Source organism: Lathyrus oleraceus, chromosome 6 (genome assembly GCF_024323335.1).
Source record: "Lathyrus oleraceus cultivar Zhongwan6 chromosome 6, CAAS_Psat_ZW6_1.0, whole genome shotgun sequence".
Classification (NCBI taxonomy): Eukaryota; Viridiplantae; Streptophyta; class Magnoliopsida; order Fabales; family Fabaceae; genus Lathyrus; species Lathyrus oleraceus.
The window spans coordinates 84,399,318-84,471,406 of record NC_066584.1 but is presented as its reverse complement, the minus strand read 5'-3'; the positions used below and the strand labels follow the sequence as shown (position 1 = coordinate 84,471,406).

The window sequence follows — 72,089 nt, the reverse complement described above, 5'->3', positions numbered from 1 at the left end:
CACTTAGAAGGGCATGTAGCATCTAGTTAGTTTCTACGGGTATAGCCAGTTAGGCGACAAATCTCATACTTTCTTTTTTTTCTTTCTCAACATTACCCATTTCAGTTCTAATGCGGGTACTATTTGGACATCCTTTCTTTTTCTTTCGCATAGACTCATCATGATAAAGAGTAAATTCTTCACATTATGGTCAAGTATCTTCATAGGGAAGTCAAAGGAAGTTTTCCTTGTAGACTTTAAATACGCTAACAACTTTGTACACATATCATATGTGCATGGAGTAGTCCTGGCGTATACTAGAACATGTTGTGATAACATGTGACCAATGTAAATGAAAATCTTGAAATTTCCCACAGTCACACCATTGTTTCCTGAGGTCAACATTGAAATGACCTATTGGCCGATAATTGTTTTGGTTAATTATTTCATGGATCATAAAATAGAATCTCTCATAATCAAATTGAGTGACATTATGAGTGTCGGATTTTCGCACTTCTTCAGCCATACCTTTATTGTAGTTATCTATGAAAACTTGCCTAGAAGCTAGCATTTTTTTACATTCATGGCGTTGTTTACCAAATAGAGATCTTAACTGATAGTATGTTGATTGGACCAATGAAATGATATGAAGGTTTCGGGTGGCCTTAAGCACCGAGTTCATTGCTTTGTCAAGGTTGGTTGTCATGTGTCCCCATCGTTGTTCTCCGTCATACGTTCTTGCTCACTTTTCTCGTGGAATATTTTTTATCCACTTTAAATCATGTATGTTTGTTCTTCATATTTTATCACGGTAGTAATAACATGTCGGCTCATTCAACACATATCTTGTATAGGAAAAAATTAACAAAGGGCAGTATATGAAGATAATGGTATAAATGTAGTAGTAAGGGTTAATATAGGTTGTTACCCATGCTAACAACTTTTTTGCAAAGTTATTTGTCTTTTATCTCACACATGAAGTTTAATTTAGTGCGTCTAATCCAGTACATGTGTGAAGATGAAGCATATTGCCATCCATTTTTAGGATGATTATATACACTCTTTATCGATTCATATATGTTACATATTAAACATAGATTAGGTTGGGGTGTGACGAGCATTTTCAAATTCTTAAGAAAGAAACTCTAATCAGCTTTTGTCTCACCTTCTACTAATGTAAAAGCTAATTGGAAAATCTCATTGTTCCCCTATTATACCACAATCATTAATAATGGCCCTCTATACTTACCATACAAACATGTTTCGTCAACTTAAACAATAGGTTTACAGTATGCAAAACTGTTGATACATGGTTGAAATACCTAGAAAAGACGATGGAAGATCTTATGGTCATCGAGTTGTGATCCCTCGTTTGAAAGCGCAAGAAATGTTTGTAGTTATAAAACACTACTAGGAAGATGTGTTTTCATGACCAACAACCACTTTATAAGGTCATTGTAGGGTTTCTCCAAATTTTCATACAGAGATTTGATTCTCTTGTTCTTTGAAATCCACACCTTTTTATACGAGATTATGTATTTGCAGTTTTCAGAAATATGGGCGATAATGATCTTCACTTTAAGTGAAGCATCATAGTTAAGAAGCCCCTTTATGGTGTGACTAATCATGTCTGAGACGAGCTTTCGATGATCTTATGACATAGAAGACAAAGTGTAAGTGTAGGGTCCACCAACAGTCCCAATCATCAACTTTTAGTTCATATTTCTTAGTGAAGCTCTGCATTTGAATTTGTATTATGAATTATTACATTTAATTACATATCATTCGGTATCAAATTTTGAAACCAAATACTCAAGAGAATTTTGTATATGCTTGTGTTGAAAGGAAAGAACACACTCTTACTTGTTTTCAAACTCCGTTCCCATCTCGAATTCCTTACCATCTAGGTGTCGTGTGTAGATCCCAAAAGCATATACTTTTCAACATGAACCACTGGATTGTATAGGTTAATCGATTGAGGGTTTATAGCCTGTTTCGGCACTGCGATGAGTTCATTGTTGCAAATGTCATCATTTTCACCAAATAGATCCACATATCATATTACATCATTTTAACTATTTTCGTTGATTTCCTCGTTTGGAATGAAAGGTTAATTATTTTGTGTTGGCCATTCAATGGAAAATTTATATGGTCATTTCAATGGAAAACCTACACATTACATGTTAAAGAATGTAGAATTTTGAAGCTTCAGAGTAGGAGGAACCTCACCCAATGAATGACCCATGCTATGAAGAAGAGCCTCGTCAAATGAAGGGTCGTGCACTCTAAAAAAGAACCTCGCCCAATGAGTGGTTGAGGTAGAACAAGTCAAACCAACAATATTCAATTGTCACGTTAGTGCAGGCTTGAGGGTTTTGGGTACCCGCGTGACAATACAAGTGCTTGTATGCATGCATGAATTCTTACACATTGGGTAATTGTTCATGACATTATTTTACCTATTTAATTTATCAAACCTAATTATTCCCTATAAATAACACTATTTTATATCTCATTTTTCACACTTACTCTATTGCAACCTTTATAACTCTAATAATCTACTACAACCTTTCTATTACTCAATCATAATACAAATGTTTATGTTATGGATGAGAGATACACACTGGGGAACACAATAAAACATTGAAAAATATGTAAGTTTTACTATGATTTAATTTTTTTAATTTTTTTTTAATTAAACACCATATTTATTTTTTTAGTGAGTATATGTTACAGATACAACACAACAAAAGGTTTAGGGTACATTCTCATTCCCAAGTCATTCCTAGTCCAAAAATTCTACCGTATTTGAAAATAATTGGTTTTTCCAATGTTGCAAAAATAGGTAGTTTAAAATAAATTCAAGGTATATTTTTTATTTACTAGAGAGATGTAGACCGAAAACACATACCTTCTTTTTTAGAATCGGTGCATGCACTACAATATTGGAGGATGAGAGTATGTTGTTAAGTCTCCGAGTAAATGGTACCAAAATGGAAGGTGATTTATGGGTTGATAATTTAGAAATAGATCCATAGGAAGATCAAAAAAGGAGTATTTTGTGAAATTTGTAAGGCTAAAAGGTGTCATAAAACATTTAAAACTAACACTTTCGTCCTCTGAAGATGATAAAGTTCTTCATTCAAAAATCTTTATTCTACTACTAATTGCTAGATTTTTAATGTGAGACAAGAGTAATAATTTTGTGCATTCTTGTTGGCTACCTTTGATTAGAGATTTTGATAAATCAAACATATAAAGTTTGTGTTTGGCTTGTTCGGCTACACTGTATAGGAATATATGCAAAAAGGCTAAATTATTAGTAGAGAGTATGGGAGGATGTGTATTCTTGCCTAATGTTTGGGCATATAAACATACACCATTGATTGCCCCTATTAGTAACTTTGTGCCAATACATCCTTAAGCATTAAAGTGATTTTTAATTTTTAATTTTTAATTTCACTATATTACATGCATATTGAACTATATCAAAAATAAAGAAATTTATTTTTCTGTATATGCAAGATGATGCCGCAAATGGATTGATTATTCAAATAACCCTTGACATCATCTAATTAGGTTTCAAAATGAAATACACCACATGGAGGAGAAAGATGTAATTTTTTTACCTTAACATTTCTCTCTCTTTTTTAAATATAATATTTGTACACTAACGAGTATTATACTTCATGTATCAATTTATATGGAGGATATATGTTCAATATGAGTCATGGGATTATAATGATAACTTGATTCGCAGTGTGATAACTTCTTTAATTTGTTTTTATATAACTGAAATGTATCAGATTGATAGGGTCAAACTCTAATTCTGTTGCAACAACAAATATCTTCTCCATCAAAATGTCTTAAAGAACAACATGAGATGTCCATAATCAAGTCACAAAAATGAAATTTTGTCGATTTGAACAAGGAGGACAAAAAAGAGTGGAAGAGAACACGACATCTGATCTTGAAGGGTAACTTATTAGATGGTGAGCAAAAGTCAATCCTAGAATATATGGCTTGGATAAACTCAATTCCATTTAACTACTCAGTTTCTAAATGACACATGTCAATGTGACTCTTCTTGAACACAACAAGATGTTCCTCTCATGCATCAAAAAATTTACCAAGTCTACCCATCAAAATTTTCCTGCATGCCTTCTTCTACAAGCAACCCACATCAAAATACATACCTTTAACCAACCCAATTACAACAATCTTATGACCAACGAATTGCACAAATGTTAACATACACCCACACTCCAAAAACATACCACCACACCCAAGTCACACAACAAGAAACATTCTATACCACTCAATTTCAACAACAAACTCGTCACACCCTAACCCCTCAAACAAACTAATATTACTATCAACAATCACAATAACAAACCTTGATTCGGCCACCCCTTCAATACACTCCAATTCCTCAATCAAACTTCGACGACTCAAACCCTAAACTTCAACAACACAAATTTAACTCTCCATTCTATCAACTCGCTATAATATCCATTTTTGAAAAATATTATGTCCCATCTGTTGAATAAACAATATCAAACACCTACATACAACTAACACAATCTGAAAATGAAATTGAGTCCACAAATGGTGATGTTTTGAATTATCAACTCTTTTTTATATCTCACTTTAATAATATGAATACATCGCATAACACATCACACCAAGACTAAGATCTATCGTTTGACATTACTCAGTCTCCTCTAAGACATCAAACTGAAGAATTAGGCCAAGGATAACGTAAGAACAAACGTACCACATGTGAAACAGATAGTCATTATAATCATTAATCTGTGTTTCCTCTATAAATATACACTTCTTTATTATTATTATAAAACAAAGTTATATTTAACTTTTTTAATTAATTAATATTATTTATTTTAAAAATATTAAAATAAATTATTAGGATAATCATTTTAAAAAAATATAGTTTAAAAATTTAATAACTTAAAAAACACTTTATTATTTAAATATTTATTTTATTATCATATTGATAAAAATAATTAATTTTAAATATAAAATAATATTTTAAAGTAGCAAGGATATATTGAGACTTAGTTTTTAAATTATGCATTTAGAATTATTTTTTCAGAATAGATGTCCGTGGCAAAACGGGTCTGGTTTGATGAGCATGTTCATTTTACCGACACTTTAGTCGGGACAGTCTAAGAGTTTAGACATTTACTCTCTAATGTGTTTGCTATGTCATGAACCGTTTTTTTTCTTCAAGTTTTTGTCGGGGCGGACATTAACATAATTTTATGCATTTTAAGTTTAAAAAGTGCAATGTCTGCAAACCTATTTCGTCCCCATTTTTTTCAGATCGGTGTAAGATTTAAGATCCGCACCCTCAACTATGTTTGCCTATTCCATCCTACTATTTTTCTTTGGGACGGACATAAACAAGACGGACATGTTCATTTGTCACCTAGATGAATGAGAAGTAATTAGTCCTATTACGGAGTCCGGACAGTTACTTGATGAATTATACATTCCACCTTGCATTTAACATTAATTGTATTTGATAGTGTACAACATCCTACGGACAATCAAGCAGTGTAACAATATAAACAAACCCAGAATAGAACATCATCATTTTATGACTTTTCCTTTCCCTTTGTCGCATCCGCGAAAAAACAACCGGCGGGCTGAAATAAAAACACAACACAGAGCCGCCACTGCGCGTTATTTATCCCAAGATAGGGAAAGGAAACGCTCAGAGAAACCTGGAAAGGAAATGGTCTCGCGACCAAAGAGAAAGGGTAAGGGAGTCGGTTACGCAAGGGGAAGGTATTAGCACCCCTCACGTCCGTCGTACTCGACGGGATCCACGTTCTAAAAGAAAGAATAGGTTGCTAAAACACCACACACACACACACCGAAGACAACACAGGTGGGGTTAAGGGGAAGAGAGCTCGATAGGACGTCGCATCCTATGCCTACGTATCTCGTCTGGAACGAGAATCAGAGCTGCCGTAGTTCGGCTCACGCACGCCAAACAAGCAAACAAAAACACAGGCAAACATGGAGCCTGAATGCCAATCACTGGACTTACATCAGCATCCGAACCAAAACGCACACAAAAGGGCAAACGTGGAGCCCGACCGCCAATCACTGGACTTACGTCGGCATACGAACCAAAACACACGCCAGAAGATAACAAGCAAACACACACAAAAAAGAAAAAAAGTGCCCGGAGAGGTCTCGCACGACCTCCTGCCTACATACCTCGTCTGGAACAAGGATCAGGGCGATGTAGTTCCCCCTAAAGGGAAAGAAAATCTAGCCAGAAACCAAGGGGAAGACACACTACCAGGGAGCTGTACTCGAGCCTAGTGTTGTCATGCATCATTGCCCTAAGTTCAGGTTTCTACCTACTTGCACAACTGCAAGCTAATCCTATCCAGGAAGAAAGCAAGCATACAAGCATACAGGCATCAAAACAAGCATTTCAAGCAAACATGTCAAACAAATATTCACAAAGCACACACTATAACCAATCAAGTGAGGCTCAAACAATGGGTTTGACTGCCGAAGCAAGTCATTTGTACATGGGTATTATTCGCTCTTAACCTTGCCATTACGGGGCTAAGGTGAAGCAGATGAAAGGTGAGTGAAGATTAGACTTCACAGCTCTTATCCCTGACCAGGGAGAGCTTCAGACAAAGGAGCGTGGGTCCAGAATGGAGGGACCCTTCTACGCTCAAAGACTCTGACTCGATTGTGCAACAGCACTAGATCTTGGGTTTGTGTCCCAATGCATCAACACACAGCTGTGTGAGCAGAGGGACGACTCACAGAATAGTGGGGGATAGATTGCATATCCCTTTGATCCACCAATTGCCTCATAGAGGTCTTTACCTGCTTGGCACAAATGTAAACAACCACAAACATCGCCTCTTAAGGAGGACTTCAGACAGTTGCCTGGCCAAGTAACAGGCCAGGTCTTCCAGACTACATGAAGAATAGAAGTCCTACCTCAAGTGGTTTAAAAACCAAGCAGCAGCAAGCAAGTTCTTAAAGAACTGTAAGCAACTAAATGTACCTGAAAACAATCAAGTATCATCAGTACTCAGACAGACAACAATAAACAGCAAATGTTAATCAGTCAGACTATACAGATTAAGCAACACAGGTTAATGCACATAAGTGCAAGCTATAAGCTCAAGCTCAAGCTTCACAACCTACAAAACAAAGTCATGTTAGTGCTCAACATCAAACAAATTCAATTTTTGCAACTTGCATTTATCTCTTTAAGCCTTTTGCCTTTCAACCTGAAAATCCACACCAAATGTGAGAAACTAGACCACTAGGCCAAGCCTAGGGTCCAAAAGGGAGAAAAAATTCTAAACAGCAATCAATTCTCAACCAAAACCAAATTAATGCAAATAGAAAGCAAATGCAATTGATCCCATACTCATATCATTCACCATATTCATTTCATGACCAAAACAAGTCAAACTAGGTCAAATGCAACATCCAATGTCCAAACAGAATGAATTCCATCAAAAGCATACCAAAATAATTCCAAAAATCCTCAAATAATTCACACCTAAACAGGACATATTCAAGGTATAGCATGTCAATTTTCAGCTCAATTGGACAAAAGGAACTAGGTCAATGAAAATCAAGAAATCCAGACACAATTATTCAAGCCAATTCAAGGTATCAACACATGCATTCACTTCAAAAATTCATAACAGAGTGAGAACAATTAAGAAATGAATGGGACCAAAACAGGGATGTCCTACAATGTGTCTACAACCAGCATACCAAATTTCACATTCATCCAAAACCATATGAGAATTTCACACAAGATATACAAACATGTGTCATATAAGCTTGCACAATGAACCAACAGAGAAGAAAAATATCAATCAAATTGAAAATGCCATAGAAAAATCCAGAAAAATTCACATGTTATCTCAACACATCAATGATCATTCATGCAAAATTTGAATCCAATCCAACAATCATAGGTCAAGCAAATAAATTCATGAAGTTGATCTAGCTAGGTGTGACACAAATTGTCACACCTAGATTCAAAAAATCATATCTCAATCATCAAGTATCCAAAAATCACAAAATTTATATGTAAATCACCATAAACATGTCCAGAATGAGCACAAAATATTTCAGGAATTTCTTTAAATGTATGAGCATTTCACATTGAAAATGGCAAAACATGTAAAAAATACACACAAGTCAAAGATCAATAGGCCAGGTCAACATTTCACCATGCACAACTTGTGATATCATGCTCATATAAAACTAGAGAGAAATTGGAAACTAACAAAAAAATCCTCACCATTTTTGGATTAGCCAATATTTTTTTATGAATTTTCTAAGATTTAAATGAATTATTAAATATTTATTAAGTGTTATATTAAATTAAATGAACTCAGTGGCACGTTGGTAAATATCTTAGGCCGGTCCAAAACGACACAGCATCACTAATTGAGGTGGAGGCGTGTGATTGGTTGCGCATGGAGGGAAACAACTTTCGAATTGGCTAGGCAAAAACTCAGGATCAAACACTCTTAATTTCCAGATTTGCTCATCATCATCATCGTATTTTTCCAGATTTCACATGAACATCAAGAACATCAAAGTTCCACCAAAATTCACAAATGGATAGTCATTGGAAAGGTCTAAGCATGTGGAGTCCAAATATCATCATCAAATCATCCAGAATTTCACATACATTACGAATCGATTGAATTAGGTTTTGCTCTCAAATCTTTGAATCAACATAACTTATCCTATGGTTCACCATTTCCAAAACTAAAGGCATCATGATAATCTATGTCAAACACACTACAAAACGCATACAACAATTAACAAAATCATGAGATTCGATTTGGCACCTTAATTCGAAGGCATCGTTGAATCGTGATGTTTTGGCTCGAAATTCCTCCAAACAGATGAAGAAGAAGGATAGGTGAGTTGACTGGAATGCTTTGCCTAGCTCGAAATTGCTTCAAGTGCAAGAGATTTCACTTCACCATGGATGCATCAAGAATGGACAGTGGAGAATTTGATGTTCGTTGGTGATGAATTGCCAAAACAGATCAAGAAGAAGATGAATGGAGATTGAATCAAAAAGAATTACACGATTTGGTGAAGAATTGGAAGAGTTTGATCCAATTTTGTTCTTGTGTGTTCTTGAGAATTTTGGAGAATTTGGAGGGAAAAGTGGTTGCAATTTCTTGTGAATTGTGATCCTTTTTCAGAAGTTAGTTATGATTAAGATTATATACTCTTGCTTAATCCACTCTTAATCCTCAATTAACAAAAAATGATGTAATTAGCAACATGTGAAATTTTACAAAGCAAGGGCAAAAATGCCATTTCACACTGGGCCCTGTGACAGCTCATTGACAGCTCACACACTCTCAAAATGACATGTGTGATGTGTTGCAACTTGTTCCATGGTCATTGGTTGTGTATTTTGCATTTTCACTATGCCATGGCAATTTGTATACTTTTCAAGTGCAATTCACAAGTGACTTAACCAAATAATGAACCTCAACATGTTATGACCATTCAAACAATTTCCAATTGGCATATGTGAGGTGTTGCAAAAATCCCCATGCCAAAATTCTCATTATTTCTCAACTTGGACCATTTTGCCCTTGGATCTTTAACTGTACACTTGAAAATTGACTTTTTGCATTGACCATTTTTGATGAATTCCAATTATGCACCAAGAAAGTACATGTCAAATGGATTTTGCACATAAAAAGATCACTCAATTTGGACACTCCATGTGGAAGTTATGCCACTTTGATTATGGGTCTTTTTTGAAATTGAATGGACCATAACTTGCCAACCATACATGGGAATTTCAAGTTCTTGGACTTTTTAGAAAGGTGAGACCAAGATCTACAACTTTCATGTTGAACAAATTTTCATTTGAAGCTTCCTTGGACATGTAATTTTGAGGTCAAAAACTTTCCATTTTTGGAAACTTCCATTACAAGTCACTTTCTATTTTTGGCAATTTTTGTTCTGACTTTATTTTCTCCATTCTTGAGCTTTGCAATGTCAAATAACACTTGTTCCAACATGAATGAAGTGTATCCAACTCATTTCCACCTCCAAATCCATTAAATCATGCACAGTTAACACAGTTGACTTTTTCAACTGATAGATGAATTTAGCAATGCATTGATCAATCTGATCCCCAATTCTCTAATGAAATGGCCCAAGGATGAAACCCTAGCCTCCATAAGCTCAATAAAATCATGGAATGATCCTCATGTCCATCATAGACCCCATCTCCTAGCCCTGCCCTGATTGGCCCAATGCAACTGATTAGGGTTGACCAGTGGTCAAAACCCTAATCTCAAGGAATATGCTCCCACACTTGATGATGACAAACCATGATGATGATGAATCATTTCAAACAAGATGAGGACCAATCCCCTTTGAGAATCACAAAACCCTAATTTGGACCTCCACATCCTCAGATGATTAATGACCAGTCCAATGAAACCCCAGCTTGCACCATGACCTCTTCATCTTCTGATCAAGACGTGGAGCCCGACCGCCAATCACTGGACTTACGTCGGCATACGAACCAAAACACACGCCAGAAGATAACAAGCAAACACACACAAAAAAGAAAAAAAGTGCCCGGAGAGGTCTCGCACGACCTCCTGCCTACATACCTCGTCTGGAACAAGGATCAGGGCGATGTAGTTCCCCCTAAAGGGAAAGAAAATCTAGCCAGAAACCAAGGGGAAGACACACTACCAGGGAGCTGTACTCGAGCCTAGTGTTGTCATGCATCATTGCCCTAAGTTCAGGTTTCTACCTACTTGCACAACTGCAAGCTAATCCATCCAGGAAGAAAGCAAGCATACAAGCATACAGGCATCAAAACAAGCATTTCAAGCAAACATGTCAAACAAATATTCACAAAGCACACACTATAACCAATCAAGTGAGGCTCAAACAATGGGTTTGACTGCCGAAGCAAGTCATTTGTACATGGGTATTATTCGCTCTTAACCTTGCCATTACGGGGCTAAGGTGAAGCAGATGAAAGGTGAGTGAAGATTAGACTTCACAGCTCTTATCCCTGACCAGGGAGAGCTTCAGACAAAGGAGCGTGGGTCCAGAATGGAGGGACCCTTCTACGCTCAAAGACTCTGACTCGATTGTGCAACAGCACTAGATCTTGGGTTTGTGTCCCAATGCATCAACACACAGCTGTGTGAGCAGAGGGACGACTCACAGAATAGTGGGGGATAGATTGCATATCCCTTTGATCCACCAATTGCCTCATAGAGGTCTTTACCTGCTTGGCACAAATGTAAACAACCACAAACATCGCCTCTTAAGGAGGACTTCAGACATTTGCCTGGCCAAGTAACAGGCCAGGTCTTCCAGACTACATGAAGAATAGAAGTCCTACCTCAAGTGGTTTAAAAACCAAGCAGCAGCAAGCAAGTTCTTAAAGAACTGTAAGCAACTAAATGTACCTGAAAACAATCAAGTATCATCAGTACTCAGACAGACAACAATAAACAGCAAATGTTAATCAGTCAGACTATACAGATTAAGCAACACAGGTTAATGCACATAAGTGCAAGCTATAAGCTCAAGCTCAAGCTTCACAACCTACAAAACAAAGTCATGTTAGTGCTCAACATCAAACAAATTCAATTTTTGCAACTTGCATTTATCTCATTAAGCCTTTTGCCTTTCAACCTGAAAATCCACACCAAATGTGAGAAACTAGACCACTAGGCCAAGCCTAGGGTCCAAAAGGGAGAAAAAATTCTAAACAGCAAGCAATTCTCAACCAAAACCAAATTAATGCAAATAGAAAGCAAATGCAATTGATCCCATACTCATATCATTCACCATATTCATTTCATGACCAAAACAAGTCAAACTAGGTCAATTGCAACATCCAATGTCCAAACAGAATGAATTCCATCAAAAGCATACCAAAATAATTCCAAAAATCCTCAAATAATTCACACCTAAACAGGACATATTCAAGGTATAGCATGTCAATTTTCAGCTCAATTGGACAAAAGGAACTAGGTCAATGAAAATCAAGAAATCCAGACACAATTATTCAAGCCAATTCAAGGTATCAACACATGCATTCACTTCAAAAATTCATAACAGAGTGAGAACAATTAAGAAATGAATGGGACCAAAACAGGGATGTCCTACAATGTGTCTACAACCAGCATACCAAATTTCACATTCATCCAAAACCATATGAGAATTTCACACAAGATATACAAACATGTGTCATATAAGCTTGCACAATGAACCAACAGAGAAGAAAAATATCAATCAAATTGAAAATGCCATAGAAAAATCCAGACAAATTCACATGTTATCTCAACACATCAATGATCATTCATGCAAAATTTGAATCCAATCCAACAATCATAGGTCATGCAAATAAATTCATGAAGTTGATCTAGCTAGGTGTGACACAAATTGTCACACCTAGATTCAAAAAATCATATCTCAATCATCAAGTATCCAAAAATCACAAAATTTATATGTAAATCACCATCAACATGTCCAGAATGAGCACAAAATATTTCAGGAATTTCTTTAAATGTATGAGCATTTCACATTGAAAATGGCAAAACATGTAAAAAATACACACAAGTCAAAGATCAATAGGCCAGGTCAATATTTCACCATGCACAACTTGTGATATCATGCTCATAAAAAACTAGAGAGAAATTGGAAACTAACAAAAAAATCCTCACCATTTTTGGATTAGCCAATATTTTTTTATGAATTTTCTAAGATTTAAATGAATTATTAAATATTTATTAAGTGTTATATTAAATTAAATGAACTCAGTGGCACGTTGGTAAATATCTTAGGCCGGTCCAAAACGACACAGCATCACTAATTGAGGTGGAGGCGTGTGATTGGTTGCGCATGGAGGGAAACAACTTTCGAATTGGCTAGGCAAAAACTCAGGATCAAACACTCTTAATTTCCAGATTTGCTCATCATCATCATCGTATTTTTCCAGATTTCACATGAACATCAAGAACATCAAAGTTCCACCAAAATTCACAAATGGATAGTCATTGGAAAGGTCTAAGCATGTGGAGTCCAAATATCATCATCAAATCATCCAGAATTTCACATACATTACGAATCGATTGAATTAGGTTTTGCTCTCAAATCTTTGAATCAACATAACTTATCCTATGGTTCACCATTTCCAAAACTAAAGGCATCATGATAATCTATGTCAAACACACTACAAAACACATACAACAATTAACAAAATCATGAGATTCGATTTGGCACCTTAATTCGAAGGCAGCGTTGAATCGTGATGTTTTGGCTCGAAATTCCTCCAAACAGATGAAGAAGAAGGATAGGTGAGTTGACTGGAATGCTTTGCCTAGCTCGAAATTGCTTCAAGTGCAAGAGATTTCACTTCACCATGGATGCATCAAGAATGGACAGTGGAGAATTTGATGTTCTTTGGTGATGAATTGCCAAAACAGATCAAGAAGAAGATGAATGGAGATTGAATCAAAAAGAATTACACGATTTGGTGAAGAATTGGAAGAGTTTGATCCAATTTTGTTCTTGTGTGTTCTTGAGAATTTTGGAGAATTTGGAGGGAAAAGTGGTTGCAATTTCTTGTGAATTGTGATCCTTTTTCAGAAGTTAGTTATGATTAAGATTATATACTCTTGCTTAATGCACTCTTAATCCTCAATTAACAAAAAATGATGTAATTAGCAACATGTGAAATTTTACAAAGCAAGGGCAAAAATGCCATTTCACACTGGGCCCTGTGACAGCTCATTGACAGCTCACACACTCTCAAAATGACATGTGTGATGTGTTGCAACTTGTCCCATGGTCATTGGTTGTGTATTTTGCATTTTCACTATGCCATGGCAATTTGTATACTTTTCAAGTGCAATTCACAAGTGACTTAACCAAATAATGAACCTCAACATGTTATGACCATTCAAACAATTTCCAATTGGCATATGTGAGGTGTTGCAAAAATCCCCATGCCAAAATTCTCATTATTTCTCAACTTGGACCATTTTGCCCTTGGATCTTTAACTGTACACTTGAAAATTGACTTTTTGCATTGACCACTTTTGATGAATTCCAATTATGCACCAAGAAAGTACATGTCAAATGGAGTTTGCACATAAAAATATCACTCAATTTGGACACTCCATGTGGAAGTTATGCCACTTTGATTATGGGTCTTTTTTGAAATTGAATGGACCATAACTTGCCAACCATACATGGGAATTTCAAGTTCTTGGACTTTTTAGAAAGGTGAGACCAAGATCTACAACTTTCATGTTGAATAAATTTTCATTTGAAGCTTCCTTGGACATGTAATTTTGAGGTCAAAAACTTTCCATTTTTGGAAACTTCCATTACAAGTCACTTTCTATTTTTGGCAATTTTTGTTCTGACTTTATTTTCTCCATTCTTGAGCTTTGCAATGTCAAATAACACTTGTTCCAACATGAATGAAGTGTATCCAACTCATTTCCACCTCCAAATCCATTAAATCATGCACAGTTGACCACAATTGACTTTTTCAACTGATAGATGAATTTAGCAATGCATTGATCAATCTGATCCCCAATTCTCTAATGAAATGGCCCAAGGATGAAACCCTAGCCTCCATAAGCTCAATAAAATCATGGAATGATCCTCATGTCCATCATAGACCCCATCTCCTAGCCCTGCCCTGATTGGCCCAATGCAACTGATTAGGGTTGACCAGTGGTCAAAACCCTAATCTCAAGGAATATGCTCCCACACTTGATGATGACAAACCATGATGATGATGAATCATTTCAAACAAGATGAGGACCAATCCCCTTTGAGAATCACAAAACCCTAATTTGGACCTCCACATCCTCAGATGATTAATGACCAGTCCAATGAAACCCCAGCTTGCACCATGACCTCTTCATCTTCTGATCAAGACGTGGAGCCCGACCGCCAATCACTGGACTTACGTCGGCATACGAACCAAAACACACGCCAGAAGATAACAAGCAAACACACACAAAAAAGAAAAAAAGTGCCCGGAGAGGTCTCGCACGACCTCCTGCCTACATACCTCGTCTGGAACAAGGATCAGGGCGATGTAGTTCCCCCTAAAGGGAAAGAAAATCTAGCCAGAAACCAAGGGGAAGACACACTACCAGGGAGCTGTACTCGAGCCTAGTGTTGTCATGCATCATTGCCCTAAGTTCAGGTTTCTACCTACTTGCACAACTGCAAGCTAATCCATCCAGGAAGAAAGCAAGCATACAAGTATACAGGCATCAAAACAAGCATTTCAAGCAAACATGTCAAACAAATATTCACAAAGCACACACTATAACCAATCAAGTGAGGCTCAAACAATGGGTTTGACTGCCGAAGCAAGTCATTTGTACACGGGTATTATTCGCTCTTAACCTTGCCATTACGGGGCTAAGGTGAAGCAGATGAAAGGTGAGTGAAGATTAGACTTCACAGCTCTTATCCCTGACCAGGGAGAGCTTCAGACAAAGGAGCGTGGGTCCAGAATGGAGGGACCCTTCTACGCTCAAAGACTCTGACTCGATTGTGCAACAGCACTAGATCTTGGGTTTGTGTCCCAATGCATCAACACACAACTGTGTGAGCAGAGGGACGACTCACAGAATAGTGGGGGATAGATTGCATATCCCTTTGATCCACCAATTGCCTCATAGAGGTCTTTACCTGCTTGGCACAAATGTAAACAACCACAAACATCGCCTCTTAAGGAGGACTTCAGACATTTGCCTGGCCAAGTAACAGGCCAGGTCTTCCAGACTACATGAAGAATAGAAGTCCTACCTCAAGTGGTTTAAAAACCAAGCAGCAACAAGCAAGTTCTTAAAGAACTGTAAGCAACTAAATGTACCTGAAAACAATCAAGTATCATCAGTACTCAGACAGACAACAATAAACAGCAAATGTTAATCAGTCAGACTATACAGATTAAGCAACACAGGTTAATGCACATAAGTGCAAGCTATAAGCTCAAGCTCAAGCTTCACAACCTACAAAACAAAGTCATGTTAGTGCTCAACATCAAACAAATTCAATTTTTGCAACTTGCATTTATCTCTTTAAGCCTTTTGCCTTTCAACCTGAAAATCCACACCAAATGTGAGAAACTAGACCACTAGGCCAAGCCTAGGGTCCAAAAGGGAGAAAAAATTCTAAACAGCAAGCAATTCTCAACCAAAACCAAATTAATGCAAATAGAAAGCAAATGCAATTGATCCCATACTCATATCATTCACCATATTCATTTCATGACCAAAACAAGTCAAACTAGGTCAAATGCAACATCCAATGTCCAAACAGAATGAATTCCATCAAAAGCATACCAAAATAATTCCAAAAATCCTCAAATAATTCACACCTAAACAGGACATATTCAAGGTATAGCATGTCAATTTTCAGCTCAATTGGACAAAAGGAACTAGGTCAATGAAAATCAAGAAATCCAGACACAATTATTCAAGCCAATTCAAGGTATCAACACATGCATTCACTTCAAAAATTCATAACAGAGTGAGAACAATTAAGAAATGAATGGGACCAAAACAGGGATGTCCTACAATGTGTCTACAACCAGCATACCAAATTTCACATTCATCCAAAACCATATGAGAATTTCACACAAGATATACAAACATGTGTCATATAAGCTTGCACAATGAACCAACAGAGAAGAAAAATATCAATCAAATTGAAAATGCCATAGAAAAATCCAGAAAAATTCACATGTTATCTCAACACATCAATGATCATTCATGCAAAATTTGAATCCAATCCAACAATCATAGGTCATGCAAATAAATTCATGAAGTTGATCTAGCTAGGTGTGACACAAATTGTCACACCTAGATTCAAAAAATCATATCTCAATCATCAAGTATCCAAAAATCACAAAATTTATATGTAAATCACCATCAACATGTCCAGAATGAGCACAAAATATTTCAGGAATTTCTTTAAATGTATGAGCATTTCACATTGAAAATGGCAAAACATGTAAAAAATACACACAAGTCAAAGATCAATAGGCCAGGTCAATATTTCACCATGCACAACTTGTGATATCATGCTCATAAAAAACTAGAGAGAAATTGGAAACTAACAAAAAAATCCTCACCATTTTTGGATTAGCCAATATTTTTTTATGAATTTTCTAAGATTTAAATGAATTATTAAATATTTATTAAGTGTTATATTAAATTAAATGAACTCAGTGGCACGTTGGTAAATATCTTAGGCCGGTCCAAAACGACACAGCATCACTAATTGAGGTGGAGGCGTGTGATTGGTTGCGCATGGAGGGAAACAACTTTCGAATTGGCTAGGCAAAAACTCAGGATCAAACACTCTTAATTTCCAGATTTGCTCATCATCATCATCGTATTTTTCCAGATTTCACATGAACATCAAGAACATCAAAGTTCCACCAAAATTCACAAATGGATAGTCATTGGAAAGGTCTAAGCATGTGGAGTCCAAATATCATCATCAAATCATCCAGAATTTCACATACATTACGAATCGATTGAATTAGGTTTTGCTCTCAAATCTTTGAATCAACATAACTTATCCTATGGTTCACCATTTCCAAAACTAAAGGCATCATGATAATCTATGTCAAACACACTACAAAACACATACAACAATTAACAAAATCATGAGATTCGATTTGGCACCTTAATTCGAAGGCAGCGTTGAATCGTGATGTTTTGGCTCGAAATTCCTCCAAACAGATGAAGAAGAAGGATAGGTGAGTTGACTGGAATGCTTTGCCTAGCTCGAAATTGCTTCAAGTGCAAGAGATTTCACTTCACCATGGATGCATCAAGAATGGACAGTGGAGAATTTGATGTTCTTTGGTGATGAATTGCCAAAACAGATCAAGAAGAAGATGAATGGAGATTGAATCAAAAAGAATTACACGATTTGGTGAAGAATTGGAAGAGTTTGATCCAATTTTGTTCTTGTGTGTTCTTGAGAATTTTGGAGAATTTGGAGGGAAAAGTGGTTGCAATTTCTTGTGAATTGTGATCCTTTTTCAGAAGTTAGTTATGATTAAGATTATATACTCTTGCTTAATGCACTCTTAATCCTCAATTAACAAAAAATGATGTAATTAGCAACATGTGAAATTTTACAAAGCAAGGGCAAAAATGCCATTTCACACTGGGCCCTGTGACAGCTCATTGACAGCTCACACACTCTCAAAATGACATGTGTGATGTGTTGCAACTTGTCCCATGGTCATTGGTTGTGTATTTTGCATTTTCACTATGCCATGGCAATTTGTATACTTTTCAAGTGCAATTCACAAGTGACTTAACCAAATAATGAACCTCAACATGTTATGACCATTCAAACAATTTCCAATTGGCATATGTGAGGTGTTGCAAAAATCCCCATGCCAAAATTCTCATTATTTCTCAACTTGGACCATTTTGCCCTTGGATCTTTAACTGTACACTTGAAAATTGACTTTTTGCATTGACCACTTTTGATGAATTCCAATTATGCACCAAGAAAGTACATGTCAAATGGAGTTTGCACATAAAAATATCACTCAATTTGGACACTCCATGTGGAAGTTATGCCACTTTGATTATGGGTCTTTTTTGAAATTGAATGGACCATAACTTGCCAACCATACATGGGAATTTCAAGTTCTTGGACTTTTTAGAAAGGTGAGACCAAGATCTACAACGTTCATGTTGAACAAATTTTCATTTGAAGCTTCCTTGGACATGTAATTTTGAGGTCAAAAACTTTCCATTTTTGGAAACTTCCATTACAAGTCACTTTCTATTTTTGGCAATTTTTGTTCTGACTTTATTTTCTCCATTCTTGAGCTTTGCAATGTCAAATAACACTTGTTCCAACATGAATGAAGTGTATCCAACTCATTTCCACCTCCAAATCCATTAAATCATGCACAGTTGACCACAATTGACTTTTTCAATTGATAGATGAATTTAGCAATGCATTGATCAATCTGATCCCCAATTCTCTAATGAAATGGCCCAAGGATGAAACCCTAGCCTCCATAAGCTCAATAAAATCATGGAATGATCCTCATGTCCATCATAGACCCCATCTCCTAGCCCTGCCCTGATTGGCCCAATGCAACTGATTAGGGTTGACCAGTGGTCAAAACCCTAATCTCAAGGAATATGCTCTCACACTTGATGATGACAAACCATGATGATGATGAATCATTTCAAACAAGATGAGGACCAATCCCCTTTGAGAATCACAAAACCCTAATTTGGACCTCCACATCCTCAGATGATTAATGACCAGTCCAATGAAACCCCAGCTTGCACCATGACCTCTTCATCTTCTGATCAAGACTTGGGGGAATGGCTTGCACAATGTAACCACATGATATGCAATATGCAATGCCTAATGATATGCAATATATTATGCTAGTCCCAAGAGAGGAGGGCAAATTTTGAGGTGTTACACCCTTCACTTTCAGACATGGCATGTGTCAACATGCGAATTGAGTTTTAACTTATGAATGCCATCGTTGGTCCAGACCGTGTTCACAAACACCATAACTCCCTGGCTCCTATGGTGGCACTCAGCTCAAGAGAAAGGCTTGAGAAGGGGGGGAAATATCATAGATTCAATTTTGCAATGGAATCAAGTTTTGGGACATGACTTATAAAACACTAATACTCTTGTACCATACTGGACAGAATACATGGGTTTGGTTGGTTATAGTTATAGCTTTGCAATTTATAGTTGGAATAGAATTGAATGCATTTATTTCTATTTTGTACACAATCACAACCAACATTTAGCAAAGCATCTTTTATTTTTCTAGAGTTAAAAAATAGGTCTCATGTCTATCTATATATAGGCTCCACAAAATAAAAAATGAAAATGGTGAATAACTGATTGTCTTCAACACTTTCTATTTTTCTAAGAAAACCGAATATCAACACTAATTCACGTGTCTTTTATTCAATAAAATATAGGAGTAGTTTATCTTATTTACTCACTACTTCCGACAAATCATAATCAGAGCCATGCCAGGGAAACTAGAAAGAAAAGAAAATTATCATCTTTGTGAAAATAAAGTAAGATACTCCACACCAAATTATTTTATGTGAAATTTTTTTAAACGGTCCTACAAATAGACGGTGGGATTAATCTCCTCAGATTAGTCGGTCGCAAGGTTAAATATTAATATTTAGAAAAGAAAGTTACGTAAAAAGTTTGTGATAGAAAGAGAATTTATCTTAGACCTTGAATTAGCTACACAAATTCATGTTCATCTCATTACGTGTTTTAAGGTACCTATTTCGATGCTGAATAGAAAATCAAGGAAATTGATGATATATAGGTAAAAATTTCTTATGCAGTAGTACGAGTTTCTGATGTCGTGTAGCAAGTTTGAACCTATAAGATTAACAAGTGAGAATGAATGAATAATACCTGTTGTGGTGCGTGACAGAGCTTAAAAATGAGGAGTGGTTCAAACTACTCCCGCTTGGCCCAATCTGAAGTGAGAGAGATTGTCTAGTTAGATATGATGGTTGGTGATGGCAAGGTAGACCAAATATGATGCGTAAATTTCTAACGTGGGTATGCCTGTTCGCATTCCACTTTGAGGAAACTTTGGACTGGGTCGCTCGAGTTTGGTCGATCTTACTGGGTCATTGGACCGGCCCGGAATAGTTTCCCTCTAATTCGTGATGATATTTGTGAAGTTAGGATTAGGATAAAAAATCTTGAGACTGGCCTCTAGACTAACCTTTTTAGTTTCCTTCATGCGCTCAAGTTGGTCCACATCTAGGGGTCGGGGTCGGAGAGATGCTGAGTGGGAATATGTGACATCAGAAACATGCACATTAAGTGTTTGTCGTGTATTCAAAATGTTTCACAATTAATTTCCTCCATGTGACCCTAGCCCCTATGATAGGGAGTGGTGACGTTGTCATAGCACTCGAGTGTACTCAAGTGTACTTGTGGCATTCAAGTTAATCTTGAGTCATTTTGCCTTCTGGCATTCTCTATATTCTTTATTGTAGGTCTGCCTTCTTCAATTACCTATAAAAATGGGTTTATTGCCATAATTTTTTTCTTATACCTCTTTGTCAAAACGTCATGTATTTCCTTTCTCCTAGCTATTCTCTCTAGCATTTAAACAACACGTCTAGTGATATGTTGATTGTTTCTTTTGATTTTCACTCTCGCACTTAAGCAACATTTTGAGTTTTTAGTGTTCTTTTTTCAACCCAGTTAACTTCAACTTCGCATTTCCTTGAGGTAGCATTGTCTTCCTTTGCTCTTTTAGTTATTTCCATTTATTGCTTATTCATGGCCAACGTAACCTAAATATTTCATTTGTGGATTTATCTAGTGGGAATGCTATAAGTCACGCTTCCTCGCATACTAAAGTGTTTAACCCTGAGATACTGGATGTGAATCCTTTAGCAGTTAGACTTCATCGTAGATTTTCCACATTCTAGATGCGTCATTTTGCTCCAAGCATGGGGTTGGTCTAGATTGGCGTCGCTAGCTCCCATCAACCACAACAACTTCACATTCCCGTAGGCACAAAAGGAAGTTAATAACTATTTTCATTTACTTACTTTACCGATTATTATCTCTAAATAATTTATTTTAAATTTTTTGGTTTAGATGGTCGACTCGTGGTATGGCTTACAACAGATGTCCCAAACATTGTATCACTCAGTATCGCAATCTCTTGGATCACCTTACACTAGAAGATGTATTGCCACTAATCAAATCAGTTCATAATAATTTATTTTTAATATTACCCATTTTATAATATAATATATTTTTCCTCTACATTTTATTTGACGTTCATATCTAAACTTGGAAGATCAACATGAAGTCAGAGAAACAATGCAGTCGTTTGGAGTGCATGCACGCCGATCATCAGGTTCACCATTGTGGAGAAGCATCATAGTGACCGTGTGAAACTGCATGTTGGAATGCTTCAAAATATCCTAGATCCCTCGATTTGCCTCGTACAATGGCACCAACGAAAAATTAATGAACAATAGAACTTTGACAACTGGAAGGACTTCACAAAAACTGAGTGTTGTAAATGGAGGCACCGTCGTGACCATGTCTTATGTGAAATTGTAATGTCAACCCAATCTCAACCAACTGATAATTATATGGCTTGGTACATATCAGTTACAACTAGGTTTGTCTCAAAAGATAGGTATCTATACAACCCGCACCAAACCAATTACACCCAAGAAGCCTCATGTCTAACCCCCCACAGAATTATCAGACTAGTTACTCACAACCCCCTATCCAACAAAATTACCGACCCACAAACATACAAACTCACAACCAAACATGTTAGACACCCAACCACAATACCAAGAGCGTCTCTGATACCATCGCCAACAAGATGGATATGAGCAAGACACCCAAAATACATATGCCCCAAATATATCATCCTACCATATCCAAAACACTCAAGGAACATATAAGGCCAACCTTTCCTTCTACCATAGCCAAAACGCTTGAACATCACAATACTATATGGCTATCAAACACTACAACAACCATTCCAACCTTTCTCCAACGAATTATTCACACCAATGTCTCCCTTCAATGGTCCAGGCCGCACACCAATAACCCCATAAACACATCCCAACTACTCATGCATGGGTCGCAAAATCAGTTACGATAGTGTGTCACTCTATACAAACACTTCTTAGAAATGCAATAACTTCTTAGGGATTTTGGTGATGTTCCTCATACCTCAAATCCTCAAACACCTGGGGTGAATCAACATTGAGTTATGGTAGCTAGGGGGTATGGAACCGGTGGCCAGTATGACCAACCCGATTGTCATCGTTAGTGTATGTAAAAGCATTTTAAATGAAATATGAAATTTTATTATTTATGTTTTTAAAAAAACAAAACACACTTGCGCAAGATGAATTGGCGCAAGATGAATTTGCGCCACCATAGCTATCAAAGAGATCATAGCTATCAAAGCACAAAATCATGTTGAGGCTTTGAGAAGGTTGGTCAAGAGTCGAGGCATGAGCGTTGTTAGTCACTCCTCAAGCTCTTCAACTGCTAAAAGCAATCTCAATAAGGACTCTGCGTGTTTGCTATTCGAACAACTAAAAGCTTGTGCTCTTAGGGATGACTTGTTCCAAACCCTTGAGAAAGATCCCTTGATAGAATATGACATTAGGAAGTTGTTGTATTAACTCAATGGTCAAAAACTACTTGAATCTACATCCCCCTTCATGTTGGACTTTGAGCCCCTTTTTGATCGAATTTTCCAGTCCATTATAGAAAAACACCAATTTGTTGATCTTCTCTGACAGAAATCTGACAAGTCGACCCAAGAATGGGACCTTAGTGTAGTATCTCAGCAGAAAGTGGATGATATGAAGGAAAAGGTACAAAAAGACCAAGACCAATTATCAACCCACAGAGGACAAATTTCCGTGTATGAAGCACAAATTACACAACTGACAAAGCAAGTCGAAGACCTTGGGAAGAAAGAAAAAGAGCTGGAGAACTCAGTGGTGGCTTCCACCAAGGACCTTACTGGTCGAAAAGCTCATGTTGGCATCCAACATGTGGAAGATGCCACTAAACTGGATCAATAGATCAAGGAGTTAAAGCTCGAAGACTCTCGAATTGATGATAAAATCACCCTTTTGAAAGCACACCTCGAAAACATCAAGAGCACTTGTGTTTAAGTTATCATTTTCTCTTTTATGAATCTTATGTAATGACATTTGTCATTTTGGCACCCTTTTATGAATACCATTTTGGATTTATTTATATTAAATTCACTATTCTATTATTCAAAGGTCCAATAACCTAGGTTTGTACCTTTTCAGGTACTTTTCATTGATCCTCAAGGTTCGACGTTCTGGACTAGTTTCTTCAATCTCATATGCATTATTTGAAAATGCTGAGTGATTTGAAAAGGACATTCCTCTTTAGGTGACCACTTTCTTAATACTCTATCTTTTTTTTCCATAGGCAAGATGACGTTCCAAACTAAGTCATCAACCAAAAAGCCTTAGGTTTCACCTTCTTGTTGTAGGCCTTGGCTACCCTTTCCTTTTTCCTTATGAGAATGTCCAATGCAGTCATACTTTCTTCGTCCAGGTCGACCAACTCATATAACATCATATCCCAAAAAAAACAGAGGGTATTTCATTTTGCCTTTGAACTCTTGCTGACTGCATGTGAATTTCAGCAGGCAAAACTGCATTATTCCCAAACGTTAGTCGAAAGGGAGTTGCATTTGTTGTTTCTTTAGGAGAAATCCGACAAGCCTATAATGCTTGGTCTAGTGTCTTGTTCCAATTCTTAGTTTTTTTGGCCCACATGCTTCTTGATCAAACTGATTATTATTTTTTTGGTCACTTCAACTTGTCCATTCGCCTAAGCATAGTAAAGCATGGATGTTAGGAGTTTGACCCCCACTTCTGAAGCGAATTCGACCATTTTTCGCAAAGAAGACAAAGCCTTGATCTGTGGGCAAGGTATCATGTAGTCAAAATCTACAAATGACATGACTCAACATGAAACTTATCACCGTGTCTTGGTCGACTTTTGTCAACGGGATCACTTTAACCCATTTGGTAAAGTAATCAATACCCACAAGATATATTTGTGTCCTTTAGAATATGATGGTTGAATATCACCAACCAGGTCTAACGCCCATCCCATGAAGGGCCATGGTTTCATCACTGAATGCAACTCGTTGGCAGGGACATGTTGGATTCCAACATGTTTTTGACATTCTTGACATCCTTTGGAAAAATCTATGCAATTCTTCAACATGGTCGGCCAGTAGACACCTTATCAAAACAAAATCCACTTCATTTTATGGCCTTTTTGGTTCTCACCACAAGACCCACTGTGGACGTCGAAAATTTATACGCATGTTTCATTTTCACTAAGGCATTTCAAAAAGATTCCTTATGAGGTCTTTTTAAACAATTGGTTACCCATGATGGTGTAACTTAATTCCCTATATTTGACCTTCTGGTTCGTTGTCCCATAGGGTTTTCAAGATATTATACAATAGGTCTTCGCCAATCATCATCCGACTTATTATCAATGGTAAGAACATCATATTATTTGGCTTTCACGTATTTCATTTCCCCCAGTATTTTGAATTTCGGAGGTTTGGATGATAGCACTTCTAAAGAAAGGATGTCAGTTAGGACTTATCTCACTCTAAATTAGATAAGTTCCTTCAATTTCTCCTTAGGAACTTTTTACCCTAAGGCAATTTGAGCCAAGTTGTTTACCTCTTGATTTCTCAATCTGGGCATACACCTGATTTCGACTTAATCGAACTTCCCTAAAATAGATCGTGCTATAGTGAAATATGATACCAAGTTTTCCTTGGAACATTTGTACTCTTTGGTCAACTATTTCAAAACCAATTATGAGCCACCTCTGATTATGGCTCTCTTTTCCTCCGGGTCGAGTAGAATCTCAAGGCCAACTATCAATGCTTTATATTCAACCTCGTTGTTAGAATAATGATCCTATTATAAACTTGAACTTGGTTGGGATTCCTTTGGGTGAGACTATCAAGACTCTAATCCTAGTTCCTTCTATATGACTTGAATCGTCGAAGTACAAGTCCCAAGATTTTAATCCTACGTAATTCTGCATCAGTTTGACAATGCGTGATCGACTATAAAGTTAGCCCCAGTTTTCCCTTTTATGGCCTTCAGAGGCACATATGTTAGGGAATATTCGGTTAAGGCTAAATCCCATTTCCCAATTCCACTATGCAGAGTAGGTTTAGAAAGAATATGCTTGATAATTTCAAAATGTGAGTAAATGTAAATATCAATTGGCTTTATATAATGTTTCAATTTGGTACAAGAAAAATATAAGCACATACGTAATTTTTCTATTTCACTATATCTAGTTTCAGCATCGTTCATGACCTTACTCATATAGTAAATGGCCCTTTCGACACCATTCTTGTCCTCTTTACCCAACATGCTACCCATTGTTAACTCTGATGCAGATACATATAATTTCATTGGCTTTCCTTTCGCAGGAGTTTTCAGAATTGGAGGCCTTGTCAGGTGGGCTTTTATCTCGTCGAAAGCCTTTTGATACTCCAACTCCCATCTGAACTTATCTTCACCTTTTAGTTGGAGTAGTGGCAATGCTTGAGTTTTTCCACTTAGGTTGGAAATAAACCTTCTTAGGAAGTTGATATTTTCTAATAACAACTTCAACTGCTTTTTGGTCTAGGGAGGCCTCGTCTCCAGTATTTCCTTAGTCTTGTTTTGATTTATTTCGATCCCTTTCTTATGGACTATAAATCCAAGAAAATCCATTGCACTAACAAAAAAGGCACATTTAAGATGGTTCATCTTTAGACTATGTTTCCTCATCCTTTCGAAGGATTGTTGAAGGTGTTCTATGTGACCATCTCTGGATGAGGATTTGATGACAATTTCATCTATATAGAAATGTATGAAGGTCTCTATAATGTCCTGAAAAATAAGGCCCATTTCCGTTTGATATGTTGCACAACATTTTTCAACCCAAAAGGCGTTAGGATCAATTCGTATGTTCCCAAAGCGCCTAGGCACCTAAACTTTGTCTTAGGAACATCCTCTTCAGCAATGAAGATATGATTATACCTAGAGTAACCATCTAACATACTTAGATATTCATGGTCTGCTTCCGAGTCGACAAGAATTTATTCGACGGACATGGGATATTCATCTTTAGGGGTAGCTTTGTTCAAATCTCTGAAATCTATATATACCTTTAAAGTCCCATTATTTTTAATTATTTGAACTATATAGCAAGTCATTCTACATACTTGGTTGTTATGATGAATTTTCTTCTCAGTAGTATTTCAATTTCTTCTTTTATCTTCGACATGACTGCTGGAGCGAACCTCCTTGGTAACTGCTTCAACGGTTTCTTCCTTGATTGAATGGGAAACTTCAACTTCACTAATTCTCAACTAAGGCCTAAAATTTGTTCTTAATCCCATGCAAAGCAATCTTTGTAGTTTTTTAATAGTTGAATCACCTGGTTCTTTAAACCTGGATCTATCTTGGCGCTGATATATGTAGGCATCTTGGTCGATGCATCTCCCAGGTTTATTTCTTCCAAAGAATCCTGCGCTTGAATTTTTTCCATTAGAAATCATTAGGTATTTTTTAAAGTCCAGACGCTTATCATCATAGATGCAGTCGATCCTCTAGTCGAGCGTGTGACCTACATCTCTCACCAAGTTAGATTCACTAGCCAATTCATGGTGTAACTCAACCTCTTGGGTCATCTTTTCTTGCTTGTCGGCCATGTAGTCGTGATTCGAGTCCATGCGTCAAACTCGGTTACATATTTTGCCTTTTGGCCATTTAATCTTATATTTTGGCCTCTTGGGCCATTTTTATCTGGTTTTCAGCCACATAGGTCGTAATCTTACTCCAAGAATTTGAGTCACACATAGTAAGCGTCATCATCGACCCATCCTATTAGGGTTATTTCATCATCCTCAGAGGGTTGTTCTCCTAAAACTTCTCTTTCACACATGAAACCATGGGTTGGGTGGAGCCTTACTGAAACCATGGTCCTTTGGTGGACATGGCGCTATGTTCGCAAGGTTCTTGTCAAAAGTCCTCCTACAAACATGGTTCACTTCTGCCATGTAGTAGCTTTGGTCTACCTCTAAGATATTATGATGTTGTCCTCGCTCGATATGAATAAACTATGATGGAGAGATGGAGGGACATCACCAACGCCATGTATTTACTCCCTTCTTAGCAGTAGGTTATAATTAGCTTTGGATGGGATGACCATGAATAGCGTTGGTCAAATTATGGTTCTGACAGCCAAGTCGACCTAGATTGCCCTTGGGGAGTGGGAAATCTTGCCTTCATAATTGGAAAGTACCATGTTATGAGCCTTAGATCGGTGTCAAATTTACCTATCTTTCTCAACAACGAATATGGCATAAGGTTAACTACTCCACCACTATCAACCAAGACTTTGTTGACACCGAAATTGTCAACTTTTGGTTTAATGAAGAGTGGTCTTGAGTGGCTATTCATCCCAAGATCAGGTTTCTCAAAAACGAAATTCTATTCTTTGACACATTCATAATTCACTACACAATAACACACTGGCTTATGACCATCCATTTCCTCTACACAAATTTCTTTGCATTTGTCACTTTTGTCACTACATCATATTTGGCTGGCAACATCGATACCACATTATAGAGGACATCAAAGTCGCCCTCTAAATCTGAGAAGTTATCTTTTATCATCTCTTAATCCACCCACATCTTTATCCTCTTCCTTATTATTGGATAAAGGTGGATCTACTATCTCCCTATCTAGCCTCTTTGCTAGTCTAACCTTAGGTTCGATCGATGAAGTTAAGTTTGATTTCTCCTTCACTATCCTTCTCGCCACTTTGACCTTATATTCGAATGGTGAAGGTGGGGGAAGACTCTTTATTTGTTTGTACTTTTGGCCACTTTGTTTCTAGAATCTGGGTTCTATTTTGTTACCAGAATCTTGCATCTCTCTTAACACTTTCTTTTGGCGTTGATATCTGCACCGTTGTGTTCGAGTCATTGGATTTTTCCCTTATAATTGGGATTTTAGGGATGGTTCTTGGTGGCCTGAGGATTGTCCAGGCATTTCCAAGTTATGTTTAATGTCATCACCTCTCCATTGTTTTTATTGGTGTCTTTTTTTATAGGGGTGCATCCACCTCCCAACCGGCGCCTTCGACTTAAGCGCATAGGTCTTGGGTCGACCTTCTTTATGGCCTGTGGCCACATTTGGCATCCTGTAGGGGACACCTATTTTGTTGAAAATGTAGTCTGGCCTCGATTGAGGCCATCCCCCCCCCCCCCCCCTCCCCCCTCCCCCCTCCCCGCCTTAGAAGTTTGGAGCTTAGTTTTTTCAAGGCCTTCAGTAGCCTTTTTATCAAACACAACACTGCACCTGAGGCACAACATCACTTCCGAGCCTTTAAGTTGCATATGTTGAGGAATTCGACAAGCTCTTCCTTAGCAGTAGGGTAAACCTTCTTGAACTTCTCAACGTAGTTTGACTTAGAGATTTCCATCTCCATGTTGAGGCTCTCAGTAGCCTCTACCATTAAGCACTCGACTGGCTCATCATAGTTTGCATCCTTGATTTCCAGAGGGTCATGATCCACCTGCATTAGGGCCTTAACTTTGTTAGCAAACTTTAGCCTTCCATCGTTCAACTCTCTTTGCACCAAATCCCTTAAAAGGAAATAATGAGAGGTTTTATGACCCAGAAAGTTATGAAACTTACAAAACCCTATTTTCTTACGTTTCTCTAAAGATGGCATTTTTCGTCCCTTAGGGATTATGATTTGGACATCATCAATTAAGAGGTCGAAAATCTCGTTGCACTTAGTTACATCGAAGGTGTACGTTTTGGCGACAAACTTGTCATTTTTTTGTTCGACCGGATTCTTTCCATCGGATGATTTTAATAGTTTATAAACGTAAGGAGGTTCTGGCTTAAATTCTGCCACGTTCATGTCGTTCTCTTCGACCTCCCCATACACTATATTATAATTCTAGTCTCTTTCATCTACCTATATATATGAGACCTTCTTTTTTATGGAATTTTGTCGTCCTGACTTTCTCAGCCTTCAGGAATTCGACATGTCAAACTTTGTCGGCCAACTGAGTCATATATCTCAGATGCGGGTATCTAGTTTCTTTCTAATAGAGTAGCCCATACCCTCAACAACCATTTTGACCAGTTCATGTTCAGGAACTTGGGTAAAACACCTTGCCTTTAATAGCCTGAACTTATTTAAGTAATCGTCGATTGACTTATGCGGCTTACGCCTTACACTAGCTAATTCTTTGAGACTAATTTTCGAATAACTCATATAAAATTGTTAATTGAACACACCCTATAACTGATTCTAATTATGTATAGAATGAGGAGGGAGTGTCGTGAGCCATGTAAAAGCATTTTTTGTTGGAGAATTTGAAAAAAATAGCATTTTCAAATTCTCATTATTTGCAATATCGCCCGTTCCAGTTTGATATCGAGCGATATGTTTGATAGTCGACTCACTTGTGTCTCCTATAAACTTGGTGAATTTAGGGACTTTCCATCTTCTAGGAAGTTCTATTTGCAGAACATATTCAGTCAAATGAGAAACTAAAGTTGGCATATGTAACCTTGCGTTAAGGTCATTATGAGCAAGGGTGTTTTTGACTGTGTGGGCTAGATTATTCTTCCCCCTTAGGTTATCTTGTCGAACATTCCTAACCACTTATTCAGAATCTTGGTTCCTACCCACCATAATTATCCCTAGGTTAGCCTAACCTATTCATTTTTCGCCTCTCATAATTATAGGGGGTCTGATAAGTCGAGGTACCTTTTATTGTTGTTGGCTCTTATTAAAAGGAGCAACTTCATTGTCAGGCATCCTAATCTGTTTGATTGGCGCAATCTGAAGGATTGGTTGTGGTTGGGCCTGAGCGGCACCAAACAAATAGGCTATTCGACTCATCTGATTGGCCAATAATTGGTAACTTTGGTTAGTTTTTTGAATTAGGGGGTTGAACACCATACCAACTTGCTGAGTAAGCATATTAACCATCTCGTGTTACTTTTATCCATTTGTTATCTTATGGACAACATGGAGTTTGTCATAAGAGCATACACGTTTGAGGGAGCAAATTTAGTCTCTCCATAATGTGTTGCTCAACCAGGGTGGTTAATGGCAGACCCTGACGCCACATATGGATTTAAATGGGACATTATCATTGCATTATTATCTGCATACATCAAAGTGTTGCTATGTAATCCTACCATCATTGTAGTTAGCATATCGTGAAACTTAGCATATAAGAAGCCCTAGGGTCCACAAAAAGAGCATGTTTCGGCCTGGGAGTGGTCAGGATACTTGTTACCACGGGCAAAGAAACCACCACCCCAGGCATCGATGTTGCACTTGCTACTGGGTTAAAGATAGGTTCACTAGTCCCTATGGGATTAGTATTTTTTGTTGTTCCAACCGACGATAAGCCCGGTTGTTCATTATCTGGAGCATTGTTTTGGGGAAGTGACATATTCTTAGGAAGAACCATTTCGACTAGAGTTTTACCACTCTTCAAGCGCATATAAATTCAGATGTAAACAAGGTTATTCAATGCAAGTAAAATCACAATAAAACAAATAAAAATGCAAACACTTTTTAAAAGAATAAACTAAAAAAATTTGCACGAACATGTCCCACTGGGCTACCAATTTGTTCACCGGTGTTTTTGGTAAACAATCACTTAGTTTTAGGTTTATTACTTGAAGGATCGAACTAGCAAATTTAATGGCAAGTTCCTGCTAATTTTCTGGGAAAATAGAGTATGCATTTAATGTTGTCGGATTGTTTGCAATAAATGTTGGACGTATTAGTAAAATTATAAAGTTTTGAAAGTAAATGGACTACCTGATTTCGACAAGGTAGAAATCGATTACTTGAATGGTAAAGAAAAATAAGTAAAGAATAACTTAAATGAAAAAGAGATTTATTTGCATCAATGTAAAAGTGGTAGGCAAATATATTTTTTCAAATGAACTCGTTTCTCTCTTGTGTGCCAGAACTTTGAGTGCATTGAAAATTACAATGTTTTTTTGTCACCGTTGATCCTACCACTAAAACTCATATTTATAATATTATGAACTAACGGTCTTCGCCCAAATGTCTTTCCTCCTCACACATCATCCTTGCATGCGTGACTAACCTTCGATTGATCTCCACATGTCTTTATCATTTTGGATAAGATCAAAAGACACTTATTTCAATTTGAAATTTGAATCTTCCCCAAGTCGAACTCCTTCAACCTGTCAAACTTGACGAATGACCAAACTTTTTGAAATTTTATTAAGTTCCAAATCAAACTCTTCGACATTGAAATGTTGTTGTTCCTTTTTTCTAGGTCATTGGTCGAAAGTCTGACATTACATTTAGAAAAATTCTAACTGACTTCTCTATTGAATTTTTTTCTTTGGAATTTCTTAGCTAACATGACGCCAGATAAATTTGTGTCACCATTAAAAAAAGTAGGTTAAGTCTTTCATTCTTCTATCGTCACTCCTACATTTCAAAAAAAATATTTAAAAATGAGATAAATTGAGAATTCTTTTAATTCCCAAATTATTTTAAAAATAAAATTGAAAATATTCTACTTTTCTCTTTAAAAAAAAGTTGTCTTATCCATTAATTTCAGTCTCTAGTTACTGCATCAATGTCACATCCATATTAACATGCTTCTAAAATATTTTGCATTTTTTATTTAAAAAAAATATATTATGCATTTTAAACTTTGTATAAACACCTATAAATTAGTACAATGTTTCTTTACGTTTTGATTAAAAAAAATTGGAAATGAAACACGAATCAAATAAAAGAAAACAACGTTTCTCTAAAAATATCATAAGTAAAATTATTAACTCTGACAACTGGCATTGCATTGCTAGTTTAAAAAAAACATTGGTTACAGTTAATACAGCATTAAAAAAAATTATTCTAAAAAGCAGATATTCAAGAAGACAAAAACACTAGCGGCCGTTAGCAAGAGTAGCGACGGCTGAGTCCTTGCAAGGACTGAACGGTGGGCTCGGTTTTCCGGTAGCAACAAGACGTTGTACGAAGCTATCAATCCTATTTCCGTTTGTCTCCGTTAGTAACCGCTTCCCTCCAAACGGTAACGACTCCAATCCTCTCTCCTTCAGCACCACCTCTTCCACATCTCCATCTTTCCTCACTCCTTCGTTCCCCAAACCAAACGCCTGCAACAAAACAAACGCCGTCAATTCATTCCTTCATTCTATTTTTCATTTTTTTCTTTCATTTTCTAAGAAACCAAAAGTAACTGGAATAGGCTTATGATTTGATTAATTTCTATTTTCTGAATTCTGACTTGAATGCAGAGATCAGAGATACAGTAGAAGAAAAAGTAAAAACCATTAACCTAATGTACCTGAATTCTGACGTAATCCGTACGATTCCAACAGAAGGCGTTTCCAAGCATTTGGTCAATAGTCTCGGAAACGCCGTCGAGAACAATGTCAACCACCGACGGCGTTGAGCACGTGCGGCTCTCACACGTTTTCGAGTTCGACGATCCGTTTCCCAAGGAAAGTACCAAAAGATCCTCCACGCCGTTCACCGTTGGAAAATCGCGTTTATTATGGAGAACATGCGTGACTGCCGCAGCCGTAGGATTGTTCATCACCAAACCGCCGTCTACGGCGGAGCAAGAGGTTTTCTCATCGACGGAATTGAAGTTAAACGGCTTGAAATGGCTCGGCGTTGCTGAGGTGGCGCGGCAGACTTTCCAGAGTTCGAAGTTGAAGCTTGGAGATTCGGAAGCATCGGCTCGTGAAAAGACGAATGGAGCCGAACTCTTGAGGTCAAAGCAAGGTATAAGCAACGGTTTACACGTGTCCTTCAAGGTCAACATCCGTGCATCTTCTTTTCTAAAGAACACTTGCTTCAACACGTTATCCATGTTCTTCGATGAAAATCTACGTCGCCGGCGGCGAAGTATTCCGGCGGATTTTAGTTTGTAGAGTTCCGAGTTTCTCTCTGCGATAATTTGTACGGCTTCTCTGGCAGTATACAGAGGTCTACCGAATGAATCGGCGGCGGTTATCATTGCGGCAAGAATGGCGCCAATGCCGGTACCGGCTACAATGTCGAAGAAATCTGATATCTGAGCGTGGAGATCAGATGCCTGGAGACGGATCTGATCTTCGAGATGGATTAATGCAGCGCCGGCAACAATGGCGGTGGTTCCTCCGCCGTCAATACTGAGAATGCGGGTTTTGGTGGAGGTATCTTTACAATGAGAAAGCCATTTGTGTTCAAGTTTGGAGAAGATCTCTAGGGTGACTTTAGTGAGATCCATATTTGAGAATCTCACACTTTGATATGAATGATTCAATTTAATTGCGGAATTTGAATGTTTGTGCAGTTGCAGGTGTGTTGCAGTAATGGAGAAGAGATGAAAAAGGAGTGGAAGGTGGGAAGGGAAAGAGTGTGTCACGGTTTGGTGGTGAGAGGAATAAATGGGTGAGTGAAGTGAAGGGTGAGAGTTTTGTACGGTATCGTTTTATCTCTTTGATTCTCTGCTCTTTCAATAGAGTTGGTGGGAGTTAAAACTACAAGACTGAAAGGTGCGTTTGGGAAATAGGTGTAGCGTAGTTATATACGCGACCCTTCCATTTTTCTCTTCTTTTATTACAGACTTATCATAAACACAAATAAATATAATTTGAGCAACCAAACACAATTGAAAAAAACTAAAATATAACATCTAATGTTATTCTTTTGCCCAAAAATTGTATTTGGGATTGTGGACATACTAATATTTTTCTTCTTTATAATTGTAACCACTCCATCCTTAAATGATGAAATCAACGTTTAACTATTTGTTATAAAAGGATTTTTAAATAAATACAATTTTAGGTAGACAAATGTAAATATTAAATTTAATTAATAAGTACGTCCATCAAACAAATCTTAACATTAAAAATATTCATAAAAATAATTTTAATTTTTTTTACACAAACAAACGTAATGTATTTCATTTATAAGCGGTTGTTCAATACAAAAAGAATCAAATTAAAAGTATTATGTTTAATAGGGATGATAATGGATAAGGTATGTGCATTGTATTATAGTATCTATTTTCATATTTTCGGTTTGAAAAAATCCTCATATCCGAGTCCATATCCATACACACGTGGATATCAATATTTATATACGTGGTCTATGGGTACCTAAATACATGTATCCATAGTCATTTATCCGCGTTTCTAATAAAAATAAGAGATTAATTATTATATACGGTCAGTGTAAAAAGTTTTACACCGACGATTCATCACCATCATCTGTTTGTATTACTTTATAGATTTTTAAAATAAAAGTCAAACTTCTTTTAATATCCGACGTCTATGATTAATTGACGGTGTAAAATCCTTTTACACTGTCAGTGTATTTCAATTAAACTCTAAAAATAATTAATCAATTAGAATTTATCATGAAATTTTAAGTTTTTAATAACATTAAAAAAATTCAAGGATGTTGTTATTTAGTTAAAAAATAAACAAACATTTATATAAAAAAATATACATACAAGTTTAATAGGTATTTAATAAATTGATAAATTAATTTGTGTACATAATAATAAAAATAAACACACATAAATATATATTGTGCATAGTAAGGGGCGGGGTGGTACTAAGCTACCCGTACCCGCGCTTATATCCGCTTATTTTAATGGACAATTTCTCGTACCCGTATCCATTTTGCGGGTTTTTCTACCCATTGTGGGTCAATTTTACGGGTGTCCATCGAGAATGGTTTCAATTGTCATCCCTAACACCTAGTCCAAGAATTGGATGTTTTAACTAACAAATAGATAACCGAGCTTGTAAGGAGGATGAAACTCTATAGTGTCGTGGAATTATTAAGGATTGTAATGAAATGGAGATTAGTTAGGAGACTTTGTTAGGAATTTTGGTGTGTATAGTGAATATGTGGTGGATTGTGAGAGTTTATTAAGGATTAAAGTTTGCTAGAAAGTTGGGGTTGAGAGCTATTGAGGTTAATGTTGGACTGAGGTCTCGCCTGAGAGACCCAATGCCTCGCCTAAGGGACTTAGAGTCTCATCAGAAAGGCTTAACATATGATCTTACATGAGGGACTGAAAAATAAATTAAAGCATTTCTCCCTTTTCCAAGCCTTATGCTTGGGGGGCTCTATAGTGATATATTTGTAAAAACCCACCAAGGGCGAGGATATTGTGGCTGTCAGTAAAAGGGCAGAACCCTTCTACTATCCAAAATGAGACAACCTCTACTTAAGCTCTCCCCACTCGACCCCGTTAGGGAAAGATGGGAAAAGACATGTCTTGGTCAAAGAGAACCATACGTCAATGGACTAGACTACGACTTCCTAAGAAGTAGGGATTCGACGACCCACTTCTATTACTAGGTGGGTGGTTATCATTTATGAGGAACCTTGATTGCAAGCACATTGGCCTCTATAAATACTTCATCTTTGGAATGAGGAAACACAACTCATAACGTACATGAAACACCTAAGAATACAAAGTTTATCACCTTACGCGAACTTGCTCTCTCTATAGCCAAAAACACCACCAAGCAAGATTTCTCACCACTGTGAGAAAGCCCTAATTAACTAAAAATTACTAAGTCATCTGGCCAACCTTACCAGCATTTAGGTGCTATACATGTTGGGATGAAAGAAATTTATTTTAAAGCATAAGCATTTTTTATTAATATAGGTATTTCATACAAATATAATCAGTTGTTCAACAAATAAGAAATTACATCATCTAGAGAAGAATTGTAACTCAATAAGAAATAGCGAATGATAATTTGTTTTTGAAAAGGAAGCAACCCAATGTGTTGTTTCCTTTTCAATTTCTTACCATTCACCCTTTTTTTATTGCAATTGTTGTTAGTCAAATGACTCCAAATAAAAGAGGGGGATGAATTATATGAGTTGAAAAATGATTTTTGAATAAATATCTTTTGCAAAATAAGAGTTTAAAAAGCTTTTGCAAAACAATCAGGGTAAAAGCATTGAAGATAAGATAATGGAAATGCAACGAAAATAAATAATTGGAAAGTAAAGAGTTAAGGGAAGAGAGAAAAGAACCAAAGATTTATATAGGTTCGGTTTAACGAAGTGACCTACTCATCTCCGTAAGAATTCTTTCTTGAGAGTTTCCACTATGGTGTGAGCTTTTGATATGATTTGCCTACATACCTCCTTATACAAGAATTGGAGTTTTCAATGGCTAACTTCCTTACCAAACATAGAGTTATAATTAAGAGACCTCTGAACCAAGATATTTTTCCACCAGGACAACCTCAAACCAATTGATAACTTTTATCATGGGATAAACTCACGAACCGACTAAGAGTTTTAATTATGAAGACCTCCTTAACCAAACATAGGTTTTAACTAGTTTACTCAACAAACAAACAAGATTTTTCACTTAGTTTAGCTCACAACCAAAACAAAATTTATTCTACTGAGAAATTATAATATTTCTCTTACACTAGACCCAAACACCTCACATATATAAAAAATCGCACTCAAAAGAATTAAGGAAAGAGTGAGAAAATAGAGAGAGAGAGTGTGTGTGTGTGTGTGTGTGTGCGCGCGTGCGTGTTCGTGTGTGTGTTCGTGTGTGTATGTGTGTGTGTGTGTGTGTGTATGTGTGTGTGTGTGTGTGTGTGTGTGTGTGTGAGAGAGAGAGAGAGAGAGAGAGAGAGAGAGAGATGAGTGGGAGAAAAGTATTTCAAATATATTTTCTAGTGTGTAATGAAGTGAATGGAAGCTCTCTATTTATAAAACAGAAGTTGGACATAAAAAAGAAAAAATCCATTAGCATTTTTAATGCTGATAATTGATTATCAAGTACAAAAATAAAAGATTTTCAAAAGAGTCATTACTAATTGACTATTAACCCTAATAATTGATTATAAGCGTTAAAAAAATAATGATTGATTAAACCTAAGGACTAATCAATTATATGGAGTAAAAAAACCTTCATAAAGAACTTTTATAGTTATTACCCAATTAGTTAGGCAAGAAAATAATTTCAGGTGATTTTAATAAAAAGAGAGGGTATTTCAAAAAGGTTGAAAGTTAGTGTAGATGTTTTTGGTTGGCTGCATTTTATGTTAAAACACTAACTGTACTCTGATGTCTTGACTGATGTCATGACATGCTTGAGTAGTATCCTGCAGGATTAGCTAATACAGGATTTACTGAATGTCAAACTGGATGTTATGACATTCATCCCTGACAGCAGATACTGAACTATAGAATAGTTGGTTTTTCTGTTATAGCTCAGTATTTAGTTCAGTCTGTTTTTCAGGAGAATCACATACCTGGCATATAGGCTATTGTCTGAATGTCAAACTGAATGTTATGACATTCATCCCTGACAGCAGATACTGAATTATAGGCTGGTTGGTTTTTCTGTTACTGTTTAGTATTTATTTCAGTCTGTTTTTCAGGAGAATAACAGACCTAGCATATGGCCTATGTTCTGGACGTCAAACTGAATGTTATGACATTCATTCCTGACAGCATATGCTAAAGTGTACGCTAGTTAGTTTTTCTGTTTCAGTATTTTTCTCAGGCTATTTTTCAGGAATCTAACAGCTAAGCTAAAATCCAGGAAACTAACAACTGAGCTACAATTAAGAGGCCTAACATATAGCCTATTTGGTAGCACCCTAATATGTGGAAATTAGGTTAACTTGTGTAACCTTAATTTTAGGAAATACAAGTACAAGGCCCAAGTGTTGCATTATAAAAGGATGGCAATCCTACTTTCAGCAACTCAGGGATTTGAAGTGTGAAGAATTAAATACATCAGTGTATTTACTTGTTGTATGTTTATTGTGTTTTGTATTAGATTTAACTTGTGAGCCAAGCAATTATCACCTAGATGATTGTATTGGACTAGGGTGTTCATTGAGTTGTAAGTGTTGTGTCACTCTAAGCTTTTAAGCGTGAGTGTTGTGTTTCTTGATTAAAATTGTTAAGCACAATCAAGAGTTGTTTGAAGTATAACTTAGCCATTGACTTTAAACTAATTAAAGGTTGTAATCACTGTGGTGATTGAGGGGGAGTGAGTAGGAACTCTGGTCTTAGTTTAGATTGAAATTGCATTGGGTAGGTATTAAGTGATAGGATTAAACAGTTGGTTTAAGGCCTGAATTAATACTACTTATAGTGGATTTCCTCCCTGGCTTGGTAGCCCCCAGACGTAGGTGTGTTTGTCACCGAACTGGGTAAACAATTCTTTATGTTATTTACTGTCCTTTACATTTATCTTCTGTATACATTCCTGTCTGCGCAGAATTGGATGTCATAACATCCAGTGTGACATCGATAGTCTGTTACTAGAATTTCAATTGGCATCAGAGCAGGCACCCTGCCTGTTAATTTCTGGGTGAGATCTAGGGACGTTACTTTCTAGTACCATGGACAAGGATGTAGGATTCTCAAATAGACCACCCATGCTGGATGGTTCTAACTATGATGACTGGAAACCTCGTATGATAGCCTTCTTGAGGTCTCTGGATAGCAAGGTCTGGAGAGCTGTCAACAAAGGATGGAAACATCCAACGAAGACAGGTAAAGATGGAATCATTATGCAAATTCCTGAAGAAGAGTGGGACAAAGAGCAAGAGGCATTAGCCCTTGGAAACTCTAAGGCCTTGAATGCACTGTTCAATGGGATAAATAAGAATATCTTCAGACTGGTGCATCACTGTGAGCTGGCTAAAGAAGTTTGGGATACTCTCAAAACAACTCATGAAGGTACCTCTAAGGTAAGGATGTCTAAACTTCAGATGCTGACTACTAAGTTTGAAAATCTGAGGATGAAAGAGGATGAGACTATTCATGACTTCCACATGAATGTTCTTGAAATTTCCAACACTTCTGGAGGCTTAGGAGAGAAAATGTCTGAAGAAAAACTTGTAAGAAAGATTCTCAGATCATTGCCCAAGAGATTTGCCATGAAGGTTACTGCTATAGAAGAGGCTCAAGATATCTGCAATATGAAGGTTGATGAGCTTATTGGTTCTCTCCAAACCTTTGAAATGGGCTTGTGTGAGAATGTTGAAAAGAAAAACAAAAGCATAGCTTTTGTATCAAATACTGAAGAGGATTCAGAAAAAGGAAATATGGGAGGTGATGAAAGCATATCAGAAGCTATAGCCATGCTTGGAAGACAGTTCAACAAGTTCATAAAGAAGGTTGATCAAAAGGGCAGACCAAATGTCAAGAACTCCTCATCTGACATCAGTAGAGGATCAAAATATGAAGAAAAGTTCAACCAAGGCAAGGGAATCTAGTGTCATGGATGTGAAGGCTTTGGACACATTAGAGTTGAATGTCCTACCTTCCTCAAGATGCAAAAGAAGGGATTGTCTGTCACCTGGTCTGAGGGAGACTCAGAGAGTGAATCTGAAGTAGAATCTGCTAAACATGTCACTGCACTAACTAGTGTCTGTGCCTCTGATGATGACTCAAGTGGAGATGAACTTACATTTGATGAAATTGCTGCTTCACATAAAGAGCTATGTGTCAAAAGTGCAGAAGTGTGTATACAAGGAGAAAAGCAGAAGAAACTCATCAAGGAGCTGGAAGCTGAGAAGAAGAAGCATCTGACAGTCATAGATGGTCTAAATGGTGAGATAACCTTGCTGACCTCTAAGCTAGATCAAATGACAAAATCCATTAGAATGCTGAATAAAGGAACTGACACTTTGGAAGAGATTCTAAAGGTGGGACAGAAATCAGGAACCATGTCTGGTTTAGGCTTTGTTAAGGAATCCTCAACTGAACTCAAAAGCTCAAAGGCTGAAGTTTAGAAAATCAAACAGAAGTCACAACCAATGTCATAACATCAGGGAAACAGGAGGATTAACCATCAAAAGAAGAAATTTCAAAGATGGAGATGTCACTACTGTGGTAGATTTGGTCATATAAAACCCTTCTGTTACAGGTTGCATGGTTATCCTAACCAGACCCCTCAAGTCAGACCTAAGCAGACGGCATCTAAGCATAATGCCCCCATCAAGAAACAACAATGGGTTGCTAGATTAGCTCACACATCTCTAAGGGCATCTACCAGAGAAGACTGGTATTTTGACAGTGGGTGCTCAAGACATATGACTGGGATGGAGAACTTATTGGTAGATAGACAACCTCATGCTACCAGTTATGTGACTTTTGGTGATGGAGCTAAAGGAAAAATCAAAGGTGTTGGTAAGCTGAACAGTCCTGGAGTTCCAGAACTGAAAAATGTGTTGTTAGTAAAAGGATTAACTGCTAATCTCATCAGCATAAGCCATCTATGTGATCAAGGCTTCAATGTATAGTTCACTAAGGAAGAATGTGTTGTGATGAATGGAGAAAATAAGGAAGTTATGAGAGGAACCAGATCCAAAGATAATTGCTATCTATGGGAACCTGAAGTCTCAAACTATTCTTCTATGTGTTTCTTAGCCAAGGAAGAAAATGAAGTGAAACTAGGGCATAGAACACTTGGACATCTACATTTAAGAGGAATGAAGAAGATCATATCCAAGGAAGCAGGTAGAGGAATTCCCAAGATGATTATGGATGAAGGAAAAGGCAGTGGAGAATGTCAGGTGGGCAAGCTAGTCAAGATGTCACATCCTAAGCTTGGACATCCTAAACCATCCAAAAATCTGGAACCTTTGCACATGGACTTAATGGGACCTATGCAGATTGAAAGTCATGAGTTGTCCTCACCTATCATTCCTCATCAAAATGGTGTAGGTGAAAGGAAGAAACAGAGTTGTGTATCATTATCCACTGAGAAGCTGAGTACATAGCCTCTGGCAGCAGTTGTTCCCAATTGGTATGGATGAATCAGATGCAGACTGAATACAATGTCACTTAGAATGTCATGACATTGGATGTTAATCAGTTTGAAGATTTAAGGGGCAAAGTGGGAATATGTCCTTCTGAGGAATTATAGCAACTAATGATGTTAAGTATTTACTGTTTAATAATTCAAATTATTAAACATGTGAGAGTATGCTCTGATTGGTCAACAAATAATAGCTATTACTCTTGCAACAAGCGCTACCTCTTCCATCGTTTCAACTTTCATTCACGCAAGCATTCTCTCAAAGAAACTGTTCAGTTCGCCTCTAAGATATTCATCATGTCTCAACAATCCAACTCATCTTCCTCCAAGAACATGTCTGATTCCTCTAGCTCTGAACCAGGCAACCCTAACAGAGAAGATCATGTTGTTGACTCTGCGAATACCTCGCATGCAAGAAGACCTAAAGAAACTGTGTCAGGCTTCTCCTCAGCAATCACGCTTGATGAACAAACCAGAGAAGGTTCCAGGTATGTTCACAATGTCATTGCCACTATGGTGACCGGAATACTGTATGGTAATCATAAGGTCCTTGGGGTTTCCATTCCCTTAAACATCATTAAACCTGATAGTGTTGCTTATCAAGAAAATATTGAGTCTTTAGGAAAGAATATCTCTAATGATGTTGAGCAAACTGGTGCTCATAAGGAGTCAAATGTTGACAAACCCTTAGATAGTGTGGTTGGTGAGGAAGTTCATGTCACTCATGATGTTAGTAACAACCCTAACTGTGAGGCTGAAACAGTAGACCTGGAGGAAATTTCTGATAATGAGTTGTTGTCTTTAGTTGTCCCTAGCATAGCCAAAAGGGTGAGGACTATGAGAGAAAAGAAAACAGTGTCCCTAAGGTCCCCCAGAAAGAAGATTGATGTGCCAACTGTTGGTGTAAGCCCTAGAGGCCAATACTTTTGGTATTTGTATCGAATTATTTATTAATAATAAAAGGCATTTTCTTTATTATGGTTGATTAATAAAGTCCCTAGAATAGATAGTTCGTTTAATGTATTAAGTGTGACTTAATCATGAGAACACATAAACATAAGGGTACTGTTCTTAAAGTATCCGTAGTCGAGCTTTAATATGAAGTGGGATAACATTAAAGCATTAAGACTATTATGTTTGTAGACTGATGATCACATCTCATGGATCATGGATAAAGAGTTATCAAGTCTTAAACGTATGTATGAATATTAGGAGTAATATTTATACCGGATTGACCCGCTATGAGAATACTATATAGAAAGTTATGCAAAGTGTCATAAGTTATTCTCATGGTGATAATAGTGTATACCACTCTTCGACCTGAAACCACTATGGATCCTAGATGTAGAGTCAAGTGCTTTATTGCTGATCCAACGTTGTCCGTAACTGGATAACCATAAAGACAGTTGATGGGTACTCCACGAAGCATGCTGAGGGACATGAGTGTCCTAGATGGAATTTGCCAATCCTGCGTAACAGGATAAATGTATATGGGCCCAATATTGAACTGGACAAGGGTGACACGGTCTATACCTTGTGTTCAATATAGACATAAGGGCAAAAGGGTAATTATACACATAATTATTATCACAGGAGGTTTTGTCAGATCACATGACATTTTCGTGACTTGGGTAGCAGTGATGTGTTGCTAGATACCGCTCACTGTTTATTATGTTAAATGCGTGATTTAATATAATTGCCAATGCCGCGAAAACCTATAGGGTCACACACAAAGGACGGATTGATGAGAGATAGAATAATTAAGGAACATCGTAAGGTACGGTGTACTTAAGTAGAATACAAAATTTGGTAAGGTACCAAATACTTAAGTGATTTTGGCATTTTATGAGATATGGGCCAAAATGCACTTAAGTGGGCTTTTTGGCTTGAAGCCCACACAAGTGGTTCTATAAATAGAACCCCTTGGGTAGAAGCATGGTAACTCACTGAGACAGAAAACACAACTGAAGAGATGGAATTTCGTATCTCTCACTCACTCAAAGCCTTCATTCATAACAGCTAGCACTGCGATTGAAGGAATCCGTTCGTGTGGACTGAGTAGAGACGTTATCATCGTTCAACGTTCGTGATCGCCCCGTGGATCTGTATCAAAGGTTTTGATCATTATCAGAGATCTGCACCAAAGGTTTGAATCGCCACAAGAGGTAACGATTCTATCACTGATCATGTCCATTCGTAAGGATCACTAAATGGAGAAATTTTTAAATTCCGCTGCGCCTTGGTGGCAGTCGAGAGTTCCCTCAAGAGGAAAGTGCATGGTCCAACAAAATCTTTGAGCAAAGGGGTGCCCAAGAAAAAGAAGACCAAGTCTGTTGTTGTTGTTGAGTCTGACTCAGATGTTCCATGTGATGTCCCTGACACTGCGTCAAAGAAGAAGCCAACCACTAGCAAGCTTGCAGCTATTGTCCCTGAGGTACCAATTAAAAACATATTGTTCCATTTTGCTTCAAGTGTAAACAGGTGGAAATATGTTTATCAGAAGAGGCTGGCTTTGGAGAGGGAATTGGCTCAGAATGTCCTGGAATATAAGGAGATTATGGACCTTATTCAAGAGGTTGGTTTAATGAAAATTGTGACTCAGTTCTCAAAGTGCTATGAGATGTTAGTAAAGGAATTTATGGTCAATGTGTCTGAAGAATGTGCTGATGGAAAGTCTAAGGAATTCAGAAAAGTGTATGTGCGAGGCAAGTGTGTACATTTCTCTCCCTCGGTGATCAACATGTATTTGGGAAGGCCTGATGTAGCTCAACCTGAACTTGAGGTGACTGACAACAAAATCTGTCAAGTCATCACTGCTAATCAAGTAAGGAAGTGGCCTCTCAAAGGTAAGTTGGTGGCCAGCAAACTGAGTGTCAAGTATGCAATGCTGCACAAAATTAGAGCTGCTAACTGGGTGCCCACCAATCATAAATCTACAGTTGTTGTAATGCTTGGAAAGTTCATATATGTTGTTGGAACCAAAGCCAATTTTGACTATGGATCCTATATTTTTGATCAAACTTTGAAGCATGCAGGAAGCTTCAGTGTGAAGGGGCCTATAGCCTTTCCTTCTCTCATCTGTGGTATTGTGTTGAATCAATTTCCAAACATCTTAACAGAGAATGACTCTGTGAAGAGAAGAGATAGCCCTTTGTCCTTCAATCATAAACTATTCCTAGGTACGCATGTTCCTGACATTGCCATGGAAACAGGTGAGACATCAAGTGTATGCAATCAACCAAGTAAAGTTGCTGTCATTGCAATGCTCAAAGAAACGTGCAAGGAGTTAGAGGCAAGGAAGCTCAATTTGGAAAAATTTATTAGCAACTTGGAGATGACTGAAGGTGATGTGCTTGGTGAAGTTGTTGTTGCTGCTGCAGAAGGAGATGAAAGACAAGGTGAAGAGGGAGAAGCAGATGCCAGTCCCGATGATGGCACAGATGGTGATGCTGACTCTGAGTCACATAACTAGATCATTGCTTGTGTTTCTGAAAATTGTGTGTAATTTTATTTTGTTTTGGCCTGTAATATTAAGTGTTGCTTTGGCAACATTTTTGACAAAAAGGGGGAGAACACCTGTACCCCAGGACAACAGATTTGTTTGATCAGATTTGTTTGAAGTTGAAGGTCCTCTAAACCAGAGGTTATGCGGTTGTTTGAAGTGTTTAACTTCTATGTGTGCTGAGTGTGTTGCTGTTCAACTTCTATGTGTGTTGAGTGTATTAACTAATTTAATTCTCTGCTTGGATGTGTGTTTTCCACTGCTGTGAACTTTGTTGTGATGCCAAGATGTTTTAGCCAAAAATTTGCCAAAGGGGGAGTTTGTAGATGTTTTTGATTGGCTGCATTTTGTGTTAAAACACTAACTGTACTCTGATGTCTTAACTGATGTCATGACATGCTTGAGTAGTATCCTGCAGGATTAGCTAATACAGGATTTACTGAATGTCAAACTGGATGTTATGACATTCATCCCTGACAGCAGATACTGAACTATAGAATAGTTAGTTTTTCTGTTATAGCTCAGTATTTAGTTCAGTCTGTTTTTCAGGAGAATAACAGACCTGACATATAGCCTATTGTCTGAATGTCAAACTGAATGTTATGACATTCATCCCTGACAGCAGATACTGAATTATAGGCTGGTTGGTTTTTCTGTTACAGTTCAGTATTTATTTCAGTCTGTTTTTTAGGAGAATAACAGACGTAGCATATGGCCTATGTTCTGGACGTCAAACTGAATGTTATGACATTCATTCCTGACAGCATATGCTAAAGTGTATGCTAGTTAGTTTTTCTGTTTCAGTATTTTTCTCAGGCTATTTTTCAGGAATCTAACAGTTGAGCTAAAATCCAGGAAACTAACAACTGAGCTACAATTAAGAGGACTAACATATAGCCTATTTGGTAGCACCCTAATATGTGGAAATTAGGTTAACTTGCTTAACCTTAATTTTAGGAAATACAAGTACAAAGCCCAAGTGCTGCATTATAAAAGAATGGAAATCCTACTTTCAGCAACTCAGGGATTTGAAGTGCGAAGAATTAAATACATCAGTGTATTTACTTGCTGTATATTTATTGTGTTTTGTATTAGGTTTAACTTGTGAGCTAAGCAATTATCACCTAGATGATTGCATTGGACTAGGGTGTTCATTGAGTTGTAAGTGGTGTGTCACTCTAAGCTTTTAAGCGTGAGTGTTGTGTTTCTTGATTAAAGCTGTTAAGCACAATCAAGAGTTGTTTGAAGTATAACTTCGTCATTGACTTTAAACTAATTAAAGGTTGTAATCATTATGGTGATTGAGGGGGAGTGAGTAGGAACTCTGGTCTTAGTTTAGATTGAAATTGCATTTGGTAGGTATTAAGTGATAGGATTAAACAATTGGTTTAAGGCCTGAATTAATACTGCTTATAGTGGATTTCCTCCCTGGCTTGGTAGCCCCCAGACGTAGGTGTGTTTGTCACCAAACTGGGTAAACAATTCTTTGTGTTATTTACTGTCCTTTACATTTACCTTCTGTATACATTTCTGTTTGTGCAGAATTGGATGCCATAACATCCAGTGTGACATCGATAGTCTGTTACTAGAATTTCAGTTAGGCTTATACCTTTACAGACACTGATCATTCGACACAGACTCAGGAAACTTTCAAACTTCATATCTTTCACAACTCTGAAGTTTCTAGTTCCTTGCCACCTTCTCTTTGACTTTAACACTTCACTGTAATCTTGAATTTTCTTTTAATGAGGCTTCATATAACTCTTCAATATAAACATCATCATCAAACACATTGGTTTATTAGAGATCTTCGTCGACTTCACCGAATGCCGCTTGACATAAACATAAAGGTTTTGATATCTTTATCTCTAAGCATCACAACTTGATCATAACTTGATCACAACAACTAAACTTTGATATCTTGAGCACGTCTTGATCTTCAAGCATCACCACTTGATTTCATCAGATGATAGCTTCACTTGTCATCATCTGAACCAGTAAGCCTTACAACACTTTTGATGAAGATGTCATACCTTTAAGCACATAAATTCATATTTGTTTTACTAGATGGTGCAATTTCTTCTTTGCTAAACAAATGATTATGATTTTATGAAATAGATAAATTAATAATAAAAAAATGTGTATGCTTCAAAATAAATTTCATTACGTTAAGCCCAAAATGTCAAGAACATAATAAAGTGACAAAAGAAAAACATTTTGGAAAATCACCATTAACACGAGGAATGCACAAATCTAACACATTACCTTATTATTCCAATGAACCTGAGTATAAGCAATTTCCTTGTATTTTGTGACCCAGGGCCATCCATTGATGTCAATACCTTATAAGGACTTTAATCTTCTCCATGTGTTATATCAACATCAAATATAAGGAGTTGATTCATCACAATAACACAGCAAAAACAAGAACAAACCCTAAATGTGGTGTTATATCAACATCAAATATAACGAGTTGGGCCATCTTAACAACATAGGAACAAGAGCAACAATAACAACAACAACAACAATAAAAATAAAAACAATAACAACAACAACATGAGCAAAATCAATAAAACCGCTTCACATTAAATCTCAATAACAACAACAAACATTACCTAATATAATAACAAAAATAAATTACATATTTAAATTGAATATATTCTTTAATTGTCTCGTTAATGTTAGAGAAGTGATGATGGAGATTTAAAATTCGTTAATGAAAGAAATGGTGTTTTCGAATTTCATTTATGCTTTGAATGATGCTTTCGAGTTTGGTTTAATGGAAGTATTATTTTGTTAATGAAAAATCAAGTTTGGAGATAGAGAAAAGCAATTTTGTTTAAGATTCTGTTAACAAAAATGCAGAAGTTAATTAATGTAAAATATTGTATATGTCTTGGAAAAATAAAATTGGTTGACTTTTTCTCTCGGTTAAAAATTTTAACCAAAGAAAAATGTAATTTTTTTTATTTATAAAAAGGAGAGCATCATTATTTTATAAATAAAAGACAAAATTGTTGCCCCTTAATTGGAAGCTTCTTGTAGTAAAACAATTTGACCATGATTCATATTAGCTTATCCATATTGGTCTTCAATCTGTTTGCAAAGACCTTAGCAAACATCTTATTCATACACCATACTAATGGGATTGGAAGTCATTCAAATGTTAAAGATTATTTTTATTGGGGATTAGAACAATAAATCTACACTTGACCCCTTTATCATTTTTTTATTTCTGAAATTCTCCCAAAAACTTTAGGAAATTGCTTTTCACCACTTCCAACATTCTCTTAAAAATATGAATGTCGGAGTATTCAAAAGTTACATATATGAAATAATTTACTAACAACAAAAGTTACGTGTATGAAATAATTTACTAACAATAAGATATAAAATTAAACTTATAAATATTATTGTTTGTATCAATTACTAGTATGTTGTATGGAGTTATATCGTACTCCAAAAAAGAAAAAAGTAAAACTATACTATTATTTTTACGACCAAAAAGAACTGTCCTTGCACGTGCAACCGCGCGTGCTGTTATTGGGTTGCGGGTAGCGCGAACATGGGCTTTTTGACCGGCTTGGGTTATGCTTGCTCAGTAAGTTACTACTAGCATCTTCCGCAGCACAGTATCGGTATTATATAGTACTGGTATTGGTCACTACCATCGTTTATTAATTTATTTTGACAGCATTTCCCGGATTTTTTACCAATATACCCCACTTTTTCGAATAAATTCCCAAAATAATCTAGTTTTCAAAAAATTTCCCAATATACCCCACTTTTAGAGGGAGGCGCCAATTGGATTGGCGCCCCCTCTTAAAAATTGCAAGGAGGCGCCAATTGGATTGGCTAGGGCACCTGCCCTAGCCAATCCAATTGGCGCCTATGTGTAATTTTTAAGAGGGGGCACCAATCCAATTGGCGCCTCCCTTAAAAAAGCCTCAAATGAAAAAACTTCCAACATGAAAGTTGTAGATCTTTTCAAGACAATGAATTTGGATATAAATTTTGCATCATTTGGATTTTTTATGAGAAAGTTATGGGCAGTTGAAGTTGGACTTCTGAGTTTTTTAACTGTTATCTGAGTCATAATGTTTTGTATTATTGCATGTGTTTCTTTTAGGAATATGAATTTTTGTCCAACATAACATTTGAAGTAGACATCTTAAAGTTTCCAATGCACTTGGTCCCACCTCAAAATAATTAAAAATGAGTGAGTTAGGTCCCTGCGAACTTGACCCAAAATTAGGGTTTCTGTCAAAACAAGTGTATGTGAATTTTGCCAAAAGGGACCAACTTCAAGCCCTTTAGTTTGAATGATAAAAGCCTCAAATGATAAAACCTTCAACATAAAAGTTGTAGATCTTTTCAAGATAATGAATTTGGACTAAAGTTTTGCATCATTTGCAATTTTTATGAGAAAGGTATGGGCACCTGAACTTGGACTCTTTGACATTTTATCTGTTATCTGACCTATAATGTTTTGTATTATTGCATGTGTTTGTGTTAGAGTTATGAATTTTTGTCCAACATAACAAGTGAAGTAGGCATCTTAAATTTTCCAATGCACTTGGTCCCACCTAAAAATAATTAAAAATGAGTGATGTAGGTCCTTGCGAACTTGACCCAAAATTAGGGTTTCTGTCAAAATATGTGTATGTGAATTTTGCCAAAAGGGACCAAATTCAAGCCCTTCAACATAACAATAACAAGTCCTTGAATTATAGTTTCTGACCTATAAATTTTTGTATTATGATATGTGTTTATTTTAGAATTATGAAAGAAACCTAATGTTTGGAGTTTACACAAAGATAAATTTGACATAATACGAATTAATATTAATAAAATTTGGATTTTACACAATGAATCCTAATGGTGATGACCGGGATCACCTAACCGACCTCCGGTCCCACATCCCCTAGCTACCTTAACCCTTGGCCCTAACCCACGTTGACGATTCTGCACCGGTGTTTGTTCATCTGATGGTCCAGGAGCGTCATTACCTCGTACAGGAGAAGATCCGTTGAGGTATTCAGCCAACTCAGCATAGTCTTCAGTATTCAATGATGGTGTACCGGCGTAGCTGAGCTCATGACCCATGCCAGAGAAGTTGGGGTGTGGTTGACTCATGGATGGGCGACTAGGACGGTTGAAGGGGGACATGGGTGACAATGATGGGTCTAGGAAAGGTTGGAAAGGTTGTTGGGGTGTTTGGAAGAGATATGGTTGTGGGATGTTTTGGTATTGTGATGTTTGGGGTTCTTGGCTACGGTAGGTGATGGGGCGGTTAGTGTTTTGGGTAAGGCGACTTTGGTAGGGTGATGGTGTGGGTGCGAAGCGATGTTCGGTCGAAGGTTGATGGTCCATTTATTGGTGGTGGTATGGGGGATGTTCTTGGTTTTGGGGTTGGGTGAATGACATGTTTTGGTTGTATGTTTGTGTGTTTGTGGAACAGAAAGTTTGTCGGATAGGTGGTTGTGAGTAACCGGGCTGAGAATGTTGTTGGGGGTTAGATGTTGAGCCTTCTTGTGTGTAACTTGTCTGGCGTGGGTCGTAGAGGTACATATCATCGGCGATGAATTGAAATCCAACTGATCTATACCAAGCCATATAAGTACGACTTGGTTTTACCTCATTTGGCATGACTGCGTCAGTTAAGACATGGTCATGACGGTGCTTCCACTTGCGACACTCTGATCTTGCGAAGGTTTGCCAAGGGTTGTAGTTCCATTGGTCGTTCACTTTACGCATATGCCATTCTCCTAGGCTAGCTGGGGGATCTGGGATATTCTGGACCATACCAAACTGCAGCTTCACACGATCGGTGTTGTGCAGCTCCACTGTTGTGAACCGTATTATCGGTGTGCATGTTATCCATACGGCTGCGTCTTCAGGGTTGATCTGATGCTCATGATCCATATTAAGGTATGGACGCCAAATGAACTGAAATGTTAAAGACAATAGGATTTAAATGAATGTAGAAAAAGTCAACATAATATGAAGAAATAATGTAATTATTTTGCTTACGTCTGCCGGTCGAAGGTGATCCAACAGGTTGCGATATTGAGTAATACAGTGTCTCGGACATCTGCTGTAATTCATACCGCGTGCCGACCATCTACACCAAAAAGTTAAAATAAATTAGTTATGGGTAATAAACTGTAAGGAAGGAAGTAAAGATATAGCAATTTAAACAACTTACTTTTTTGCATATGGAAAAGTGAAGGGGTTGTTATTGACCGGTGCTAGAGACGGTAGTCTTGACCATCCCCATGCTTGTAGCAAAACAGCACATCCAGAAAATGTAGAAGTATCTTTGTGGGAGTTTTTGCACAAAGAATTATAGAGATAGGCTAGACATGCGGATCCCCAACTATAACTACCTATTCTATCTATATGTCTAAGTAAAGGTAAGTACATAATATGCATGCTAGAACCACTACCTTCGGGAAATAAAAAGGATCCTAGTAACAACATAATGTAACACCTAGTTTTGATGATTCGAGCATCTTCGGTAGAATGCTCATCTAAATAAAAACTATTATAATATGACTTTAGGCGTGAAAGTAGTATACCTTGTCCCCTAGCATTATCATCTAACAAATCAGTGTTTAAAAGCTCCATGCAAATTGAATTTGGAAAGTTGGTCTTACCATTAACAGCTTTGCCTTCAATTCGTAGTCCTAAAAGCATGTAGACGTCTTCTAACATCACGGTACACTCACCGGTTGGAAACCAAAATGTGTGTGTCTCTGGCCTCCATCTCACGGCGAGTTCAACATAAGGTTGAATCATCGGGTCCATTGGGACAAATTCGTGGACTCGAGTGCGAAACCTTGAGACATCCTATAATAGAAATAATGTAACACTTGACTAAGTCGGTATTTCAAAATAAAATGGGGTTGGTGGAGATGAAACATAAAAAAGAAGTATAAGAAAAAACTTACGTATGTCGCGATGTTTGCAACTGTTCCTCTGTGTGCTTCGCCCATTGTGAGTAAAGACATATTGTTGGGGAGTTGGTGTAGATGAAAATGGAAGATTTTGTTGAAGATGAAATTGTAAAAGAAGTAATGTAGATGAAGTAGTGAGAAATGTAGATGAAGTAGTGAGAATGTTGGTGTGGAAGAATTGTTGAAAGAGTGGATCAATTTATAGGCAAATGGAGGAGTGCATGAAAAATTGTGTTTGCATGGTGTCTCCACCTCATTTGGCGACCATGTACAATATTAAGGAGGGGGCGCCATTCAAATTGGCGACACCATAGGGTACATGCATGCAAGGCTAGTTCTGAATGCTTGGTTTCGAGGACTGACTCCATGGGGGCGCCATTCAAATTGGCGACCATGTACAAGCCTTAAAGGTAGGCGCCAAACCAATTGGCGCCACCTTCTGCATGTCTGACACGTGGCATTGTTGTCTCCTACATGCTGAACAAAACACTTATGGATGGCTTGCATGATTGACACATCATCTCTGACCATCTTAGGTGTCCGACACGTGTCTGTCTTGTCTCCTGTATGCTGATGACTACCTTCTTGATAGCTTGCCTGGCTGACACATCAACTCACACTGTCTTGCAGGATTGACACATCATCTCAGACATGTGGCTCTCTAGTATCCTGCATGCTGAATACTCACTTCTGTCTTGCATGACAGACACATCAAGTCTTGACTAGCTAGCATGCTTGACACATCAACTCACACTGTCTTGCATGACAGACACATCAACTCTTGACTAGCCAGCATGCTTGACACATCAAGTCACACTGTCTTGCATGACAGACACCTCATCTCTGAAATTACTTGCATGCTTGACACGGTATCTCAGACTAGCTTCAATGTGAGACACTGATACCATCTATTTAAGTGTCTTACTATCACATTCATCTGCACTTGCAAAATACTTTTCATCTCCAAAATACTTTTCATCTTCACTCACATTCATCTTCACTCACATTAATACTTATCATCTGCAAAATACTTATCATCTTCACTCACATTCATCTGCACTTGCAAAATAGTTTTCATCTCCAAAATGTCATCTTCATCATTATACAGTATCAACGTTCACTGCAACGGTGAAACTTTTGAGTCTGAGCTTCATGGTTTTTGTTTTAAAAACACTGATACCATTAGAGTCACGATGAAGAGAAATGCAACCTTTTTGCATTTCAAAAAAAGAATACAATCCTTCATAGCATCAGGTAATGTGTCAAAGATGACATATCAGAATCCTATATTTTTTTAGAATGGTCAATGCAAGTTTTCCCCCCTAAAGATACGAGACGATGAAGATGTTGAAAGCATGTTTCTTAGTCATGAACATTCAGGCATGGATTGTATCGAGTTGTACATTACTCTACAGCCATGTATACTGTCTCAACAGTCTCAACTAACAGATCAGGATCCAGCTGGTAGAGATGCTGCAGATGATGCACAATGGTCAGATGAACTCAACCCAGAAGCAGAAGTAGAGGTCGACGTTGTTGATGAAGAAGAAGAGGAGACTGAGATACAGGTTGATCACATCCTGAATAACGACGATGAAGATGAGGCTCAACCACCACCAATACCTCCTACTCATGCCTATATTCCTCCTCAACATATGACAAATATGGATCTTCACGACGATGAAATGTCCGACAGTGTCTTCTATAATCCGTATCCGAGACCAGTAGGCGAATTAAAGGTGGGAGACATGTTTCGTACCAAAGAGGAATGTGTCTTGGCAATCAAAAAATACCACATGAACAACTTTGCTGACTTTACGGTGAAACGCACTGATTCTAGAAGGTATGTTATCGAATGTCGTAACATGCTTTGTAAGTTTCGTTTGGCTGCATCTTACAAGAAGAAAAATGACTCTTGGGAGATCGCTTCAATAGACCCACCACACAGTTGCGTCGCAACAACCGTTCAACAAGATCACCGTAAACTGAGCACAGCTTTGATATGTCGAGACATTCTGCCATTGGTAAATAAAGACCCATCAGTGAAGGTGAGTATAATTATATCCCATATCCGAACAACATATAATTATACTCCATCTTACAAGAAAGCATGGATTGCGAGGACAAAGGCTGTTGAGCAGGTTTTCGGCAACTGGGAGGACTCATTCAAGGAATTACCACGGTTTTTATGGGCACTAAAAACTTATGTCCCAGGAACTGTGGCAATTCTGGAGACAGTGCCAGCAATGATGCCAGACGGAACCTGTGCTACAGGTAATAGAATATTTCACCGTCTCTTTTGGGCATTTGACCCGTGCATCAAAGGTTTCGCTTTCTGCAAACCTCTCCTGCAAATTGATGGCACTTGGTTATACGGAAAATACAAGGGTACGTTGCTCATGGCAGTTGCACAAGACGGTAACAACAATGTATTTCCCATTGCCTTTGCTCTTGTTGAAGGTGAAACGGCTGCTGGATGGGGTTTCTTTCTTCGACATCTCAGAACGCATGTCGCTCCACAAGCCAATCTATGTCTTATTTCTGATAGACATGCTGCCATCGAAAGTGCCTACAACAACCATGACAACGGATGGCATGATCCTCCTTCTACACATGTCTACTGTATCAGACACATTGCACAAAACTTCATGCGTGCTATAAAAGATAAGAATCTTCGCAAGAAGGTGGTGAATGCTGGGTAAGCTTTAACTCAACCGTCTTTTCAATATTATCGTGATGAGATTCGACTGTCTAATGAAGACGTGGGGAGATGGATAAATAACATCCCAGTAGAGCAGTGGACAAGAGCATTTGACGGTGGTTGTCGATGGGGCCACATGACAACAAACATTGTGGAATGCATGAACGGGGTTTTCAAAGGAATTCGAAACCTGCCGATAACCGCCTTGGTAAGATCAACCTATTATAGGTTGGCTTCTATGTTCGCAACTAGAGGTGAAAGATGGAGTGCAGTGTTAATGTCCGGACAAGTATTCAGTGAATGTTGCATGAAGGTCATGAAAGAGGAGAGCATCAAAGCTACGACACACGCTGTAACAGTGTTTGACCGTCATAGACAAAATTTCAGCGTCCAGGAAACAATGGGCAACAGCGAGGGGAGACCAAATTTAGCCTACGCGGTTAAACTACACAGAAGTTGGTGCGATTGTGGAAAATTTCAGGCCTTCCGCATACCTTGCTCCCATGTCATTGCAGCATGCGCTTATACTCGTCAAGACGCTTACACCTATTTATCTGATGTGTACAAGGCCAACACCATCATGAATGTATATAGTCAAAGCTTTTCAGTACTACCAATGGAGGATTACTGGCCTCCATATGAAGGAGATATTGTTTGGCACAATGAAGAGATGCGTAGAAAGAAGAAAGGAAGGCCAAACAGCACACGTATAAGAACAGACATGGATTCCACAGATAAAATGATAAGATTATGTAGTATCTGTCGTCAACCAGGACACAACAAAAACAATTGTCCCAATCAAGGAACATCATCTAGATCTTAAGCTTATTGTAACATGATATCTAGATCTTAAGCTATTTGTAACATTGTATCTAGATCTTATGCTTTTTGTAACATTGTATTTCTGTAACAATCAATCATTATATATCATTAAGTTCTTGTTACAACGAGTTTCATAACCAACATCAGTACAAAACATCTGAAAACATAAATAATTCTAACTGATTACAACAATCAAATTAATGTCGTCTCGACCGAACATCATTTCCCTAGCATCCTTATCAGTCCTCATTCGCACCCAACCAAAGATACTGTCAAGTCTCTCAATACTTCTGATTTTTTCCCCTTCTGGTATTTTCCCGTCTAACCATCGAACCAGCTCCCTCTTCAGTTGATCTAACGTGGTGATGTTCCAAAACAGCATCAACAATTGAGGTTTGTCTCTCGCATAAATCACCTTACCGTATCGGCGACGAACACCAAACATGATAGCCAAATGATTATATGAATTATGGAATAATAGGTCACACTACGCATCTATTTATAAGACAAAAAAGGCATTTTATGAGGGACTCGGCAATTGAGTTGGCGCCTCCTTTTAAAACATACACATAGGCGCCAATTGGATTTGCTAGGGCACCTACCCTAGGCTAGGGCACCTGCCCTAGCCAATCCAATTGGCGCCTCCATTCAAGTTTTAACAACAGTCGCCATATAAACAACTTTCATGTTCATCAAAAATCCATTTGAAACTTGGAAGCTCATCATTAATTTCAAAACATTATAGGTCATTTTGACAGAAACCCTAATTTTGGGTCAAGTTCGCAGGGACCTAACTCACTCATTTTACATTATTTTGAGGTGGGACCAAGTGCATTGGAAAATTTAAGATGTCTACTTCAAATGTTATGTTGGACAAAATTACATATTCCTAAAAGAAACACATGCAATAATACAAAACATTATAGGTCAGATAGCAGTTGAAAAACTCAGAAGTCCAACTTCAACTGCCCATAACTTTCTCAAAAAAAATCCAAATGTTGCAAAATTTATATCCAAATTCATTGTCTTGAAAAGATCTACAACTTGCATGTTGGAAGTTTTTTCATTTGAGGCTTTTTTAAGGGAGGCGCCAATTGGATTGGCGCCCCCTCTTAAAAATTGCAAGGAGGCGCCAATTGGATTGGCTAGGGCACCTGCCCTAGCCAATCCAATTGGCGCCTCCTTGCAATTTTTAAGAGGGGGCGCCAATCCAATTGGCGCCTCCCTCTAAAAGTGGGGTATATTGGGAAATTTTTTGAAAACTGGGTTATTTTGGGAATTTATTCGAAAAAGTGGGGTATATTGGTAAAAAATCCGCATTTCCCTCGTTTATTTCATGGTGCATTTTTCATTTATCTTATTTTCTTAACTTGGTTTTCATATATTACTTCCTTCTTATATAATTGCAGAAGAAGATATATGGAGCCTGTTTGTTTAAGTTATAAAAAAAATACATTTTGATATAGATGATTAAATATTATATTTTTAGAGATATTAAAAAAAAATTAAACATTCGAGTTAAAAATTACACATATTAAAATAATATATATATATATATATATATATATATATATATATATATTATATTCAAAATCTATATTTATTCTTGGGATGAGCACATCTATATATTATTTTTTATATTAAAGTGGTTTTTTCATCGGTTATCTTTTTAGAATATGAACTTGAATAACTTTAATTGAGTCTCAAGAGACTAGCACATATCACGAATTTTTAAAAAAATAAACAATATTTTTAATTAAAATATCAAAATAATTAAAATTTAAAAAAATATATTAAAATAATCACCTTTTTTAACTGATACATCAGTTGAACCAGCGCATCCAATTAGGTTAGATAAGAGACGTCAAGAGCTTTGGCGCATGCATGCATGCAAATCTAATGCATGTAGGCGTCATGCTTCTTAGCGCCTGCATGTGTGGTGCCACATGCATTGACGCGTGCAGACACTACATATTGTATGTGATCGGAAAAATAGCAAGTGTATTATTTTTACCGATGTAGTAATAAGGAGTTTTATTTCCAAGTATCGATCTCAGGGATTGCGTAGGAAATACTTATTTTACTTTGATTCTATTTGAACAAAAATATAATGGTTTGGTTGGTTTGGGGGTTTATAACAATAAACACAACAAACAGTAAAATATAATTGATTAAGATAAAATATGCTAGGGGGAGTGGTTGATTTAACCAATTATGAATTCAGTCAAGATTTCATTAATACATATGAAACATTCAATCACCTAACCTCAGAATGTTCTTCCTTAAGTCCTTAAGGAAGAAACTATTAAACTACCAATTCTTACTCAAATGTCCATTCAATTAATCATTGGTTTTAATCATAAACAATATCAAGTTTTACGGTGATTTACAAAAGTTCCTAGTCCTAGGTGATGCAATTATAAATCCAATTGTGTGAAAATCCTAACAATCACAATCATGTTATTGATAGTCATAGATCTAATTGTATTTGTCCGATACAACAGCATAAGCACATCACACAATTGAATTGAAATTCGTAACATAGTAATAAGGAAATCCATAGTTAGAATTCATAACATCAGATCAAATCAGGACCACCCCCTAGCATCGGGGGTTTAGCCTCTCATAGTATTCAAAGAAATCATAGTATAGAAATTAAACATTACAAAGAATTAGGAGATTTTGATCTTCAATGGGTGATGCCCTTGAATCTCGCCGTCCTCGAATCCTCCGTAGTAGCTATCTTCTCCGGTGAAATGTTTCTCTTCGTACGTCAAAAAGTATCTTCTCCTTTCTCTTCCAAGCCTTCTTGTAGCTTCAGATGAATCTCTTCCAAGCAAAAGGTCCAAACTACCCTTAATGAGCAGAATAGGTTCACAAATCAAAAGTTGAGGTTTCCTAGCCGCGCCCAACAACACGGGCCGTGTGTGTACACACGGGCGCCCGTGTTGCTCTCCATGATAATTATCTTCAAACCAAGCTACATAGGCAACAACACGGGTCGTGTTCCTCCACACGGGTGCCCGTGTTAATGCACTGTTTTAAACAACACGACCGTGTGTCACCACACGGGTACCCGTGTTGTTCTCTGTTTTTCTTCTCCCATTTTGCTCTGCCTGATCAACAACACGGGCAGTGTTGTAGCACACGGGTGCCCGTGTTGACCTGTTGTCTCTTCATATTTTTCCCTTTCTGAGTATCCATAACCTCACCATTAATGCTTTTAAACCTGTGCAATGGCCTGTAACAATAACACTACCAAACGAAACATAAAAGAGATCTTTTTGACATAAACTTGTAATCGAATGCAATGCGATACCAAACCAACAAAACATGATAAATGACTCTGAAGCAACTATAAACAAACATAAATCTTACCAAAGTGATGAAAATATGTCGGATTAACGGTGGGAATTCAATGGAAATGGTGACCGATCACAACCCCAAACTTGTCTCATTGCTTGTCCTCAAGTGATGTATTGAGTCCAAACAAAGGTCGCCCACAAATTCATTTCCCACAATGCAACCTTGTCCTTCACAATTTGTGTTCTTCCTTTCCAATCAAGTTTCCGGTATCTCCGACTCAGAGAACTCGCCACATTTCCACATCAGAAGCCTCGTTACCTGCAAGTTTTTTCACACACTTATAACATCTCTCATGGTTAGGGTGTGTACACTCTCAGCACAGTATGCAATACCAAACTCTTAAATTTGAATACATTCTAATTTCACGACAACAACAGATTTCACACACTTTACGAGGTCTTTTAGGTTGTAACGGGGCTTGGGTACGGTGGGATAAACACAAAAATGGATAACAAAAGGTTTAGAACTCGGCATTCATGTTGTTTGCTTTTCTCTTTTTCTTTTCGTGCTTAACTCATAGCTCTGGGGGTTTATTCACTTTTGACTTTTTTTACTCAATTCTCTGTGAGCATTTTACAGGTGTTAGAGTCTACAGTCTTGGCAAGTGCATTTTTCTCTTATGTTTTTTTTTGAACATACACAAATCTCTTCTTTTTGTATGATCTCTTATTATGCATTTTCCCTATCTTTCAAGATTACCACCCCAAACTTAGCTTTATGCACATCTTGTAACTTACAACAATCATGTCGAGTGATGGAAGAAATGAATGACGAGTGGTTAACATGGGGTTTATTATGAATAAAATGGCTAAGGCTCAACGGGGTTCACGAAGGGAAAACATACAGATAGGGATGGCTAGAAAGGCCCTGGCTAAACAAACAACTTGCCTCGGTGTGTGTTATCATGCTGTGAAGTGTCAAAAGCACATACGCAAAATCAGAGTGGTAGAGTCATACCTGGCTGAACTCTCATGTTGATGTTTAGTGTCTGACTTTTTGTAATCTCACCATGTTGGTTAGTGTAAGACCCCAATTTTGGCCCTAAGATCCCTCATGGCCCATATCATATCATATCATGGCCTCAAGGATCATTGCATGCCCTAGCTTCCCTCCTAGTGGGTAGGTTGCCTTGTGAGTTGATTCCTGATCACCAAGCATGCTTTGCATTTGTATATCTTTGCTTTTCATATGTCTACTAACCAAAAAGTACAAAAATATTGTCAGTCTAACCTTGTTGCTTGCAGTTGAAGCAATCATCAGCAATTAGGTCAAAGACAGTCAATAGTCAGTCAAAGCAATGGATGGTGGCCATTCTTGCAGAATTTGGGCACCATGATCAATAATCAAGAGCTCATACAACTTGGGACATCATTTGAAGTCAAGTTCTCAAGGAATTAGGGTTTGGAATTCATCAGAAGTGGTTCAATCATGCAAAACCCTAGCAAAGTCAACAGAAAGTCAAACTTGGTCAACTGAGGATTTAATCAGTGATTTGATGGATAGAATTGATTTGAAGGAGTTCATTCATGCCTATATAAGCCTCATGTATCATGCCAAACCTCATCATGGAAGAATTTGAAGCAAAATCAGAAATTTCCAGAAATAGCAAGTGGACCTGTAATTTCAACTGCCAAAAATGGAAACTTCTTGATCCTCAACTTACATCATGATACAAGCTCCAAATGAATTTTTGCCCAACATGAAAGTTGAAGATCTTGTTCTCCCATTTTCAAAAAGTCCAAGAACTCCCAAATCCCATGGATGGTTTGCAAGATATGATCATTTCATTTTCACAAATTTATGAACTTCAACAAGCCATATCTCATGAACCATAAGGCCAAATTTGGTGGGGTTTTTTCCTACAAACCACATTTCATCCCCTCTTTCCAAAAATATAAATTTCATTCACCAAAACCTTGCCAATCAAAATGGCATTTTTTGACTTGTTTCATTAAAAATCAAGTTTGACCAAAAGTTGACTTTTGAGATTAAGCAATTTTAACACTTTTGGCCAATTGGGAATTGTTTGGAAGACTATTTGCAACATGTTCCAAGCCCAAATTTGTGCTCATGCTATTATCATACCACCATTTTGGCCAAAGGTGCAAACTTGGTAATTTTTGCAAATGGCTTCATAAGTAAAAGCAATGTTTAGCATTTCATAAACAGACACAAAACAGCAGAAATAAGGGTCATTGGCAGCCTGTTTTGAAGCCCAAATTCGTGTACAACACCACACCTCCATATCCACTTGTGCAAGGTTAGCAAAAATGCAAATTGGTTTCTTTAAGTTAAGCAAGTTTAGCATGTCATTAAGTGATGCTAAACAGTGGTATATAAGTGAATTTTCTGCACAGACCAACCCTAGAGACACAGCCTCCACGATCAAAAAAACCTTCACTCTCTCATTTTTGCATTTTCTCATTTTGCATTTTTTCTGCCAAAAGCTTCAAAACACCTCGAACAACCTTCATTGTTTCTTCATTTGGACCTCATTTGGGAGTGTTTTCGAGCACCAAATCCCTGCTGGAACAACATATCAAGTTCTGTTTCTTCATGGACCCTTCAATGGTGAAACGAAATTTAAAGGATTCTAAGTATCACTGAGCTAGGTTTCTGCAAGCATACTTCAACATCAACCACCAGCATGATCTGTTTGAGCTTGAAACACACCAAGAACCACTGATTCACAAATTTCTTCATAATCAAGTAAAATCTCGACTCTCTTCTTTCTCTTATCCATGCCATGTGTTAGATAGAGCTTGCTTAGCTGAGTCCACTGCAACTTGTTTCACTTGAAATGATTATGATATGGCTGAGAAATCTAGGTTTACATTTTTATGTTCAAACTTGTTTTTGTGGATTTCTCTTTTATGAGCTCGAATTGATGATGATGATTGTTACATTATGCTTGTGCTTGGTTTGCTGAAGCTATTGATATACTTGATTCAGTTTTCTGGGCACTTTTTCTCATTTTCGATTTTTACTGATGATGAACATAATGTTGTTGCTACTGTTGTGAAAAACCCTAATATCTTTTTCCAGAAAAATCTCACTGCACGTATGCATTTGTGGTGGATGCTGTTGTTGCTTGTGGTTGCATAAACATACTATATTACTGCCATGCTGTTTGCCATGCTTTTTTTGAATTTCGACTGATGATTCCATGAAGATGAACATGTGTGTTTGCTGTAGTAAACCCTAGAGGATTTCCAGAAAACCTGGGTATTTGCTGCGTGTTTGTTACTGTTTTATTGATAACAACCAATCAAATTATTTGGTTTCTATGGCCAAAACGGTGTGTTTAGATAAGTGAGGATCTTATTTACCAAAATGCCATGCTGACTTTGGTTGACTCATTAAACCATGTTATGTGCTCATATTTGTTCCCAATTGTTCATCATCTTCCACAATTCATATTTCATTCAATTTAACTTCAAAAATCATGGGATTTTTTGCATTATGACCTGTTGAATGTCTATTATTTAATCATGATTTTTGCTGAATTTTTGGTTGGCTGGATTTTAAATGGCTTTAGGGTTTTGTTCATGTATGCTTATTTAACACCTTTGGCCATTCCTTTTGTGAAATGATGAGGATGTATCCAATGCCCCTGAAATTTTTTGTGGTGAAACTACACTCATTCATGTTCATTTTGATGTAAAGTTTGTGCATTTATCATATGTGGTGTGTGAGATATGATTTTCTGAAGTAGGGTGTGACAATTTGTGTCACACCAATGATATGCAAATTCATGATTTTTGTTCACATGCTTCCTGGCTTCCAAATAATCTGAAATTTTGCATGAGCCATCTCTTATATGTCTAGTTGATGTGTGATTTTTCCTGGATTTAATCATGCCATTTCCTATTTGTTTGTGAATTTTCTTCCTTGCCTAGTCAAATGTTGACTTTATGTGATACATGTTGCCATTTCATTTATGAAATTCTCATACATTATTGGATGATCATGAAATTTCATATGTGCATACTAGACATCTTGAGCCTTGCATTGGTGTTAATCCCATCCATTTCTCATCTGTTTTCATTTTGTTATGATTTTTTGAAGTTGACCCATGTTTGTTGACCTTCTTTGTGCACACTTGAAAATGTGTTGACTTCCTGATTTTATTTGACTATCTTTCCATGATCCAATTGAGCTGAAATTTCACATGCATGCTATGTTATGGATTGTGATTGAGTGTGAATTATTTCATAATTTTTGGGATTGATTATGTTTGCTTTTGAGCTTGGTCTTGCTGTTGACCTCTATGTGCTCCAATTTGCCATGCTTTGACTTCTTTGGTCCATAAAATGATGTTGATGCACGATATAAACTTGAAACCAATTGTGCTTGCTTATCAAATGTTTGAACATGAATTGGGTTGACTTTTCTTTGCTGTTTTGACCTTTTCTTTCATCTTTGACTCTAGGCTAGTCCTAGTGGTCTTTTGAGCTTACAATTGAGTTAATGTTTCAGGTTAAGCACCAATGCCTCAAAGATCATTCCAATTTGTTTGAGCTTGACTATATTATCATGTGCTAACCCTTGTTTTGTAGGTGTGACTCATATAGTTGAGTCTTGTGCTTTGCACATTGGTCCCTCTGTGGTTGACTGTTGTTTATCCATTCCTTTTGTTTTAAACTGTTGAACTGTTTACTAATTGGTTTGACTTTTTCAGGTACTTTAGTTGCTTAAGTTCTTTGAACTTGCTTGCTTTGCTATTTAGAAATTTGCTTTTGAGGTATAATTACTTCTTCTTCATGTAGTCTGGAGACCCGGCTTGTTATTTGGCCGGGCAAACTGTCTGAAGTCCTCCTTAAGAGGCAATGCTTGTGTGTGTTTATATTTGTCCCAAGCAGGAAAAGTCCTTCAAGCAAGGCAATTGGTAGATCAAAGGGATAAGCAACCTATCCCATACTATTCAGTGAGTCTTCTCCTTGCTCCCATTACATGGTTGTAGCATTGAGATCAAAACCCAAGATCAATCGAGTCAATAATGTGGAGAGAGTTCCTACTTTCTGAACTCCCACACTTTCTGATATTTAAATGCTCTCCCTGATCAGGGATAGAAGCAATGAGGCACACCCCTCATCTCCTTTCATCTGCTTCACCTTAGCCTCTCAATGGCAAGGTTAAGAGCAACTCTTTGACCCTATTCCAGTTGGCCTCAGTGCCTAACCCTCTTGTGTGAGCCTCCTTGTTTGGATATAGAGTGTGCTGTTTGATATTCATTGATTGATTGATTGCTTCATATGCACATGTTTGCTTGTATGCTTCATGCATTTATCATCATCATTAACTGCTCATTAATGCACAATCATCTCATTTGTCTTTGTGATATTGTCATTTGTTGTTTGCCCATTGAGGACAATTGTAAGTCCATCTCTTTGGCCTTTGTTCCTATGATATGGAAGGATAGAGTGTAAGACCTCATTGGTCACTCATATCTTCTGTTGTTTTGTTTGTTTGATTGTGAGGAAGCAGTTATAAGTCCCTGTAAGTTGGCATCTGTTTTCCTGTGATCATGATTTGTTTTATCTGTTTGTATGTGAGGTTGCAATTATAAGTCCCTGTAAGTTGGCATTTGCTTTCCTATGATCATGTGTTGCTTCTGTTCTTGTATGTGAGGATCCATTGTAAGTCCCTGTAATGTGGCATTGGTTTTCCTATGAGCATATGTGGAGTTAACCTAAGTCCAGATAGATTGGCAGTTGACTCCCATGTTTCATCTTTGTTTTCTTTTGAGGAGATTAGTGTAAGTCCATTGAGTGGCCTCTGATATCCATTTCTATTTTAGGAGACTGGTGTAAATCCATCTATTGGTATCCGGTATCCACCTTTTATTTCTTTGCTTGAGGAGATTAGTGTAAGACCATTGAGTGGCATCTGATATCCAGTTTTATTTTAGGAGATTGGTATAAGCCCAGTGATTGGCATCCGATATCCGCCTTTTGGATTTCATCTTTGTTTGTTTGTTATTATCCATTGCTTATTCCAAAGGACACACTTGAATCATCTGCTATATGATTTCAAGAAGTGAACCTTCTAAGAAGTTTTACAATCCATTCTCATCCATTCATCCTCATTGTGTCCTAAACCTTTTCACACTTTGATTTCAAACTTGACATAGATATTGTACAAACATCTTCATGCTTTCTAACTAAAAACCTGGACCCCAAGTCCTTGACTTTTTTCAAACTCCATTTCATAATACTTCTTTTGAATCAATCTTAATCATACTTTGACTCCGCTTTCATAATCACAATCAATTAACTTCACTCACTCACTTGTTTTGGCTTTGTCCATTGTTAATCTTTTCATGCATTAGCCATAGGTTTCAATTATCATTGTGGTTGATGTAAATCTTGCCTATCCTTAGTGAGTCGACAGTAAGACTTCCGTACTGAAAACAGGGCTAACCCCTCTAGTACGTCGAAGCTATCCTCACATGGTGGATGTTGTTTTTGGTCGAGTGTTCTCCCATTGATAATGAAAAGCCTCAGTGCTTGTGTTTAAAACTGAATCCACCAACTTTTGGAAATCTTTTAGCCGAACTACGGCGTTTTGATCCTTACCTTTGATGGAAGGTACGTAGGCAGCGGGTTCATCCGTTCAAACCCAATAAAACTGTACACTCTTTTCTCATCATTCCAATCATGTTTGCACAATACTTATGTCATAACAAATAACAATTTTAATACAACAAGTGTGAAAAGGGCTCCCTAGGAGTACCTAGGACGTAGTGGGTGCCTAACACCTTCCCATTGCGTAATTTACCCCTTACCCAGACTCTCTGATCTTTTTATTAGTTTTCTACGTGTAAAACTTCTTAGGCTTTTGTTCGCTTTTTAGCCAGTCCTTTGGATAAATAAAAGTGCGGTGGCGACTCGAAATTTCAATGTATCTCTTGCTTATGATTTAATCGATAGATCATATAGCGACGAATACACCGCTACAGAAAAGTGGCGACTCTGCTGGGGAGAATCATCCCTGGTTGTATTGCCTACTTTTCACCTTTGTTGTGCTATATTATTATCTGTTATATGACATATTTTTGTACGATTTGGGATGACTGTATTGATTGTAATGTTTGAATTGCTTGATATACATTTGCTGTTTGCTTTGGTGATCTGTGAGATGAGTTCTATACCCGAACTCGAGTGCTCTCTAGGATAGGAGAATGGCATAGTCTTGTTGACTGGTGTGGAGTATTCCTTAGCCAGTTGACTTGCGAGTCCATTCACTTGGTGGAGGTCATGTTGAACTAATAATGTCACACAAGTTATTTGTGGTTAGGCATTATTCTTTCAATCATGTTCCGCAGAAGCCAAGGACCTTAGTTTACCAAACCCATCTTGGCCTATTTTTTAGGACCGTAGTGCGGAGGTCGTTCAGATGTCAGTTCTGATACGATTGTCACGCGATACTACACTCATAAGAGTTTCTCTTGAGAATATTCTTGGAATACGAGTATTCGTTCCTCCGATAATATTCGAAAGATGGAGCGATGATTATGGGAACCTCTGATAGAACATGTCTGGCAGGTTTAAACCCTAGTACACTCCCTTTGGGTGGTTCTTAACCGAGACTCCATGCTCGTGACTCTCAACAAACCCGTGATTCGTGGTTGAGTCGTTCAAACATTGTTAATATCAATGGATCCCGGATCAGGTGTAAAACCTAAAATCCACCAAAGCGGCTGGTTGATATTAAGAATGTCTGAACCGGTTCATGTACCGTTAATATCAATGGAACTTGGGTGTCGATAAGGTGAAAACCTAAATCCACCAAAATGGATGATTGATATTAGGGATACAAAGAGCTTTCCCACGACCTTTGTTTGGCGTGCTTTGCTTGATCCTTGAGTGTGTTTGTTGCATTCATGCATTCACGCATTCATCCGCATTCATGTCATCAAAAAAAAAGAAAATTTTCAAGGAACTTAAAAGGGTTATTTGCAAAATTTTCAGACATGGAAAGACCGAAAAGGCATACAAAGAAGTACAGCTTCAAGCAGCCCGATGTAAAAGAGTTAAGGAATCTGACATCGTATGTATTAGATCCTTTGGGTTTCAAAGCTCGCTATGGGAAGCTTCTACCTCTGCTCACCACTCAGGTTGACGAAGGATTGATGAGTACCTTGGCTCAGTTCTATGATCCTTTGCATCATTGCTTCTTATTTCCGAACTTCCAGTTGTCGCCGACTTTGGAAGAATACTCTCATCTTATTGGGATTCCGATTCTGGATCAAGTGTCGTTCAGTGGCCTAGAGAGTATTCCATCTGCTCGAGAGATTGCTAGTCTGTTGCACATAGATGAAGATCTGATTGGAGCTAATCTGACTACCAAAGGCGGAATTCAGGGTTTTCCTTCCGAGTTCCTCATTGCCCAAGCTACCTTTTATGGGAAGGCCATGAGTGAGGATGCCTTTGAGGCTCTATTCGTGCTGCTCATCTATGGATTAGTGCTATTTCCCAACTTCGACAAGTTCGTGGACATGAACGCTATTAGGATCTTTTCAGTTCTTAATCCAGTTCCGACTTTGTTGGGTGATGCATATGTCTCCATGCACTTGAGGAATATGAAGAATGGAGGAGTTATTGTCTGCTGTTTACCCCTGCTGTACAAGTGGTTTATTTCGCACTTGCCGCAGACAGTTGCTTTCAAGGAGAACAAGGGATGTCTACGGTGGTCTCAGAGACTCATGTCTCTCACCAATGATGATATCACCTGGTATGATCGCGTGTATGATACCGTTCAGATCATCGACTATTGTGGGGAATTCCCTAATGTGCCTCTTCTTGGTATATGTGGTGGGATTACCTACAATCCTATTCTTGCACGTCGTCAGCTTGGGTTCCCCCTAAAGGATAAACCTAATAACATTCTGTTAGAAGGTGTGTTCTTTCAGGAGGGTAAAGATCCCCAAGGCCTGAAAGCTAGATTTGTCCGTGCTTGGCGCAGCATTCACAAGAAGAGTAGGAATGAGTTGGGTCCGAAGAACTGCATTGCTTTGGAGCCATACACCTCTTGGGTCAGACAGAGAGCTGCCACCTACCTGATGCCGTACGATTATCCAAGACCTACACTGTTGGATGTGGCTGGGCCTTCAACCCTCCCTACCCAACGTGTAGAGGAGTTGAGAGAAGAAGACCTTTCGCGTGCTTGGATCCGTGAAAGAGAGGAATTGTTGCAGCAGCTCAAAGAGAAGGATGCTATGATTGAATTTCTCGAGCACCGAGTGATCGACGATCCGAACGACGCTTGGACTTCTCTGCTTCCTCAGTCATCCAAATTCTGGAAGAGGAGGTATGATCGACTTGCTAAGGAGAAAGCTGATATGGAGGCTGCCTATGAGAGAGAGATCAAGAAGTTGTGCACTTCTCGTCTTCCAGCATCCCGAGCTAATAGGGATCCATAGGATGTCATTTACCTTTCCTCTTTGTACTAATTAAAAATGCTGTATTTCTTTGTCTCAATATATTTTGAATGAAATATTTTCCATGAGCAATTAAAATGTCTAAATATTCAAATATTGCAAACAATACCTTAAGGGTTCCTTGAAAACGAAGCATTTGCACAAGCATTTCATGCATCATTCTTGCATAAACAGGTACCCTTTGTTTCTGGTCTTCTGGTTCTAACCTTTGCTCTTCATTTATTTTGAAGACAAGCTGACTCACCGGTATTATACAAGAGTCAACTCTGCTCGAATCATGGAACAATTGGAGCAAGAGAACCAAGATCTAAGAGAAGAGGTCGCCAGACTTGGCGCTTTGATGGAGCAACTCCTTGCTGCCCAGAACCAGCCTGCTCCACAGCCAGCAACTCCCGTTCAGCGGACGGTTATATCAGAAGTCGCTACTTCAACGGTGCCAGTCAGTGCCCATCAGCCTAATGCCATGCCTCCCGGTTTTCCTTGGGGGATGCCTCCAGGCTTCATGCCTGATTTGCCAGCTCCAACATTTGCTCAAATGCCGGCATCTAGCCCGGTCCCTGTTCCCGCTCCTCCTGTCGTGCATACCATGCCTAGGGTAGACGACACCATCTATCACTCTGAGGCTTCTGAGGGCTCAGATGTTCATGAAAAGATGGATGCAATGAACGATCAATTCCTTGAGCTAAGAAAGGAATTGAGGACTCTTCGAGGCAAAGATCTCTTCGGCAAGTCTGCAGCCGAACTCTGCCTAGTTCCCGGTGTCAAAATACCAATCAAATTCAAGGTCCCAGACTTTGAAAAGTACAAGGGGAACACCTGTCCACTTGCTCACCTGGTCATGTACGCCAGGAAGATGTCAACACAAACTGATAATGATCAACTCTTGATCCATTATTTTCAAGACAGTTTGTCTGGTGCCGCGCTCAGATGGTACATGAGCCTGGACAGTGTCAACATCCGATCTTTCAATGATCTTGGCGAAGCTTTCGTCAAGCAATACAAGTACAATGTTGATATGGCGCCTGACCGAGATCAACTCAGGTCCATGTCACAGAAAGACAAGGAATCGTTCAAGGAGTACGCCCAGAGATGGCGTGAGCTGGCAGCTCAAATCACCCCACCGTTGGAAGAGAAAGAGATGACCAAGATCTTTCTGAAGACTCTTGGTTCATTTTACTATGAACGAATGGTGGCAAGCGCTCCCTCTGATTTCACCGAGATGGTGAACATGAGGATGCGTCTTGAAGAAGGTGTCCGCGAAGGACGGTTAGCCAAAGATGATGGTTCTTCCTCTAAGCGATATGGAGCGTTTAAGAGGAAAGAAGGCGAAGCACATGCCGTGCAATCTCAGCCAAAACATAGAAGACCCTCTGTTCAGAGGAAGCCTGCACGACGTGCCGGACATCAGCACCAGGTGGCTCATGTAGCGCCTGTATTCAAGGATAATGCTCAACAGTATCAGCATCAACAGCAATATCCACAACCGCAGTACCAACAGCAACAGCAGCGTCCACAGCAACAGGCTTACCAGCCTCGTGGAAGTACAACCAATCAGGCTAACATGAACTATGATAGGAAGAGGGTCAGCTTCGATCCAATTCCTATGTCATATGCAGAGCTTTATCCCTCCTTGTTGGAGAGGAAATTGGTTTCTCCCAGGGATCCTCCTGCTATTCCTGCAAACCCGCAATGGTGGTACAAACCAGACCAGCATTGTGTCTACCATTCCGGTGCTCCGGGCCATAATGTAGAAAACTGTTTCCCGCTGAAGAATAAGGTTCAAGACCTTATGAGAAGTGGAATCCTGAGTTTTGAAGACTCAAACCCGAATGTCACCAGGAACCCATTGCCTTCGCATGGGAAATCTGTCAACATGATTCAGGAGTGCCTTGGGAAGTACAAGGTTAAGTACGTCAGCCACATCAGGCAGTCGTTGGTTGATTTACATAAGATGCTGTGTCAGTACAGCTATTTGGAGCATAACCACGACAAGTGCCGCGTCTGTTCGGTTAACCGCTTGGGTTGCGACCAGGTCCGCCGTGAACTTCAGAAGATGTTGAATGAAGGTACCATTGAGATTCTCCAGAATCGCAATGTTGATGAAGTCGAACCTGAAGTGAACGTCATTTCACCAGTGTTCAAACTGCCTGAGCCCGTTGTTATTCGCTACAATAGCAACAAGCCGAAGGCTTCCCCTTCTTTGGTCATCAAACCAGCTGGCCCTGTGCCCTATACATCTGATCGAGCTGTGCCATTCCGATACAATCCTGTTGCTGTCCAGGATGGGGTCGAAGTGCCTTTGCCTTCAACTTCTGTGACCACTATTGCTGATGTTAGTGGGTTGACCCGAAGCGGTCGTGTGTTTTCTGCGCCTCCGAAGGCTACTGCTTCTGATACTGTTGAGCACCCTGTGGGGACCGCTGTGAATGTTCAGAATCCGGCACTTGATGCTGCCAAACCCTCCTCATCTGTACAAAAGACTCCTGTTTCTTCAGTTGGCCCGAGTGGCATTGTTGATGAAGAATCTGATGAGATGCTGAGGCTCATCAGAAAGAGTGAGTACAATATTGTAGACCAGCTTCTACACACGCCCTCCAAGATTTCCATTCTTTCTCTACTGCTGAATTCAGAACCTCATAGGGAGTCTCTGCAGAAAGTCTTGGATCTGGCATATGTTGATCATGACGTCACCCTGGAACAATTTGATAGCATTGTTGCAAACATCACTGCTTGCAACACTTTGAGCTTTTGTGACGCTGATCTCCCTGAGGAGGGAAGAGACCACAACATGGCTTTACATATCTCAATGAATTGCAAATCTGATGCAATGTCCAACGTGTTGGTGGACACTGGATCATCTCTTAATGTATTGCCAAAATCCACACTCTCTCGTTTGTCATATCAAGGTCCTCCTATGAGGCAGAGTGGGGTTGTTGTAAAAGCTTTTGATGGGTCGCGCAAGACCGTGATTGGGGAAGTTGATCTCCCGATCAAGATAGGACCAAGTGATTTCCAGGTTACTTTTCAAGTAATGGATATCCACCCATCTTACAGCTGTCTCTTAGGCAGACCATGGATTCACGAGGCTGGCGCCGTGACATCCACCCTACACCAAAAGCTGAAGTTTGTCAAAAACAAGAAATTGGTTGTAGTAGGGGGAGAAAAGGCTCTCCTGGTTAGCCATCTGTCTTCTTTCTCGTACATTGACGCAGAGGATGAAGTTGGAACTCAGTTTCAAGCTTTATCTATTGACGAACCAATCGAGAAGAAGTCTCCTTCGTTCACTTCCTACCGAGATGCGAAGCTGGCCATTGAATGTGGTGCAGTTGCTGGATTAGGGAAAGTGCTTGAACTTGAAGATAACCGATCCCGGGCTGGCATTGGCTATGGTTCTGGGGCATTCAACGAGCAAGGTTTGTTCACAAGTGGAGGATTCATCCATGCTGATCAACTTGCAGAAGAGGAAGCTGCTGCTATCATTGAAGAAGAAGATGCAGAAGACTTGAACAATTTTGTTATTCCTGGTGGTGTCTGCCACAATTGGGTCGCTGTGGATGTTCCTACAGTTATCCATAGATCAGAGTAAATTGTTCACTTTGTTTAAAACCCTTCTCCCATGCCAAAAGGAGAAGTGATGACATTGTTGGCAAAGCATTTAATACAATGATGTTTCATTCAATTAATGCATTGTTAAACATTTGTTTTTCCTTTGTTTT

At 38.0% G+C, this 72,089-nt stretch overlaps 2 protein-coding genes across 2 annotated transcripts; one reads left to right on the top strand and one right to left on the bottom strand.

Moving 5' to 3' along the window:
• Positions 1-32,519: 32,519 nt before the first annotated feature.
• Positions 32,520-34,344, bottom strand: LOC127094753 (probable inactive patatin-like protein 9). Its single transcript, XM_051033544.1, has 2 exons — positions 33,098-34,344; positions 32,520-32,906 (listed from the first exon to the last, which is right to left on the bottom strand). The coding sequence occupies exons 1-2, from the start codon at positions 34,025-34,027 to the stop codon at positions 32,676-32,678; spliced, it is 1,161 nt and encodes a 386-aa protein (XP_050889501.1). The 5' UTR covers positions 34,028-34,344; the 3' UTR covers positions 32,520-32,675.
• Positions 34,345-41,914: 7,570 nt separating this feature from the next.
• On the top strand, positions 41,915-45,053 carry LOC127094140 (uncharacterized). Its single transcript, XM_051033003.1, has 2 exons — positions 41,915-42,482; positions 43,831-45,053. The coding sequence occupies exons 1-2, from the start codon at positions 41,915-41,917 to the stop codon at positions 45,051-45,053; spliced, it is 1,791 nt and encodes a 596-aa protein (XP_050888960.1).
• Positions 45,054-72,089: the final 27,036 nt, after the last annotated feature.

Coding starts and splice junctions, on each gene's coding strand:
- LOC127094140 (XM_051033003.1), top strand. CDS start 41,915: ATGTCTGATTCCTCTAGCTCTGAACCAGGCAACCCTAACAGAGAAGAT. Junction 42,483..43,830: donor GATTGATGTGCCAACTGTTG/GTGTAAGCCCTA, acceptor CCTTGGTGGCAG/TCGAGAGTTCCCTCAAGAGG.
- LOC127094753 (XM_051033544.1), bottom strand. CDS start 34,027: ATGGATCTCACTAAAGTCACCCTAGAGATCTTCTCCAAACTTGAACAC. Junction 32,907..33,097: donor CGGATTACGTCAGAATTCAG/GTACATTAGGTT, acceptor GTTTTGTTGCAG/GCGTTTGGTTTGGGGAACGA.